Source organism: Cyprinodon tularosa, unplaced genomic scaffold (genome assembly GCF_016077235.1).
Source record: "Cyprinodon tularosa strain WSP-4 unplaced genomic scaffold, ASM1607723v1 ctg238, whole genome shotgun sequence".
NCBI lineage: Eukaryota > Metazoa > Chordata > Actinopteri > Cyprinodontiformes > Cyprinodontidae > Cyprinodon > Cyprinodon tularosa.
This window is the reverse complement of record NW_024038890.1, coordinates 349,791-420,184: the sequence shown is the minus strand read 5'-3', so window position 1 is coordinate 420,184 and position 70,394 is coordinate 349,791. Positions and strand designations below refer to the sequence as shown.

The 70,394-nt window shown below is 38.5% G+C and overlaps 4 protein-coding genes across 6 annotated transcripts; 3 read left to right on the top strand and 1 right to left on the bottom strand.

Moving 5' to 3' along the window:
• The first annotated feature begins 7,476 nt into the window (after positions 1–7,476).
• On the top strand, positions 7,477–10,649 carry star (steroidogenic acute regulatory protein). Its single transcript, XM_038287244.1, has 7 exons — positions 7,477–7,670; positions 7,893–8,000; positions 9,439–9,569; positions 9,682–9,840; positions 9,938–10,122; positions 10,246–10,339; positions 10,424–10,649. The coding sequence occupies exons 1-7, from the start codon at positions 7,607–7,609 to the stop codon at positions 10,541–10,543; spliced, it is 861 nt and encodes a 286-aa protein (XP_038143172.1). The 5' UTR covers positions 7,477–7,606; the 3' UTR covers positions 10,544–10,649.
• Positions 10,650–15,173: 4,524 nt separating this feature from the next.
• elmod3 (ELMO/CED-12 domain containing 3) lies at positions 15,174–28,829 on the top strand. The gene is made up of 13 exons (XM_038287286.1): positions 15,174–15,270; positions 19,174–19,825; positions 20,426–20,494; positions 20,596–20,670; positions 22,553–22,622; positions 22,808–22,876; positions 23,481–23,569; positions 23,877–24,000; positions 24,084–24,206; positions 25,607–25,737; positions 26,068–26,144; positions 27,931–28,058; positions 28,410–28,829. The coding sequence occupies exons 2-13, from the start codon at positions 19,724–19,726 to the stop codon at positions 28,658–28,660; spliced, it is 1,308 nt and encodes a 435-aa protein (XP_038143214.1). The 5' UTR covers positions 15,174–15,270; positions 19,174–19,723; the 3' UTR covers positions 28,661–28,829.
• Positions 28,830–40,031: 11,202 nt separating this feature from the next.
• aebp1b (AE binding protein 1b) lies at positions 40,032–61,783 on the top strand. Of its 2 annotated transcripts, none has more exons than XM_038287248.1 (22): positions 40,032–40,701; positions 42,829–43,002; positions 43,092–43,151; positions 45,119–45,511; positions 45,793–45,867; positions 46,387–46,449; positions 48,254–48,337; positions 51,910–51,981; positions 52,073–52,182; positions 52,422–52,561; positions 52,640–52,724; positions 52,806–52,950; positions 53,016–53,104; positions 53,956–54,079; positions 56,540–56,736; positions 56,885–57,061; positions 57,186–57,349; positions 57,474–57,877; positions 58,883–59,022; positions 59,407–59,506; positions 59,594–59,760; positions 61,205–61,783. In XM_038287248.1, exons 1-22 carry the CDS (start codon positions 40,461–40,463, stop codon positions 61,559–61,561), a joined length of 3,561 nt encoding a protein of 1,186 aa, XP_038143176.1. In that variant the 5' UTR covers positions 40,032–40,460; the 3' UTR covers positions 61,562–61,783. The 2 variants fall into 2 exon arrangements, with proteins under 2 accessions (XP_038143176.1, XP_038143175.1); XM_038287247.1 differs by having other exon boundaries at positions 40,037–40,701; positions 46,384–46,449.
• pold2 (polymerase (DNA directed), delta 2, regulatory subunit) lies at positions 61,722–69,162 on the bottom strand. 2 transcript variants are annotated; one of them, XM_038287249.1, is made up of 11 exons: positions 69,024–69,162; positions 68,670–68,913; positions 68,471–68,592; positions 66,446–66,569; positions 66,215–66,329; positions 65,937–66,135; positions 63,971–64,051; positions 63,412–63,569; positions 63,196–63,323; positions 62,435–62,536; positions 61,722–62,168 (listed from the first exon to the last, which is right to left on the bottom strand). In XM_038287249.1, the coding sequence occupies exons 2-11, from the start codon at positions 68,893–68,895 to the stop codon at positions 62,008–62,010; spliced, it is 1,416 nt and encodes a 471-aa protein (XP_038143177.1). In that variant the 5' UTR covers positions 68,896–68,913; positions 69,024–69,162; the 3' UTR covers positions 61,722–62,007. The 2 variants fall into 2 exon arrangements, with proteins under 2 accessions (XP_038143177.1, XP_038143179.1); XM_038287251.1 differs by having other exon boundaries at positions 68,670–68,902.
• Positions 69,163–70,394: the final 1,232 nt, after the last annotated feature.

Genomic DNA, 70,394 nt, shown 5'->3' with positions numbered 1-70,394 from the left:
TAAAAAGGGGCTGAATACAAATGCGTGCCTTTTTTTTTTTTTTTTTTTTTTTTTTTGTTATTTGTAAAAGAAAAGTTCGAAACCACATTATCATTTTTCTCACACTTTTTAAAATCTGTTATTTTGTGCTCTGTCACACAGAGCCCCAGATTCAAGTTTGGGATTGAAACGTGAAACGAATGAATATTTTTGCAAGGCACTGTAGACAAACACACAAAGAATCGTGTTGTGTTTTCATTGCATGAACCCGTGTAAGTATGGACAGCTGTATCCCTTCGCTTCTGCATACCTCATTCCACTTACTCTGCACTCTTATACACAAATCCGTTTCCCTCGGTTTACAGTGTCACTTTATATTTGGCATTATGTGGAGTTTGAGAACTAATTAATATGCTGTACAGAAACAGATATCTCTTTTTTTCCTTCCTTTTCTTTTTTGGGTAGTTATCTGCACAGTCCCCCATGGAGTGGAGAGGAACACATGCACTCAGCATGACTTACAAGTTGCACAATTTAAAATAATGTCATGCTGTTTTGTTAGCAAATGAAAATGTTTTACCTCTGATCATTAAGGCACATTCTTGTATTGATATTGTCACATGCCGCTTGTTTTTTCTACACCCAAGACTGAAAAGTGTTCTTCTTGTTCTCCCTAGGCCTATTCCATGTAAACAATATTGCTGCATAACCATTGCTGTCTCATGTACAGTTTTTTTATATATATAAATATATATATATATATTTTGCCCGTTTACACTTAACCCTCAGTGTGCTCTTCAAACTGCCTCACAAATCTAAAGGGTCTTCCTCTTGTTTTGTGTCAAACTGTAACCCCAAGACACAGTGTATCGAGAGCTACCTGAAAGGTTTACCCTATCTGAATCTTCTTTAATCAGCCTTGCTCCTTTGCATCAGAGCTGGGGAGAAGGAGAGGAAGACACCGGAGAGTCTCCACATAAAGAAGTGGCCTTCTCGCAGCAGCAGAGCCAACTAAAGGGAGGAAGAGTGCAGGCTCTTTGGCGAGGTTTTTAAGAATGTGGTATATTCCCCCATTTTAAGCTGCTGAAAGCTATTCCATGCAGTAATTTTATTTTTCCTTATTAATCTCACACAACCCTCCTATCTTTTTGTCCCCTAATCTGCGTTTTTGACGTGCAAAAAAAAAAAAAAAAAAGAATCTGAATCAGACTGAAGTGCCTCCTTGTTAGCATGATTTCCAGACAATACCCACACAGACATCAGCACTTTGTTTATGATCTGACTGTCATGCTCTGTTTTGCTTCGCTGGGGAACACAAATACACATAGACTTACACAGTTTGTTGGAAGGGAAGGGAAGGAGGGGGAAAGATGGAGCGTAGGGAGTCAATGAGGGAATTTTCCTTCTTAATGTGATGTACAGCAAAGTGCTGAGTGCATGTGAAAGCCAAACCCACTGTGTCAATCAAGTCCTAATAAACTGTATAATAGTTTGAATACTCAACTGTGTGTCTGGCTCTTTATTTCCGCTGATGGCTCTGTTGAAATTCAAATATGCCCGTGTGTTTTAGGACATTGGCCTCATGTTTTTAACTGTCTGTTAAAAAGTGGTGTTTCTAGGCCAGACTTATCAGGGGGGTGGGCTGGGGCCATAGATTTACATGGGGGCACCAAACAAAAGATCAAAACAAAGATAATTCAACATTTGATATATTAAGTGAGCCAAATGGCAATTTCCAGTACTAGAAACCTAAAGCTGAAAGTACAAAAACGTAATTTGTATCTCATTAATAAAATAAAACTAAAAATAAAAAAAATCAATTGGTTTAAAGGACCTATCGGTTGTAGTTTCTGGTCCAGCACATATTAATAATTTCTTATCAGTTTATCTTGTATTGTGTCTTCAGTACAGGGGTCAGGAACAGTTCAAAAGGGCCACTGTGTCGTGACTCTGCACTTTTTGGTTCTGTTTGAGTTTTCTCTTTGTGTTTTCAGTTTATACTTTTTATTCTTGTCTTTCTGTGTTTTCTAGTTTATTCGTTTAATTTCCATTTTGTGTTATTCTAGTTCTTTTCTGGTTTTATTTTTGAGTGCTTTTGTATTTCTTGAATTACTCTCTGTGGCCATCTTGTGTTTGTTTTCTTTCCCCTTTGCTTCCTTCTAGAGTCTAGACACTTGCATCCACACCTGTTCCTTGTCAGCTCATTAGTCCAGCCTTTGTTCTGTCTCCTATATATACTCTTCCTATGCAGTTCCAAAGTGCTGATTCCTCATCTTTCCCTGGCTCCTCATGTGTGTTTTCCTTGATGTCCCCTAGATCCTGGCTTTCTGTATCTGTTATTTTGGATTTTTGCCTCATTAAACCTGCAAGACTCACCTCCGCCTCCTGGTCTCTGCATTTGGGTCCTCAAAAACCTCCACCCAACTGTGACACACTGGCCCCCACTGGCCCCTGTCTAGAACTGCCCATGCTGTTAAACATGTTCAGCTACACCCAGCAGAATGAAAGAAAAGTTTTGTTCTTTTTCTAACTTTGCCTTATTGTAGTTATTTTCTAAGTCCTGCTAGAAACGGGTGCAGAGGGTATCTGTCTTTCCAAATTAAAACCTAAATATTGGAAAAATTCTACTTTCTGCCTATATTTGATGTTTCTTTTAGTAATACCTGATACAAAATTATCTTAAAAAAGGGTGAAAAACTATTATGAAAGGTTAGCAACACACCTGAAATGATCCTTTGCTACTTTTTTCTTATCATCATATCACTACTTAGAGTAGTAAACAATTCAAAATAACCTTTTGTCAGACTTAGGTGTTTGTAACATATTTAGTCCAGGGGCGGATTTAGGAAATTTTGGGCCCTAGGAAAAAACAGGTATGGGGCCTTCTGAGTTAAGAAGACAATACAAAACAGACCCATTATAGAGATATAGAGATGTTAATAGAATAGACATACATTATTTGTTCTACGTTTTGTCCTTCTCTTCTTGTTCCTTTTCTTGTTGTTTTCCTCTCTTTGTTTTGTACTTAGCTCACTTTTCATGCTGTCTCAAAAGGAATCACTAAGCTCACTTAGCTGATTGCTCCTTCCTGAGTTTCCAAAGAGGCGACGGCTGTTTCTATTTGAACGGTGTGATGGAAATTAAGTTTTTTTTTTATAAAAATAAATGAATGTGATAAGTAAATAAGAACATCCCTGTGGTTTCTCCTCCATGAATCCTTGATAAATGAGTTGTTCTGCACAACCTCTCTGAGTGTGGTTTGTCTTTTCTTGGGTGGCTGACCTTTTGAAAAATAAAATGCTAAATAAAGTACTAGATTGCTTAAAATCTTCAATAATTTACAAAGAGAATTATCCTAGTCCAGCTGAGATAAGATAAAAAATTAAAATGACATACCTCATAACAACTGTCTGTTTTCAATATCTGGCACAGTGAATAGGTGGGAATATGGACTGGATATGAACCTCGCAAGTCCTTATGTTTTAGCACTAAGGTTGTATTAAAAACACGGACTGGATTTTAATCACCATGGTATCTTTATATATAAATAAGTGGAAAGGAATTTAGTTTTAATTTCTGTCATTTTTTAGTATCAGAAATTGGGGATATGGAGTGAGAGCGTGTGAAGACACTGAGATGGGTGAGTCTCACTCCCATTGGGTGAGAGTTGACAGCTCTGTATTTGTATGGCACATTTCAGCTGCAAGTTAAGTCAAACTGCTTTACCTCACAAAACATCAGGACATATTTGCAGTAAAAGCATTAAAAACATCAGAATCATCACAAAAAATAATTGAAACCATCAAAGAAAATCTGATCTTTTGATTAGGAAAATAAAAGCTTAAATAAGCACAAAAACTCCTAACCCTGGACAAAAAAGTTGAATTAGCTTTTATATGTCACAGGTTCAAATTCACTTCATAAATTAAAAGAAAAATCAATTATTGCCAGAAAAAAGACTCCTTTTATCAGGAATATAATCCAGTTTCTCTTTTCATTATTTGTCCTTTAGAAATAACAGATGCATGAATTTTTCCACTGTACCTGAGTGAATGATCGGCCAGTCTTAGGCCTACTATGAGGAAACCCAACCAGAAGGTGGAAGGGTTATTTAAGGTTATTTAAGGTGGCTAAATAATATCTCTGTTACTGTCACCAAGGATTTATTAATCACCTCTTTTTTTTCTCTGCACTTGTTCCGACCCTAATCAGAGGAGCTGTTTCCATTTTCACAAGTTTCCAGGCCTCTAATCGCCTGAGCTGTTGCCTCTGGCGGCTTTCTTGACGTGCAGCCCGTCGAGAAAATATTACTCTAAGATAATTTGTGTTTGTATTGGGTGAAGCAAGCAAGGTTTTTAAAACATGAACACAGTTTGATATAATGTGTTATTCCCAAACTTAGGTGATGTAATAAATCACCCCCTTGGGAGGGTAAAACAAACATATTAATAACATACAAAAAAAGTTCAAATGTAAAAAAAAATATTAAAGCGTGTGGATTTTCAGTTAATCTTAACACTAGTATAATATTTAGTTTTTTGTCTCCTATGATGCAATGTAGAATATTTATATATTTTAGGCCTATGATTCATTTTCTACTCTTTTCCATCATATTGTGTTGTTATTTTTTGTTAGAATGTGAAAATAGGATTACACTGTTGAATTGAATCATCTTTTTGTAATAAAAGTAAAAGTAGACAGTGCTAAGCATAGGGCCCTAAAATCATTTTATATACTCTGGAGAAATAACTTTTTCTTTAAAGGTATAGTGGAGGATGTTCTTTTTCTGTGTGGATCATCAAAATAATTGCCCCTTATAATTGTCAATCATTTTGATGATATGTTCACATAAGGCCGTCCTACCTGCTCGTCCCCATTTTCACTTACCAGTGGAGAGTCTGAAATAGTGGAGAAATTGTATATCTTCTTTTGGAAAGTAAGCTTTTATGGGCGATGCAAACAGTGACTTTTAAACAGAGCGTGCACAAGGAGAAATTGGCTCCTGCATGCTCTCGCACCTGTTTAATCGAAGGATTAAAATTTAAGGTGGCTATATGGGGTGACAGTGGCGTTGGATGTACAGTAGGAGTTTGCCCTGAAATTGAAGGTTGACGGTTCAAGCGCAGGCTCCGGCTTTCCATGTTGTTGTGTCCTTGGGCAAGACACTTCACCTGCATTGCCTACTGATGGTGACCAGAGGGCCCAGTGCCGCCAGTGTACGGCAGCCTCGCTTCTGTCAGTGAGCCCCAGGGCAGCTGTGGCTATAGTGTAGCTTGCCACCATCAGTGTGTGAGTGAATGACTGAATGTAGTGTAAAGTGCTTTGAAGTTTCCTGACTTAAAAAAGCGCTGTATAAGTACAGGCCATTTAATAAGCGTTCCGTCTCAGGAGTGGGTACAGTGTCGAGCATGTACATTTCTTTTTAAAAGTGGAGAGGGCAGTTCAAAAATTTGAAAAAAAACTCCACTATACCTATTATAAATTATAAATCTCTACCAGAGGAATAAAAGAATAACTACTGACTTTAATAAAAGTCTATTTATTCAAAGGTACCAGTTTTTGTGCCACTAATAGCTCCTTCATAAATTAATTTAAGCTGCAGCAGGGGAGGAGCTAGAAGGGGGCCAGGGATGGCCATGGCCGCCTTATGGCCGCCCCTACCAGGTGATCCCATGTGGCCATAATTCACAAGCCTCTAAAACTGAGGGTGGCAGCAGTATACGGTACTATAAAGCGGAATTTGACATGTTAACTGTTTGTATATTAACATTAAACAGACAACAAAAATACAGTAGCTCATCACTCATATCAAAATTTTAAATCAAAGATGATAAATATTGATTCATGCTCTTTTCAGAACTAGTTTTTCTGTTTTTTCATGGAGAAGAAAAAGTTATGCAGTCATCCAAGAGCTTTCAGTGTAATTGGAGATAACATCTAAATCCATTTAATGTGGATATTAGCATATATATAAACATTAATATTATGAACAACAATTATTGATAAAAATAGGTTGGACATTTTTTCCAGAATGGCAGGTAAGGAATAACAAGAGATTCACCCCAGAACTCAAAGCTGAAGGAAGATTGATTCACTATACCTTTAGTTTAGACAGCATGGATGTGTAAATATATGTTTATTTATTAGTAAGGGTTTTGGAAAAATCGAGTTAGTCTTTATTCGGAAAATACGGATGATGTGCTTGTTCCTTTTCCAGTTGGAAAGTGTAGATTAACCCTGAGGTTCTGCCGCCTGTCTGCTTTTTGCCACCCTTATAAAAATGTTCTGGCTAAGACACTGAGCTGCAACAATTTAACGATATGCTATTGTATGTAAGTCTGTCTTAATCTAATCAGATATCCCTGACCTTGTGCATTTCTGGGGTTCCTCTTTATTAGATACTTTCTCCATGAAAACTAGTTGTTTGATATTGTTGCCAGGAAATTTTTTTTCGTTTTCACAACCACTGTTGTTTGAAATTATTCTCAAAGAGTCATAAGAAACTACTCGCCAAATCAGCCAATGAGATTTAGACAATATGCAACTAAGAAAGCTATTTGTTTCCACCAGTATGAGAATAAGAGGTGGAAAGAGTAACACTGCTTCATCATTTTTTACTTAAGCTAAAGAAAAAAAAGTAGCCTTAAAGAAAGTACTAAAGTAAGAGTAAAAAAAGTATTTGGTAAAAAGGCTGCTCAAGTACTGATCTACTTACAAACCATGATCATAACAACTGATTTAATATTTTATAAAATCATGAACAAAATATGAAGTTATATGCAAATTCTGGTGAATTAGATAAAGAGATTCCTTTTGTATAAGTGGTGCTAATGGATTGGAACAGTCTTTTGTGTTTCTTATTTTTGTTTACCAAAATTAGCTTTTTAACTGTGACAAATGTTGAAAATATATGCTTAAAAACATTTCTGTCTGTAAAAAATTTATTGTATGTAAATATCCCAGTCTATGATTTTTTTTTTTATATGAAAAAAAATAATCTAGAAACTTCAGGAACCCGGTCAGAATATTCGAGTTGCTGACGTGTTAATTCTTGTACTGACATTGAAGATTTGCCAGACTTATTCTGAGGTATCAATCATTTGGGGGAGAAATGAGCCAAACTAAGAGAAACACCATTGCCCTTGAGTTCCACAGTGATTATGGGGTCATGGACCACGAGTCTGGATGGATGAGTCATTCAGGGTCTGCTCCACTGACCTCTCTCTTCTGGATGCTCCCATCACACAGGGAAGGCACTCTCTCCTGTTGAGTGTTTGTTTGTGTGCAAAAAAACGGGCACTGGACGTTATCTCACACAGAGTTTGTGAGACTCTGAGAAATGCTTGTCATGTCCACGAAGTGGCCTTGATGACATGGTCGTTGGAACAGTTAGTTGGTTCTCCTGTTTATCTATCTAGTGATATGAAGGTGGCCTTGTGGGGGGGCTCCTATTTATACAAGAGCTCTGAAACATCCCACAGATAAACTTGAATCCTCTGCAGCAGTACCTTCCACTCTACACTGTTACCCCTCAGATATACTTTAACGTTTATCTTAGCAGCTTGTATTTCAGTTTTCCAATTTTTGTTTTTACATTTTTTTGTACCAGTAATTCATACAAAGCAAAATGCTGCCTGCAACTTTTAAACTGTGTGCTGGCATCTCCTATCGACACATGAGGAACATGACAGGTGAGTGAATGGATCTCATCAGAGAGACAATCAGCACTGCTGCCTTGACCTACTTCTATCCCTCCCGTTTAACTTCATTTTTAAATCCAAATTATTTCCATCTGAGGTCTTCAGGGAGACTGGGATCAGAGCGACAGAAAACAAATGAAGAAATATTGAAAAGTTCATGCTTCTTTTTACTTGGAGTTTCATCTGCAAATGTCACAATCTATTGCTATCCAGGTCTAAGGAGAAATGCCCTGGCAGCCATCCATCAAGAGCTGAACAGGCTGGCAGGTCCAGGCCCCAGTAACTGGATCAGCCAAGTCCGCCGACGAAGCTCTCTACTAAGTGAGTTGTTTTATTTTTGTTTTATTCCAAATTGATTTATTCAGACTAATCTCGGAGATATACCAACTGTGAAATTCAAGACAGACCTTTATTGTTATAAATTGTCAGTATATTTACCACTTTGGTGGGACTTCACGTTTCGTCAATTTCTCTCACAAAAATATTTTCTTATAATACAAACCAAAGATAAGATAGTATGATGCCAGTTAAAATACTATACTTAAAAAATACAGCTAAAAGTTAGATAACAACACAATATTATTTTTACTTGTATTTCTAAACAGGCAAAATATGTCCTCGTATATATATTGAAAAAATATTTCTTTTTTAAAAAGTGGTTAAAATAATTGTGTTAATGCTCCACTGAATTTTCACTGGCGAGTCCCTTATGTGCATGAAGTCCCTGATAAGGTCTAAAAAGTTAATTTCTCATCAACTGGCTTTTTATTGGAAAAAGTGCTATAGGCTAAGCTGATACTCACATATTCAAATGTTACATGGTATAAATATAGATCTAAACTGTTTTTACCATGATATCAAGAGGCTTTCAGTGGAAAATTCATGATGGTGTTTTAACTATTGTCATAGAAAGTGCAGCCTTAGTCCTTCATACAGCCTTTACTCCAAACTGTTGTTAATGACGTCGCTAATGTTTTAGTTTAGTTATGGCTCACACATGTCAAAAAAAATGTACCAAAAGCTGCTTCCCCTATTTTTATTTTACTCTTCCTCTCATTATTTTTTTTTTCTGTAACTTTAATATTATAGCTTACTTTATGGAAGTTAGTTTTTCCCTCCTCCTGCTCTTCTAGCAGTCAGATCTCTCCATCCACCAATTGTCTATCGTCTTAAAGAGAATTGGCCTTTTAAAAGAAAACTCCATTGTATAGAAATTCAGTTTGTTCCAGGTGAAATCAACTGATTAATTTATTAGAACACAACACAAAATGAAATTTTACTCACAATGAGGTTCTCTCGTCACAGTGGGCCTTGGATAAATAGTACTACCTTCCAACACTCAGACAACTCCATGTATTGTTGTAAAAAAAAAAAATAACAGCAAGAGATTTTATAAACAAAAACTTTAAAATGATTTTCTTGTTGTCCTTAAGAATACATTATCACAGGTTCTTCAAGTGCCATGCTCAAAGAACAATAAATTTAATAAAAGTCTCAGTCCCACATCATAGAAAGAACTGTAAAAAAGATAACAAGTATGTAAGAAATAATAAGGTGGCTTCAACACACTATTCTTCAGGTTTTGTGCAATAGATATATGAGATTTAAGTGCCTTTTTAAGATATGCATTGTTTCAATATGTGTAGCTTTTTTTGGACATAGCAGACTTATTCATGCCTGAATGGCAATGACAATCCAAACATTTATAGAGTTTTAGTATATTGTGATGTGTAGTCAACTAAAATCCTCTTTTTTTAAGGTTCTCGGATTCAGGAGGAGGAGGGGTACAATGAGGAAGAGATGTCATATGTGAAGCAAGGTGAGGATGCGCTGAAAAAAGCCATCAGCATCCTCAGCGAGCAGGAAGGTTGGACTGTGGAAACCGTAGCTGTAAGTAAAATGGCAAAGCAGAGCAAAAGAACATCCCACTGAAGTTCAGATTTAATTTGGATGTGATAAGCAATATGGGTCAATTGACAAATCTCTTCCCACAATCCTGCAGGCAAACGGAGATAAGGTTCTCAGCAAAGTCTTGCCAGACATTGGGAAGGTGTTCAAACTTGAAGTGGTGCTGGAGCAACGTCCTGACAACCTTTATGAAGAGCTGGTGGAAAAAATGGAGCAAATGGGAGAGTGGAACCCTAACGTCAAACAAGTCAAAGTACGATCGATCATTCCTGGGGTTTAATCCAAAAACATCCAAAGTACAGGCCTTAAACTTAATAGTGTTGGTGACATTTCAAACTGGTATATTCCAGATTCTTCAAAAGATTGGGCAGGACACCATGGTGACCCATGAAGTGTCGGCAGAGACGCCAGGCAACGTAGTAGGTCCGAGGGACTTTGTGAGTGTCCGCTGTGCTAAACGTCGAGGCTCCACCTGCTTCCTGGCTGGAATGTCCACTCAGCATGCAAAGATGCCAGAGCAGAAAGGTGTCATCAGGTAAATAAGTTATTAACTTAATCATTATTAATCAGTTAGATCACATACTAGCTACATTGTGTAAATGCACTGCTTGTAAACATCAAATCTGCACAAACAAGCTTAATTTGTGAAATTTTGCAGAGCCGAGAACGGGCCTACCTGTATAGTGATGAGGCCCTGCGCTGAAGACCCAAATAAGACAAAGTTTACCTGGTTACTGAGTCTGGATCTAAAGGTAAACAATAAATCTTAAGCAAAAAGATGTGTTTAAACACCAAAGGAGTCTGTCTAATACCGGGTTTCCCTTTGTCATCTGCAGGGCTGGATCCCAAAGACAATCATCAACAAAGTGCTCTCTCAAACGCAGGTGGACTTTGCCAACCACCTCAGAAATAGGATGGCAAATAACGTTTCCATGGAGATGGCTCACTCCTGCTGACACAAGATGCTTCTCGAGCCAATAGAGAGAAAAAAAAACCTTTGTTCATCCAAATTCTCATCTAAATCACTGAAAAAGTACACACTCCGGGGAGTTTTAATGAGATCCCTGGAAGAATGAGCATTTCTGAAATCTTGAGAAAATCTCAGCACCTTTGATGAAACTGATAATGAGTAATAATAGATAATCACAACGCCATGGCTGATGAGATTTACAGCTAAAGAATTTTAAAGAATATATTTCACCGTAATATGTGCACCATGTGCATTGCTGCCTTTTGCTGATAGTTGCCAAGTACAAATCTATGAAATATTGTTTTCTTTAAAAAAAAGATTTTCAAATCAAAAACGTGTATGCTTATATGTATTAACATTTTTGCACTTAACATTAAATGTACTTCACGTTTAAGAAAGTAAGCAAAGAAAGTAAGCAATGGCAAAGAGTGCACTACATGTGAAACACTGTCTTAATCAAGTTTGTTATCAGCTGCTACTCTTAAACAGGGCTTCTGGTTATTTTAAATCTTATCTCCTGTTCAGTGTTTAGATAAGACCGAATTTGTGGAGAGAATTTGATGCTCTTAACAGTCACGGCATTTCCCCTCCTTACAAAAAATGTGTAGAGTTATTTGTACGACCCTCTAGCTGATGAGTCTCTTTAAATATCAGCCTAATTAATTTCCTTGCCCCTGTTGTGAAATTGCACTTTTATGTCTGCATGTTATTTATTGATTTTGCCTAGCTGTGTGACATTACAGAGACTGCTGGGTGTCACTAATATTTATGCTTTCAAGAGGAAGTTTGAAAAATTATTGTATTGTCTTTGGATTACAACTGGAATAAAATCTTGTTGAACATATTTCTGGTTTTTAGGCTCAATTTCATAAGATCATGCAGGTATACACACTTATAGCTGTATAGTATAGACATGGATATGCTTACAATATATTAACTGCATACAGAGGACACACATTTATGTGTGGTATTACATTTTAGTTGCATTAAAACTAAAGCTGTATTGATCCATTTTTTTTCCGATCCAATTAGGTACCGAATCCGATACATGAGCTAAGCTCATCGGCCTATACGTTATGATACAACTCATTTAACATTATACATTGCCATGTGAGTAAAGGCATCATATTGACACAAAAGGGTAACAAATTTACAATGTGATAAATATGAAGGATATTTACGTCATTTTCAAAACTGTTAATATACTCAGTCCCTGATGAAGAAAAGCATTACAGCAGCATGAGTCTACCGCTATCATTTATTTGGTTGTAGTTATGATAAGCAGTATAATGCTGCAAAGTTCAGTTTGTTTTTTATCTCCACAGAACACCTTCTATCATCTGCATGGCCTATAAACAGGATTTCCATTGGCTTTCTTTCTAAAATAGCTTCTCTCTTGCCACCTTTTAACATGAGCAGATTTGTAGATTTGTGATTCTGCCTCCCTGCTGTGGATGATGAAATAATCAACCATCTGTGAGCTTTTAAAAGCATGATTTATTGTTACAGCCTAATAACAGCTTTAAACATCTGCCAAATATTGTCCTTACATAGAATGCTGTGTTTTTTTTGTTTTGTTTTTTGGTCGTCGTGATGCTTTTTGTTCTTCTCTGTTGTTAAACAAACATTTGAGGTTTAACGAAGGATTTAATTATACCTGAATATATATATATATATATATATCCATGAAATAAACAAAAATGTTTTCTCTGGATTGTATTTAGAGTAAAAGGAGTTGACATCAAATGGTTGTCAAACTTCCTAAATTAGTAGGTATAAAAAAAATGTAGAAATGGTTATTCTTTTACTTTACATAGAGTACAAATAAATGAATACAAGTCACAGAATTTGTAGTCAAATGACAAAATGTGCATAAAGATGTAAGAGGTATAAAAGCTTTAACATAGCAGAATGTGTAATTTATTACAGTTTTCGTTATTTTGATGCAAAGATGGTAAAAGGAAACCTTGTCAAAAGTTTATTTTCAAAAATATTTTCTTTGTCACTGATGGGTTTTCAGAGCATTGGTTTGCCAGAGTGAGCAGGTGTTTGGCCTTTCTGATGGCTCTCTATTGCAGTTCAATATAAGCCAGCAGAACATTCCTCACAATCAAGTAACTCTGGGTTTTTATTCCAAACAGGAAGTCTGTCCCTCATTACTGCCCATTGTGTAACATGTTGCCAGATTTGTGTGTCCTTGTTCAATTTGAAGAAGTTTTGTACAAATGATTTTCTTGGATGCAGTGCAGACAACAGAAGCCAAAATGAGTCACGGTTTAGGACTCTCACTTCCTGTCTCACAAAGTTCTCCAAGATCCAACTTCATATCTATGTGATTATGTTGTGCCAATACAGCTCAAAAATGTTCTTTGAAACTGGAATTGAAATACCAGGGTCAAAGGCTATTTTTATTTTACTTTTCCACAAACCTTTTGAAATGATTGGGTTCCCAACGAATATCTGGTTTTTAACAAGACATAAATGTTAGGTTTACGTGAGACTCTTTTTGAGATTAGGTACCAGAGGCAAAAAATTGGCATCTGCTTGGGTTCCCTTCAAATAAAATCATAAGCGCTTTTCTGTTGCAGCGAGGGGAGATGTGGGAAAACTCTGACCCTGGAGCAGAAAAGGTAAATCATTTCCAGAAGCTGTGCAATGAAACCAGAAAGACAAAACAAGCAATCTGGCAGCCATGCTACATCCTTGGTACTGATGCCAGCATTGATTAACTTATTGCTCATTTTTTTGCCCAAACTGCATTTTTTTCCGTCACAGGGCGAATGTGAGCACATTCTAAGACACACATATAAAACTATATAGATCTGTCATAGTAGCCTTACATACATTGAATTATAGCTGCAATCTTGTCGTTCTGCATACGAATCTTTTCTATGTGGAGTTTGCATGTTGTTCTTCCCCATTTCTCTGGGTTCTTTTTTCCCCCCTTTCTGGTAAAAGCGAATAGATGTGCTTATAGAACATGATAGAGAAAAAAAAAAAAAATTATATATATATATATATATATATATATATATATATATATATATATATATATATATATATATATATATATATATATATATATATATATATATATATATATATATATATATATATATATATATATATATATATATATATATATATATATATATATATATATATATATATATATATATATATATATATATATATATATATATATATATCTCAGTGGTTTCAAAAGTACACACATCTGTTACTTAAGTAGATGTATAGATACTGCAGTTTAAAAACACTCTGGTAAAAGTCAAAGTATCAACTTTACCTCTTTACTTAAGTAAAAGAGAAAAAGTATGTGCTACAAAAAACTACTTAAAGTATAAAAGTATAAAGTTACTTTTTTTTTTAAATACAAAAACTAGCCAGATGCCAGTATATGAATTGAAAGCTCAATTGTTTAACTATTTCGAAAAATTCTTTCAGATAGGGCCAAGGATGAGGGAGGTCTTGTTGGTCTCCGTCTCCTGATCTGATGCTCTCGCCTGTGTCCGACCTTTCAGACATTTCAACATCTTTTTCTGAATCCGACATTGTAGCATGGCATAGACAATTCACGTTTGCAGTTTGAAGAACACCTGCTTGCTTCTGATGATTTCCTTTTGCTAACCAATGAGTGTTTGCGTTATATGACTCATCCAATTAAACTAGTTTTCACTAGATGTGGATGGAGCCAATGATCTGCATTGGATGGCGCACATGACGTGAAATAAATTATTATAAACATTAAACCGAAGCCAAGAGTAACGAGTAACGTTTGTTTTAAAAATTTAAGGAATAGAAAGTATAGATACGTGTGTGAAAATGTAATGAGTAGACGTTAGAAGTAGGAAGAAAAATAAGTTGTGTGCTTAAGTACAGTAACAAAGTATTTGTACTTTGTTACTTGACACCTCTGATATATATATAAAGATTTTCCTTTCTACACTTTAAGAAATATAATTGATTAATTACAACATAGGAATGTAAGGTGTTTTAAACCAATAAAAAATCCAGTAACAATAGGTTTCTATTCCAGCCTTCACGTGTTTAACTACAAAAAGATGAAAAAAATGTAAAAGCTTACAAAATATACATTGCAATAATGAATTAATATCTATCACTAAATTATTATAAGCAAAGTGCTTTACAAAATCAAATGTTGCTGTTTTTTTTAGATGGCCTGAGCCCCTTGTTTCCAATCTTTTGTTCCTCAGTTGTGTCTATTTTTTTTATAACTGTAAATGACACCTTATGGGTTGACATAAATGTTATAACCTTGTTAAGATTGCAGTTTATTCAGTTTATCTTGATTTCTGTGAAATGAGAGCATAGAGAGTTATCTACTTAGGGTAAGATATCAACTTAGATTCTTAGGCTGAACTTTTCCCTAAAGATGCGAAAATAATCACAATTTCACATTTGACTTCAGGAAAAATAATACAATCTACAGTGGGAGGCGCGCAGATCTAATTTAGGTATTTAATTGTTCAAATAAAGACATAAAAAACGCTGGGAAGGAGTTGCTCTGTGTTTTTGCCATAGACACTCCACCTTAGCTCCCAGAAAGCAATGACGTAATGAATCTATCCTTTGACAGGAAACCACAATTCCCAGGATGCACTTGGAATTGCTGTGGCTGCTGAACGGGGGAAGGGAAGCTGAGATTGGAGGGGGAAACAATCAGAAACTCAGGTACTTTTAAAATGCTTCTTGTCGTATAGTAAGGCTGGACTTGTATTTAATATATTGTGGGATTACTTAGTAGATATAAAAAAAACTGAAGTAGATGTAATGAGCGCGTTGTCTTCAGATGTGGAGATCGACTCCATCTCCGTTACAGTTCAGCAGAGCTCCAGCTAGCTTCGTTAAATAGTTAGCCTGGGAGCTGGCTTTTCTTCTCTACGTTTAGTGGGAACTGGTTGCTTAAGTGCGCAGGTGATTTTTGTCAGAAATGTTTAGAGTGTTTGGAGAGAGTTGGGACGGAGTTGCATGTCGGTGATGTCAGTGGTTGCATTCTCGGGTTGAGATAAAACTGTAGCTGCGTCTTTGTGCAGCGCGAGCGGGGCTGCTAGCTTTCTGGTTGCTACAGCTACGGGTTGCTAGCTGACAGTAGGAGCTGCCGCCCGCCCGCCTCCTCTGGAGGAGCCTGTCACCACTAAACCTCAGCTCTATGAGTCCCTCTGTCTCCATCCTCTCCACAATACTTTGAATTTTCAATAAAGTTCAGCATGAGCTCTCAGCTTTTGTTTGAATAAAAATTACAATAATCCAACAAACATTTTTTTTTATCGAAGTACAGATCCTCTACATAACTATAACTTATATTTTGTTAAAACATATTATGCATAAGGTCTTAAAAAATTTTTTGATCTAAAAAAGTTAAAGACTAAACGCATCTTAACTTTTTTTGCTGTTGTGATGCTTTAAGTGACCCCATTAAGCATTTACCTTTCGAGCTGTATGTCCTAACAATGTTTTTAATAGTTTCAGTTTTTGTTGTGTAGTTTAAATGATGGATATGTAAAATATAGAGGTGGGCGATACTGGGAATTTTCAATCGATACATTAAGTAAATACAGGGTCAGTATCGCCGATACGATACCGATACTTTTTAATATTTAAGCTTGATGTATCATAGAGCTGTTGACCCTTTAGTGTTTCAGTGATTTTATTTATTATTGCAATGGAATAACAATAATAGTGTTAATAATGTAATGTTAATAGTGTTAATAATCTACCACTTTTATTATATCTTTCCATTCTTAGGTGATTTTGTTTGTATTGTGTGCACTTTCCTGTTGCTTTAATTCTATAAAGTTCCACATCATGGGATAAATAAAGGATTAGCTAATGTTAGCACACTTAGATAACACATTTTAATGGGATAAATGTTCGGGGTTCTTTCAAAATCTTCATTACGCTTTCTGAGTGGGCTCCATTAATATATGACACATACACTCACCGGCCACTTTATTAGGTACCCCATGCTAGTAACGGGTTGGACACCCTTTTGCCTTCAGAACTGCCTCAATTCTTCGGGCATAGATTCAACAAGGTGCTGGAAGCATTCCTCAGGGAGTTTGGTCCATATTGACATGATGGCATCACACAGTTGCCGCAGATTTGTTGGCTGCACATCCATGATGCGAATCTCCCGTTCCACCACATCCCAAAGATGCTCTATTGGATTGAGATCTGGTGACTGTGGAGGACATTTGAGTACAGTGAACTCATTGTCATGTTCTAGAATCCAGTCTGAGTTGATTCCAGCTTTATGGCATGGCGCATTATCCTGCTGAAAGTAGCCATCAGAAGTTGGGTACATTGTGGTCATAAAGGGATGGACATGGTCAGCAACAATACTCAGGTAGGCTTTGGCGTTGCAACAATGCTCAATTGGTACCAAGGGGCCCAAAGAGTGCCAAGAAAATATTCCCCACACAATGACACCACCACCACCAGCCTGAACCATTGATACAAGGCAGGATGGATCCATGCTTTCATGTTGTAGACGCCAAATTCTGACCCTACCATCCGAATGTCGGAGCAGAAATCGAGACTCATCAGACCAGGCAACGTTTTTCCAATCTTCTATTGTCCAATTTCAATGAGCTTGTGCAAATTGTAGCCTCAGTTTCCTTTTCTTCGCTGAAAGGAGTGGCACCCGGTGTGGTCTTCTGCTGCTGTAGCCCATCTGTCTCAAAGTTCCACGTACTGTGCGTTCAGAGATGCTCTTCTGCCCACCTTGGTTGTAACGGGTGGTTATTTGAGTAACTGTTGCCCTTCTATCAGCTCGAACCAGTCTGGCCATTCTCCTCTGACCTCTGGCATCAACAAGGCATTTCCGCCCACAGAACTGCCGCTCACTGGATGTTTTTTCTTTTTCGGACCATTCTCTGTAAACCCTAGAGATGGTTGTGCATGAAAATCCCAGTAGATCAGCAGTTTCTGAAATACTCAGACCAGCCCTTCTGGCACCAACAATCATGCCACGTTCAAAGTCACTCAAATCACCTTTCTTCCCGATACTGATGCTCAGTTTGAACTGCAGGAGATTGTCTTGACCATTTCTACATGCCTAAATGCACTGAGTTGCCGCCATGTGATTGGCTGCTTAGAAATTAAGTGTTAACGAGCAGTTGGACAGGTGTGCCTAATAAAGTGGCCGGTGAGTGTAATATCTACATAGAAAGTTAAAGTTATAGTGGAGAATGTTCTTTTTCCGGGTGGATCATCAAAATAAATGGTAATAATACCGGTGGTGAGTCTGACATAATGAAAAAATTGCAAATCTTGTTTTGAAAAGTAAGCTTGTATGAGCGATGCAAAAACCGTTTAAACAGATCGTGCACAAGGAGAAATGGGCTCGTGCACACTCTCGCATACTTTTAATAAGCCTTCCCTTGGATACATGGTTATGCCCGTACAATTTTTATAAAACACTCGCCCTCTCCACTTTAAAAAAAATGCATGTGCAAGCCCATTTCTTTTTGTGCACGCTCTGCTTAAAGTCATAGGGAAGTCTTATCTGAATTTCAAATCATTCTAGCTTAAACATGTATATAAATGTACAGACCATATTGTCCCTGAAGGTTAGACAAATTCTATTTAAAAAAAATCCTGTCTTAAAATCTGTGGGGGTTTTTTCGTTATTTTATGCAGGCCAGTTTTTACACCTAAATTCTGCCAATCGTATATCAATGGTCATCTGTCAATCAAATTTTTTCTGTCCTAGTATCTTGATTCATATGTCGCAGCTAATATAGAATCATTTACTTTACAATTCCATTGAGTTCCGTCCCAGTGTTCACGGGGATGGACGTCTGTGTCTTCGGCAGGAGTAGAGCTAACAGAACTGGCTGCGTTGCGAGGCAAGGGCTCAAACATGTACGGCTGTAAGCCTTCTACACCAAACCAAGCTTCTGCCGCCCTGGCGTCCTCTTCCACGACATCTTTGCCCCCACTTTCCTCCTCTAAATGAAAAATGGATGACGGAGAAGACTCATCCACAACTTCTGACACAAAACTCTCCTCCTCTTGCATTTTTCTATTGTCCATAGCGCTCCTTGACATCGTCGTTTCTAAGTCACCAATTTAGTGCTACTTGGTCCCAATGTAATTTCCACCAATTTAGTGCTACTTGGTCCCAATGTAATTTCCCATTGAGAACCTACTAGCACTAAGTTGCTAACTGGTTAGCTGGATGCTTCCGAGACTCCGGCCACAACCAAACTTGCTTGCGAACCTTCTGCCACAACAATCATGCCCCCTTGATAATCAACCAGTCACATTCACTTTATTCACTCGTATAAAGTCAGGCACCACTCAGGAGAATTTGCAACTGCAACAGTTGGAACAGCCACTTCCCTACGACTTTAAAAGTTGCTGTTCTCAGAGCTCATACAAGCTTGCGGTGTAGCATACTTGTGCATAATTTTTGTATTCCATATAAATGCATAGCAGGTTGAACCATTATTGTAAGCTGTGTATGCTTTCCATGAGTACTGATTCTAATCTTTTACTATTGTTTGGTTTTGGTTAACAGGTTTGTGTCACTATAATGTTGTATTATTATAATTTTTTTTTACTTTTTAGATACTTTGGGCCTCCTGCTTTGGAGTTGGGCCAAACAAGAACTTTTCTCAATGCCCCCCATCGAGGTTTTTTGTTTTGGCTTCTTTGCTGCAGCCGAGCTTAAACAGTAACCCAGCTTTAGACAAATTGAATTTGTTCTGGTCGCCAGAATCATGAAGATTCTTGGACGGGGAGAGCCCAGGCTTGAAAAACAGCAACATCATGCAGCTTCTGTTTGCTTGTGGTGGGGCTGAGCTGTGGAGAAGAGGAAGGGTTTCATGACACTACACTGCGACTCTGATTTTGAGAGGATCTTGTTAACTTTCATACACAAATTCCTACACAATCAAGGCGTGTAAAGATCCCCAACCTTGGTTGCTTAAAAGAAAACAACAAGATGATCCGGACACATGGATCTCAGTGACGTTTCTGTGAAATCCGGTTGTTGACATGAAGATCTCTGCGCATGTGAGAAGAAAATGAGAAAAGCATAGAGACTTTCGCTCCCTACAGGTGTGCACTACAGAAACCATGCTGGCCTTTGCCGTGGCTCCCCAGCTCATCTTCTTTCATGACTTCAAAAGCCTTTAGAGGCCACTGTCAGGATCATCATCAACATTCAACAGGATTACGTGCAATGGAAGAAAACGCTGATGTCTCATCTCACACAGAGGTGTTTAATTTCCCTTTATATTTTCAATCTAAGCTTTAATCCCTTTGTAATTTAACACCTAAATCTTCTTCACCATTTAGTGTCTAGAAAGCTTCTGCTCCTTAAACAGTTCAAAGTTCATTTAAATGTGACTTTTAAGCAGGTCGCCACCCATGATGAAATCCCAGCCCATCGTCTGCTGCCTTAGCTGTAATCTCTGATCTGGCTTGCTTGCTTGGCAGGCTGCTGCAGTGGCAGCTGACATCGCATTTCTCTTATCCCTAACTTGGTTTTGTAGCCATAACATTACCTCTAGCAGCCTGCTCGGCTTCCTTGTGTCGTGCATCATTTCTAGACAGTTGGATAATTGTATCATGAATGCAACACTGCCAGTGAGGGTAACTTTTCTGAAAACCAAGATCACTTACTTTCTTATCGGACGGCTGTCTCTGCAGGGAGTTTCATTATAGAAATGATTAACAGTAAATGTTACATTTTTATTGCATTGTCTGAACTATTTTAGGCCTGAATAGTTCAAGATTCATTCATTCATCATAATGTAAGAACTGCTTTCATTACCTTTGGTTTTTTTGTACTTTTCCTTTTTTTTGTCCTTATTAGGGTCTAAATGTTTTGCCACGTGAGCATAAACCAATGGAGATCACCAATGGACATTCCACCTATAAGCCTGTAAGCTAAAGTCACTTCTCTCTGGTCCTATATAATCAATGCAGCTCAAGAGATTTTTCTCAGTTTCTGAGTCTACTTTTCTAACTGCTGTTTCTATGCAGGTCATTAATGGAGTGGTTATAGGTCACAATGGAAAAGACCACACTAATGGCAGCGCATCATTCAGATCTCTGCCGGTAATAAATCCTTTATTTAAATTATTTTCTTCTCATGGGCACGATTGTCATTGCATTTGGGCTTTAGATTTGACTGTGAAACTCGGATTATGTCCCCTAACTCATATATAGTTTAATCTCCTATAATAACAAACTACTACCAGGTTAAATGGTCTACTACTTAAGCCCATTTAACCTTGTTTTCTAAAGCATACTTTGGTTTTAAGTAGGGCTGGATATTTTCAATTGAATTTGCGATATTATCGCAATTTAACAGAATGCAGTTTTCAAATCAGAGAGGAGTTGCAACAAGTGTGCAGATCCATGTGTACGAGTAGCGGCTACCACTTCTCCACACAGTTAAGTCCTGCGACAATAGATTCTTGATCTACAAGAAAACAGTGAAACCCTTGAGTTAAAACATATCCATGCTGTTGATTATTTGGATTTTGATCAAAGGTTTTAATTAAAATTACGGTAATACTTGTTGGGGAAAAAAAATCACAATTTAGATTTCTTTTGCAAAAGCATTTAGCCCTAGTTTTCTGCAAATTTTTTTTTATTATTTGATATTGTTCAAGCTGTAGTGTGTCACATTTCTTCAACTAGGAGAAAGTAGATTTTAATCTGAACCGATGTTAACCAATGGTTGAATACTATGCCAATAACTTCACCTCCATTATATCCAAGTCACATAAATTTCTTTTTGTCCCACTGCTCTTCTAAATTAGCTAGAAGTTCAGACTAAATGCTGAAATTGCATGTAAAAAATAATGTTTCGCACAGCTGCAATGGAAAAGCATTTTAAGCCTCACATGACACACGTGATCTGTAGCTGGACCTTACTGCCATGTAAAAAGATGAAGAAGACTGGATGCAGTTGGATGATGATGGCGCAGCATATTTGGATTCATGAGGAAATCATTTTTTTACATTAAGTTTGCACAAGGAGCGAGATGAAGCACTTAAGCCATGGCTGAAATATTGATGTACCATATTTTCCGGACTATAGAGCACACCTCAAGCCGCGCCCATTACATTTTTTGAGCCGCTGATATCTACTGAACTGTACCTCCAAACCTGTAGGGTGAGCTCTACATATAGCCCCTGGAGTGGGAACAAAGAAGAATGCTAGCTCCCATTAGCTTGTTGGCTCATAGCAGTAAGAGCTTCTACTAAAAAAGGGGGCTTTGTTGGCTCTTTATTTCAACTCTGCTGAAGTTGAGCCCAGTCTCCTCATTGGTTCGGCAGCTATAATGCATCAAATAAATATCAAAATGTGTGAATTCGGGTCATTTGTTCTCCGTCGTGCCTGCTGCTAGCATGTTGTGCTAAATAAAAATTAGCCCCTTATTCTTTCATTTCCAACATTGACTTCCCCCCCTGTGGTGGTTTGGGAAAAATCCACAGAAAAGCTGCTCCTTCTTATAAGCTGTATGGTTCAAAGTGTGGCGAAAAAAAGTAGCAGCTTTTAGTCCAGAAAATACGGTATACCTCGTGTGTTTACCACCAGCGCTGCCACGTTGTCTTCAAGAGTTATCATGTCAACTAACGTATTCAGGTGCAATTTTATTTCTTTTTATGGGTATTTTATATTGAGTGGAAAAACTGCAATTGCAGAAATTTGCCTTTTTGAAATTTGTAGAATATCAACATAAATCTGTGCACCGTTATAATGGAAATGCAGCCAGTGTCAGTTATAAAACAAAAATGGGTATCACTTAAAATCGTAATCAGTTTTTCAGGCTTTTTAGAGATCAGTGGTTGGCCATAAACCTCTAGATGTTGTAAAATATTCAAAGCCTAAAATGAGTTTGACATTCATGCTCCTTGTGTAAGCATCTAGCAGGCACTAAACATATTAGCAGAATATCCTGTAACGCAGCCTGTGTTCATTGTTCAGATTTCAGCGCTAAAGCAAAATGGCCTTCTGCAGAGCCTGGCAGCTGGTGGAAATAAGGCCAGTCCCACAGGTAACGCACACATACACTTCTTCACACCTGGATTGGTGTATATAATAAATACCAAGCAGCTGATGAAGATGATGCTGCTCCTGGTTGAAGGCTGCAGGGAAAATGTGTTTATGGAGCATAATGTGAAAACAGTGGGGTAATCATTTTTCACCATTTTAATGAATGATTTTTCTTTTGTTTTCTAGAGGATGCGGAGGATGCAGAGTTGGAAAAGGCCAAGCAGGAGTGGGAGACTCTAGATAACATCCAACCAGGTCAGGTTTATAAATATGTTTTTATTTATATGTATAGGAAACCTGCAAGGTAAACTTGCAAACCTACTGGATTGTTTAGTCAAGGGCTTGATTGCAATTATTAAGAACGGCCTGGGGATTAGAGATATCAAATTTACTCAAGAGTGTTATTGTGATGCTCCAATCCAGTTTTTGCTGATTCAGACTTTGAAGCCTAATAAACTGAAATTCTTCAGCATTCATGACAGATTAGAAAGTGATATAATAGTTGGTGAGGGTGAGTATAACTAACTTTTATATACAGTTTAATACATGGACAAAATTATTGAGGGTTTAAAGTTTTAACGCTGTAGTTAGTATTGATAACATCAGATTCCAAATTACAGCTTTGAGTCAGATCCTGAAACTATATGCCTACATGGTAGCAAAGGAGCCTAAATGGACAGAAGACTCTTCTCAAAGGTCCTGCTGACTTTCTTTTCTTTTCTTTTTCTCTCACTTAAATTTAAAAAATCTCCATTCTTTACCACGAATAATTTGTGATTTAGATGAACAGCTGATGAAGCCAGTGTAGCTGTAAGGGTCTGTGTTCTAAAAGACAAAATGTCCTGAAATGCCCCAACAGCTCTAAGCGAGGACTCAAACCCCACCCCACTCATCTCCTTCAATGAAGCTCTGCAGTACTTCCAGACCACAGACCTCGGAGACCTGCTGGTAAGAAAAGCCCTTTTTATTGCCTGTGTCACAAACTCCAGCTTCATATGTAATATAACAATAGTTTGAGGTCTTTTTCTTGTGTTTTTGTTTTTCCAAAAAAAAAAAAAAAACCGATAGCTGAAATTTGATATTTCTTTTCAGTCATCAGCATCAGCGTAAACTTTAACGATTCGCTTCGGTCCTGTTTGTACAACACTGGCAAATGGAAGAGAAAAATCCAAGCTTTGAATCTTGGATCTAATAATTAAGTGTAAACCGTTTATTAGCTATTTAATGTTTTTTTTTTTTTTTTCCTCCACTGTAGAAAAACATCCAGCCAACTATTCGCAGGACCGGTCTGGCTGCGATTGCACATTTCCTGTTTGGTCCACCGCGGCTGCACAGGGAGCTCCTGGAGGAGAGGGATCTCGTCTTTGCCATTGCCCAGTGTGAGTGTCCGGTTGGCCAGTTTCAGGCGTAAGATTTATAATTGTATTAATTGATAACCAAGTTAATCTTTGCTTGTGTCTAGGTCCCGTTGATAACAGCCAAACGGTCCACATGCGTGTCCTGCAAACCATCAATAAAAGGCTGATTGGAACCAGGCTGGACTGTCCTCGCTACGGTTCGCACTGGGAAAACATCGGCTTTCAGGGTTAGACCCTCATAAACTATTTAATTGTAATTTTATGGCATCATTTGGGGAATTTTTGCAGTGAATTAATTTGATAGCATGACTTGCTTGTGATAGTTTTTTTTTTTATTTATCTTTAATTTGATTTATGAGTTTTTCTCCTCATTTTTATTTTTTTTTCTCCCCTAATTATTAAGAAAAGCCGAGGGTCACTGTATCTGGCTATGCGCAAAGCAACCCTGCTCATATGCCGTGCTTTAAGCAAAAGATTCTGCTACAATTGGCTGTTTCTTATTTCAGGTTTGTTGGTTAGTGCAGGTTTGTTCATCCCGCAGAGACGGGCATTTTCACTACCACGCCGCGCAATTGGCAGCCGTGCAGCTAGTTTGTAAGCTATCTGGACCAGTAGCCATTTCTGGACATTTTAAAATATGCCGTTCAATACACAACCTCAAAACACAATCCCATCTATCCATCCATCATCTGACACGGTTGTCCCCATTGGGGTCATCTCCAGCAGTCAGTGGGCGAGAGGGGGGGTACACCCTGGACAGGTTGCCAGTCCATCGCAGGGCAACACAAGACACACACAGGACAAACAACCATTCATGCACACACTCACACCTAAGTACAATTTAGAGAAGCCAATTAATCTAACAGTGTTTTTGGACTGTGGGAGGAAGCTGGAGTACCCAGAGAGAACCCATCCATGCTCAGGGAGAACATGCAAACCATGCAGAAAGGCTGGGAATCGAACCCAGAAACTTCTTGCTGCAAGACAGCAGTGCTACCCACTGCTCCACCGAACACAATCCCATTTCTTCTAATACAACCGCGTCTAGGTAATCTCGCGCCCCCCCCCCCCCCCCCCCCCGTGTTACTGAACCCCCACTCCCATCCACCATTCTCCTACTAAACTTGGTTTTGGCTAGTGATGCCTTCTGATAATCTCCAAAAGACACATCATCATAGCATTTAGACTTAATCGCTGGTGTTGCTATAAAGCTCACGTTGACAAGTTGATTTTCCCCTCCTGCACACTGGAAATCCGCCACTACGCCGGAGGACCCTGCAGTTCCAAACAACAAAAGATTTTTTTTTTTTTGTTTAAACAAACTTCTCACTCACTTGTAGTTATATCGTTTGCTGTTTTGTGTGACGCTTTCGCTTGCTAAACTACAACCTAAGAGTAATACTGCAGCCACAGAAACTCTGGGAAGCCAAAAACGCACCAATTATTTATTTTGTTATTTTTTTAATCGCCAGCACCAAATAATTCGAATTAATTCATTGAATCGACTTTTTGCCCAGGTCTATTTTAAAGCCAGCTAAGTTATTAGGGTCATGCTCTTCTGTGGCCGCTCCATATATGGCTCCTAACCTTAAAATGTCAAACTGTGGTTTGGTGGGGTGTTTTGCAGGTACAGACCCAGCCACTGATCTACGTGGAACCGGATTTCTTGGACTGATGCACACTCTCTACTTTGTGATGGACCCAGAAACTCTCCCTTTGGCGAGAGATATCTACAAGCTGTCGCAGCATCCTACACAGGTGCCGTCAGATCAAAGGACACAGTCCTAAAGAACTTTAATCAAATGACTAACTTAATTTTCAAAGTTATATCATAAATAAAATTGTAAAAATATAATTCTGAATTGTAAAAAATAATCAGAGTAAATGTCCCTGACTGTTTGTTTATACTTTACCCTGCTGGATAACGAAATTATCTGTAGTGTGTCTGGATTATTACTTATCAGCAACTGTTCTGTTTGGTCTTTACTTATTGGATAAAAGTCTAATGAATAATTAGATTGTGGCTTTAAGCAGTATGTAAGTATAATTTATATCAATACATCATTATGGTGTTTTTTTGTGTCTTAGAACTTCCCATTCTGTGTGATGTCAATCAACATGACCCACATTGCTTTGCAAGCTCTGAGAGAGGAGGCCCTGTCCAAGTGAGTCATGCCTACTAAACAGCTGTTTTTTTTTATATTGTCCAAGAAAAATTGAAAGAAACCCTCTGGAAACATCAGATCTAATTAGGGTTAAAATCATAAAATGGACTCAGTAGTGTTTAGGAACAAAATGTTTTTTAAGAACTCCCATGTAGTTGTCATCGAACCGGGAACTGAACTCTATAGATGCGCTTAATCTGTTTGGATGGACCTGTTACCCAAATGCTGCTGCACCCCATAAAAATATTAGGCTAATAATAATGGATTCTCCTACAGCCGTCTGTCTTCTCAATCACTATAACTGTATGTTTATATCTGTGTTTATCTATGTAGCTTATAAATATGATCCAATGTTAATAATTATTTTATAATTTATGCTTCTTTGTAATATAAATGCGATATTCAATGTATGTTCATATACAATTATTTATATCTATGTAAAGAAATGTATATATACATATACATTTCTTTACATAGATATAAATAATAAAAAAGATGAATTAATATATTATAGGATGTGCGCTTTGGCAAATTCATATTCATCACATATGAGTATTTTCAGTTTAATACGATTAAGAATATTTGAATGCGCTGAAACATGTTTCCTCACACGTGTGGCTATGATTGCTGTATTTATAGGCTTTGCTGTACAGAAAGAGTTAAAAGCTTCGTATTCAAAGAGTTACAACTGATTAAATCCACCAATAATTCATTGATCCTGCCTAAAAGTATTAGACTGAGTGGAACGGCTGACCTTCCCAAGATGGCGGTCCCATGGCTCCACAAAGTTTAACCCTTTTTTTCTACCTATGCCTAAATGTTCATTAGCACTAAAGTTAGTTTACAAAATATGTCAGATAGTAATATACATGTTTTAAATATCTAACCTCAGAGGGCTGATTTTGTTGAATATGTTGTAGGATGTTTAATTTCAAATGCCATTTATGTTAGATTCACTAGATGAATTTATTTAAGTGGTTCAAAGAACAGAGGGAGACAAACTAATGAAGGAAAGAGAGTTATGAGGAAAATTACTTAATCTTCAGTGTTGATTCTTCCCACTAGCTTAGCAATTAGCCACTATGCTACCCAAAAACTTATGGATGCTAACTTACTATGGCTCCATCCAGGCTGTATGATTTGGTCGGTCTGTCCTCAAACACCGAACCGGCAGCTGTACATCTTTGCATGCAGACTTGGCAGGTCGTATCCATCCAAGCCTTCTAAACATTACTGATGGCTGGGACTGAAGCTGCATCAGTCCCGCCTATATCACGGCTAATGGCTCTGCAGCGAGCGTCCTCTCCAGTTTGTTGGTGTTGGACACATGTTGAGCGAACGGATGGGAGATTTAAATAACTGCCAGCTCAGGTTGGTGCGCAAAATGGAATAAGTAAACACTATTAGGGGAGTGGAGGCCTAGTGCGCGTCAATGCCAGAGGTTCTGAGTTCAAGCCCCACTCCCACAGACTGCCACTCTGGGTCTCTGAGCAAGACCCTTAACCCCCACACTGCTTCCCGAGCACCGCACAATGGCAGCCCACTGCTCCCCAAGGGGATGGGTTAAATAAAGTTGAATTCTATTCTCTATTCTTCTATTCTATCAAGACAAACATGTTTGGTATATTGCTTCACTTTTACGTCAACATATGATTTTTGGTGGGTTTTTTGTAAAATAGCAGATGACTAGGCCCCATTATTGCATTGTTTTAGAGTGTATAAATTTTTGTTTCCTTTTGTTTCATAAATGTTTCGTATTTTTGCTCTCTTTCTCTGTTTGTTCCAGGGAGTGCAATCGTCGTCAACAAGTGGTCGGGGTGCTGAATGAGTTTTATGTCGCGGCATTTCTCCACGTGTACCAGCTGTGGAAGACCCAACAGAAGACAATAGCTGACTCTGGCTTTGTGCTGAAAGGTAATAAGACAAAAGAGATGTTTTCAATAAAACACCTGAAAATAAATTTCTAGCTTAAAAACAGTTTTAAAAGAAATCCTCTAATATTTGCTTCCATTATTAAGTTAAGTTACTGTCATATTTGAATCACTGACTATAATCTGGCTGTATCATTTGTTAAGTGGCTTGAGATGACGTGCTGTATAAATAAACTCAATTAAATATTTCTAAGGGAATTAGTGAATTGCGTTAGTTTTATAACCAACAGTATTTTTAAAATAAAGCCTCGTTTTTCCTTTTTAAAGCTTGTTTGGTTGTCCGTCTGCAGAGCTCAACATGAGTCTATTATTTCCCTGTCTTTGTAACCAACAGAAGTGGAGCTGTTTGCCAAAAAGAACCCCAAGCAGATGCTGCGCCGACTAGAGGTCTTCCTGAAAGAGAGGCAGGCAGGTGGAGTCCCACGTGGGACATCGCCAGACCCTCAGGGCCAACAGCCCTCTCCCAGCTTGGGGGAGAGAGGGGCTAAAGCTGGGGCGGGGCAGGGAAGCAGGGCAGAGGAGTTGCACTTCACAGGAGTGTGTGATCTCCCGCCGGACATGGAGGGAGAGGCCAGACTTATCTAAATTAGAGTCTGTGTGTGAGAGTGAGTGAGCTGTCCACCCCATGAAGAGATACATCTAATAATCTATGTGTGAATGACTTAGTCAAAGCTAAAACCGCTCAGCAGGCGCTGATCTGAGGTCTGCTATCTGGATCTTCTTCCTACAATGCTGAGGTGCTGCACTTTGATCAGATTAAGATTAGTGTTTTTTCAGTTATGTATGATTTATGATTATTTAATATATCCTTTAAACTTGGGACAAAAGATCTAAATAAAATGATGAGAGTTAAAGTATATGTAGGTATTTTAATGTAAGATGTCATTAAAGCAAAGGAAGTGAATAATTGCACTTTTCTCTAGTTGTCGTAGCCAAAATAACAGCTGCCAAATTCCTATTGTTAAACTCGTCTAGACGTCCAAAATGTACACGCTCATGTCTCAAGGGTTTCTCAGTGAATCAAGGAGCTTCTGTTTTTGCATTAGAAACGATGCAACGAGTTTAAGGCCATCCGCTTCGGTTTGTTCCTGTGCTGAGTGAGAGGATAGGAAAAACCCAGAGAGGGTTTAGAGTTCTTTCATCAGGGATCAGAAATGGCTTATTGACCTTGATTTTTCTTATTTTTCTAAGAAACTTTATACAGTAGGATTTGAATGCGGCTTGATTTGAAGGTGGGTATATTTTTGGGTTTAATATAAAACGGTGACTGGAACGTGAAGGGACGTTTAGTCCTGGTGATAAGAGATTAACTAGGAAACCTTAAATCTTATTTTTTAAAGATGACCATTTTAACCTTTACGAGTAGGACGCTCGTCCATTTGCTTCTGACTTCTCTGCTGTGTATGAAGGCACTTCAGACAGATGGTTAGGTAAACATGATCTCTTATCAAAACATGAGTTTTCTCCTTTCATGACTTGTTGCAGCTCCTGGAAAGATGCCTGATTTATGTGCGTTAGGCATGGGCCGGCATGAGATCGTCATACGATTAGCTTCAGAAAAACACCACAAATATATCATTTGTGAACCAAAAACTTCAAACAAAAATAAATGTTAGGCTCCATATATTTTTTTTTTTTTTTTTTGACAAATAAAAATCAGTTTATCTAACTTAAAACAGGACTACCTTAGTAATACTGTCTAGCAGAGGTGGGTTGTTTCTACTTGTATGTACTCAGTAATTTACTGCAGTAAATATACCCACATTTTAAGGTTTAACGGAAGTAATTTTATCCTTTTTTTGTCCTATTTTTTAGTTTTTTGGCTACTTTACCTATCACTACTTCACTTCACTAAGAGAAGAAGAAGCTGGTTCCACACAAAAAAAGCACCTAGCACAAAGAGTTAGCCTAATATTAATTAGCATTCTTGTTTCTACTCATTGTTTTAATTACCTTCCGTAAATGTTTATTTCCTGAGGTTGTTTTTTTAAGTTTTGTTATTATTTATTTATTTTTTTTTTTTCACAAAACATAAAAAAAGAATAATGTTTCACTAAAAAAGAAAATGTGATGGACAACTGCCGAAAAACCCTCAAGGGGCTTAATGAGTGGCAGTCTCCATTAAAACAAATATATTTCACCATTTCAGACATCTATATGATATTGTGTAAAAAACAAAAACATGATGTGGAATTTTTTTTTTTTATCCTAGATATATAATTTTGAAACTGTTATTTATTCATATTTTATTTTTAGTCTTTTAATGTACCAGAAGCTGTTCAGAACTTTATATATTTTCATGTTGAATCTAAATATAAATTCTATGGTTACTCCATAATTAAGTATCCTTTTTACCAAATACCTTTTTACTCTTACTAGAGTCATTTCTTAGATGGAAGTAGTGCTTCTCTTACTCGAGTACAACTTCTGGGTTCTCTACCCACCTCTGCTATCAAGTGGCGCTCTCTTTCTCTTTTTTTCTGCACCATCGTTCTGTTTTTGAATATATTTGTTTATCCTTGAAAAGAAAATATGTGCAAGCAGTCCTCCTTTTTTTTTAAATGAGTGAAGGGAGAGTGCAGTAGCCTTTTAGCCAGCTGATTGGCAGTGCACAGGACCGTGTGTGGAGCCCCATAGCCAGAGAAAACTCCACTCACACTGCACCTCCTCTGGCATTTTTATTAAAAGGACTTTAAACCATAGAGAGGATTTTTGCAGTTCTGAAAGCAGAACTTGAAGGAACCTTGGTGTTCCTTGATGCTGTGGCCAGCCCATGCTTAGCGTGTGTGTGCTCAGACCCAGACGGAGCCAAGAGTCTGATCTGAACGTTCTCAACATTCCGTTATAAAGCGTGTGATTGTAATCGTATTTATTCTTAGCTTATTTCTTTTATCTTGAACAAATGTTCCTTGTGTGGATGGTTGTGTGTGAATGTGGTGAACTAATTGATCTGATGCTGATGAAGGGTGCCTCTCCTAGGAGATGTATGGTACAGTATGCAATCCTTGCTCTGTCTCTATGATAATCAAAAACACTAGTGCTGTATGATGATAGAAATCGTTCTTAATTTCAGGGTTTGTGCACTCGTGCAAGCGAATGTGTATGCGTGCGAGTCGCAGTGACAGGAACTGACTACAGATGGGGGTTGATTTCTTCTGCACACAATAACACCAGCTTTGCAGACTCCCTCGATGCACCAAGCTGCAGATGCGGTACTTGCGTTACGCTTTAATGGTACATTAGGTTGGCTTGGACAGTATTTATCAGGCAAATATATAATTTTCTGTGTTGCCTACAGCGGTCCTGTGGACTGGAGAGGGTCGAGTTTCTCTGTGAAGTTGGTTTGTGTGGCTATAGAAACCACCCCCCATCGCCGTAACCTCAATCTGTAGCATGTTCAGGTAGCTCTAGTACTGTAGCATCCTTTAGCCTCCTCCTCTTCGTACAGCTTGTTGATGTCATGTCTCGGTTCCCGTCTAGTGTCGATGAGTGTGAAAACTGTTACTACTATAGCACATGCATTTCATAGCTTTCTTCAGCCTCCTCAGTCAGCATGTCAAGTTTTCCGATGAGATGCAGGATCATGTTATTGAGGTCAAGCGTGGCAGTGATGGAAGGCCCGGGCCCTCACAGCGGGGCAACAAAGTGTTGAACGCATGCAGGTCCTGGTAACAACCAAAGTGAGCCACGCATACAGGGACATTAAAACCCAGTAGCACATACTTTTTATTATTTGTCTTAAATTGGAGTGAAACAAGGAGTAAATATGAAGGATTGTTAAAAAGCTTTCTTTCAGGGAGGACAACTTTAATGAGAAACTAATTCTTTTTAACCTCAAAACTTAGAAGTTTTGGATGCATTTTTTTATGCACTTTGATTTCAGTTCATAGATGCTAATGGGTTTCAAGTCAGTTGATTTGTGTGTGCCACTCTATCAGCTTTATATTGTATAATGGTATTCATCTCTATACTTATTCAGTAGAACCCATGTCCTGTATTTATAGAACCATTATTTATCCTGCACTTGCTGCTATTGCACTTCTGGTTAGAACTTACCTGCATTTCATTGCCTTGTACCTGTACCTGTGCAATGACAATAAAGTTAAATCTAATCTAATTGTATCTAAAAGTAGTTGATGTTTCTGATTGCCACAAAATTTACCCAATTTCAATTAAATTTTCAACAGAAATGTTCCCCTTAGAAACGTCTTCTGAATAATTTGTGCTTTGAATTGCAGCAACAATAAAAAGGACTATAGAATAAAAAACAACCCACCCACCAGTAAAAAAAACCCCACATGATAATGGCCAATACTTGTTAATCAAAATTCTTTCATTTTTTTTTTCATTCTCATTTAATCAGACTAGATTCTCCCTTTATCTCATTTACATTTATTTGTTTTAAATCTTTGTAGTAAATATTTAATGTTAGATTCAAACTTCTGTTTCTCCAGCAGTGCAGTCCTCTTTAGATAGCCTTCCTAGAGGTCTTCGGATCGAGTACGTCAATAGGTTCTAGCTCCTTTGTTGCAGGACAGTATTGCAACAATTAGCTGAAAAAGTCTTGAGATACCTGTTGTGAAATGAATAAACCTTTTTATACGCCATTAATGGGCACTAAACTAGCTTATATCAATTTACACTCATAGGGAGCTGGATTGATTTTTAAACGCCTATAAATTTTATGGAATTTCTTCATATATTCAATGCATATTCCCATCTGGAATAATGGGCTAAAATTACTTGGGTTGTTACCAGAGATTCCCCCCTGCTGTATGTCCACTGGCTTGTCCCCTTTTCACCAGTTAGTCAGACCTGCTGCATTTGGGAAAGCTCAAATATATAACACATGCAAGTTTTTACTACACTGGCAACCGCACTTATTCCAACATCTAAATTGATCCTCACCGTTCCCGTTCTCCATTAGTATGACTTGAAGTATGAGCCGATGTTGTTTGCTGAATGTTGGAGTAGGTTTTCTTTCTGGTAGGGGTGTAGGGGGGTCTGGAAAATTTGCACTGTTGTAGATATTTGAGACGTATGCGTGACGTATGCAAGAGGAAGCAGGCCATCTTGAATAGCCATATTGTGATTTTCATTTTCCCGCCCAGCTCATGAGACAGGCTTTGTGAAGTCGGGTTCGGAGATGAGCTGCACCATCGCGATGATCTCATACTAAGTTTAAGGAGGTTTTAAGCTGAAGAGCAGCGCTGCGTATGTAAATCAGGACGTTTGTACATAGAGAATTAATGATTGTAACTGTATGATTGTCTGTAGGGCATTATACTGAAACACATTGCTTACCTCAAGACTTGAGACTAATCTTCCTTTCTCTCTTTCTCTCCTGTCGTTTGGCCTCCCTCTCAGGCTCGTTTTGCTTCCCTCTATTCTGGCCTTCTTTTTTTACATACCTAATTGGAAATGTTATATAATTTATAGTCGGCGCCTAAATATGTTAGCCATTTAACACAAAAAGCTGGTCGATGTTCTATGTATTCTATTTAAGAAAATTCTATAGGCCCGCAGGCTCTGATGCACACCTAACGGATGAAACCTTCCTTCTCAGCAGGAGCTTTAATTGGCCAGCAGTGTTGAAATAAGCTGGTTTTCTTGTGGCTTCAGTGATAGTTCAGTATACTTTGGCTGTGATTAGGTGTTCGATGTGAATAAACCACAGAGAAAACAGATCCCTTAAAGCGCCAGTCACAAACTCATATTTGATTGTAAAGATATAAGCTTAACTTGGCAGTCATATTGCTGTGTATGCTTAGACATCGGTATATATTCAGTGTCCAAACAAGGCCAGATTTATCCAGGTTACCGAAAGTTTTCAATTCAGCCATTGTAACACATTCAATTCTTTATGCCTTTACTGTTGTTTTTCGTTCCCTTTTTTGAGAAACAAAATTAACAAACTCAAAGACAGGTTTCATGCAGGATGTGGGATGCTCTGAGAGCCGGAGTCTGAATGGCGGCTCAGCAAATACAATCACTTCTCTCTATATCCTGTTCCTTAATATGGAGGTGTTTAACTGTTGCCGTAGTCTTCATGTCCCTCAGAGCATTTTATGACTATTCTTTGATTGTAGAAGCCCTATTTTATACTGAGAGTTATTTCAGAATACAGTATGTGCTGTTAAACATTAAATGTATTGTATGGAGAAAGCTAAATAAATGCTGTTTAAAAACGACTCTCTTGTATATCCTTTTTGATTTAGTCCAAATCTTACATCATGTAGGTGCAAAAAATCCGGAGATCGTTGAAAGGTTTATTTCTGGGATTTTCTGTAGGAGAAACCTCTGCAAAATATTTTTAACCCTTTACAGGTGCTGGTCATAAAATTAGAATATCATGAAAAAGTAGATTGATTTCAGTAATTCCATTTAAAAAGTGAAACTTGTATATTATATTCATACATTACATACAAACTCATATATTTCAGATGTTTATTTTGTTTAATTTTGATGATTACAAATGACAACAAATGAAAATCTCAAATTCATCATATCAGAAAATTAGAATATTACTGAAGACCAATAAAAACACCTGTATAGGGCACTCAGTGAGATACTTTGAACATCATGGGTGCTATTAGAGGACACAAGACCTTGTTAATTTTGTAACATTGAAAAATGATGTGTTTTGATGGCAAAAAATTTGGTCAATGTAAACAAAAACGGACGCCCTGATACATTATGAAAAATAAAAAAAAGTGCTTCCATAATAAATTCATGTAAAACAGAGTGAAACAAAACACTTTTTTTGTTACAGCATAATCTTAGACCAGGGGTCTTCAACGTTTTCGAGGCCAAGGACCCCCAAACTGATTGCGAGATGGAGCGGGAACCCCCTAATTATATATATTGTATGAAATTGTGTTATATCAAACTGGTCCTATAGTCACTCTATTACAGATGGAGTCATGCAACGAAAGTAATTTCTCCCTGGGATTATTAAAGTATTTCTGATTTTGATTCCTGGTTGATGGGACAGGTGTTGTGAATCAAATGGTGCCCAGGTTTGAAAGAGCAGCTGTGTGTCGCTGAATGTGTGCATTGATGACTAAAGGACATCTTCTGCTTCCATTTATATGTTTCCTACTGTGCGTTGAATTCATGTTAATGTGTATTTAAAGACATTTTAATTAGTGCAAAAAATTGCAGGAGGGAATATAAAAAAAAAGTAATCAACCAAGACTTTCGTGACCCCCATGCAGTACCTCCGTGGACCCCCTAGGGGTTGCGGACCCCCTGTTGAAGACCTCTGCCTTAGAGCATTAATGCTGATACAGGCACTTACATTTACTTTTTTAAATTAGCTTTTTAACTTTTTCACTTAGCTTTTTACCTTCTAACTTTTTTTCAACTTAATAGTTAGTAATTTATTTATTTTTGTCAAAGGCAAAAAAATAACATAAACTGCCTTTTAACAGTAACTTTGCTCAATATAATTCTTGTGCTTCTAGACTTTACTGATGGATGGTGGGGGAGGATGCAAGTGATCAAAAAGCGGCAACTTGCCCTATAAAGGTTAAGGAGTATGGATTTATTGCTAAAAAAAAATAAAAAAATCTTATTTTATTTCTCAATAGGTTAAATGTATTTAAAAAGAAATGTTGGGACAACCTGCTAAACAGTTAAGAACTTCTACAAGGAGAACAAGCAACAAAAGCTCATTGCTTAAGGGTGCCGTATCCAATTATAGTGATAGAAAATTCCCCTAGGTCTCCTGTTTACAATGACTTTCAACAACACATTGACAAAACCTTTGGAGAACATTTATTTGGAGTTTTAAGTGAACTTTATGACCACGAGTCAACAAAGCCTATGATTTACAATTAAAGGGCACGGTTCTAATAGTAAAATATGGATGTATAGGGAACAGAAATGGTAAGCTGGCCAACACTGATGGCAAGATGTATTAACAATCAGCCTGGCAGCTGCACAAGTGATGCACCTGGACGTAAAAATGCTCCAAACTGCCAGCTTCGGCAGATAAAAGTTGAGGTTCTGGGGGCCATCTTGCTCTCCTGGCCTTATGATGATTCAGCCACTTTGCTTCATCTCAAACCTGAATGGTTTAGAAAGAGCAAACAAAGTTGTTTCATAATAAATTGATTCACCCATGAAAGACAGCTGAGTGTTTATCTTCTTATTCTCTTAAAAAATGGCCAGGTATGCAAACTTATGAACCTAACTGAGTATCAGTAAAAAAAAAAAAAGCTCAAAATTATTTGCAAGTTAAAAATGAATATAGATTTTGTATAGGTTTTCTGTTGTGCAGCCACTAGAGAGCACACTTTCTCTTTGAGGGTGTGACACATTATACTGGATGTTTTATTGTAGGATAGTGCTGAGAGCAAAAAACAAATCAAGTGAAGATGAAAATTCAGATTTCAGAGCACATCTCTAAGCCTTGCTCAGTGATTCAGATTTCAAAACCAAACTGACCTTTTCACATCATTGTTTAGAGCTTCAAAGCTCTCATAGTGGCAGACTTTCTTCTACTTTATTAGGAAAAAAAACTCATCTGCTTTCACTTTACGAGCAAATGGTAGTCAGGAAATATATGAAATCCATCAAACGGAGGAGAATTTCATCTCTGGTTGATAAAGCTAGGCATGTTGACGCCTCATGCCGGCACATCTGCTCTGGATCAGACTTTTGGCTCTTAGCCCCACAGAACCAGATGAGCTAGATCTGCTGAATCACGTCAAGCAAAGAATGTAAGCATCTCTGAACCAGAATCCCTGATTTTACACTCAATAAACAATAAAGTAAACTGACTCTGTTGTATAAGATTTCTTATGCTTGTTAACACTTCCTCACTCTTTCTCATTGAGGGATAAAAGGTTGTAACAGTCAGAGGCCTTTCTCAGGGTTAATATTTTAGAGCCCAGCCATCCTGCCCAGATCCCATATCCAGCTGGTGTGTGGATTTCCAGTCAGAATGAATTAAACAGAACAGGATGGAGTTTTATAAATCGCTTTCCATCCATTTGTACCTAGTGAGCCTGCTGGATTGCAGCATATTTCTCTCACTTTCACTCCCGACTTCCCTCCCCCAACTCTCTTCCCGGCTCTCTGATGTCATTGTTTCCTGCCCAACACATCCTGATGCTCAGCTCAAGGCTGTGTGCGCAGACTTTAAACATGCATTCCCACATCTCAGCTTTTTCTAACACATATGTACATTTATAGTGGCACATAAACAGCAGGCTTATTAAGTTAATGCAGTGCTGCGAATGTGTACATGTCAGTTTCTGTCATGTTTCACCTGATGTGAAATTCCCAACAGATATTAGCAGCAAATCAAGCAACAATATAAGAAGACTTAGACAAATGTTATTGTCCTCTTGTATACAAAACAATATTTCGGTGCATACAGCTTTCAATAGTGAATAAGCAGCTTACAACAGTGAAATTAACACTACCATTTATAATGTGCAGCGGTGATCAAGAATGTAAAATGTGCAGGAGAAAAAGAAATCCGGTTTAAAGACATGGTGCAAAATGCATTGCTATGGAAGGTTCAGTGAAGTGCAAAATAAATAAATATGGTGCAAATTGCAGTAGAACATTGAATTGTGTTCTATTTAAAGGGATTGAAAAATTCAGCCATGCTGGTAGTGCAAATATGTTTTCAAGTGTGATGTAGAGTCTTAATTAGAGTTTTATCAGTTCAGCATTATGATGGCGGTGGGGAAAAAGCTGTTACAGAATCTGCTGGACCTGCATCCAATGCTGCGAAGCCTCTTCCCAAAGGGCAGCAGGGAGAACAGTCCATGGTGGGGGTGTAAGGCGCTGCTGATGATGTTACTTGCTCGGGAAATGCAACGCCGTGATGAAATGTCTTTAATGGAGGGAAGAGGAGCCCCGATGATCCTCTCTGCTGTTCCATGACTCATCTCACTTTCTTCCAGTCTGAGGCGCTGCAGCCTCCACAGCTGGTCAAAATGCTCTATATGGTGCTTCTGTAGAAAGCCGTGAGGATGGGTGGGGGCAGGTGGGCAAGAAGAATATGAAGCTAATTAGTCTACCAATGTTAACAAAAAGGAGTAAAGAAAATTGCTGAAATATACTTGGGAAAAGCGTGTCCTTCAATATTGAAGGTCAATATGATGATTTTTATTCTCTCAGATCTTCTTTTAGCTCATTTTCTAAATTGAATAAAAGGCAAATGACTGACTCAGGTTTTTAAAGCTCACCCCTCCTTCAGTTACATGAAGTCTGCCTCTATAAGAGTCCAAACTTTGATGCACCTGGAAACATCTTGTTGTAATTTAAACACAAAGCTTTAGCAGATTTTTGTCATTTTTGACTAGCAATGGCATTATTATGGGCACATGTATCAGCATCAAGTAAAATGATACGACTGCCATTAAATCAAATACAAACAGCATAAAAATAAAACAACAAGCCGGTCCCATCTAGGCGTAATCGGAGAAAATGACAGACGAAGTGTGCTCCTGATGTCCAGTCTGCTCCGTAGCTTTGTTTTGGTCGCTGTATTTTATATTTTTCAAAATAAAACATCACTCAGACTCTGATCGTTGATAAATTATATATATATATATATATATATATATATATATATATATATATATATATATATATATATATATATATATATAATTATTTATTTATTTATTTTCTTTCTTTTTTTCTGTGCGGCCCAGTACCGTTCCGCGGCCCGGTGGTTGGGGACCGCTGCCCTAGAGAGTTAGCAGTGCACTGGTGCTCTGACAAGGTTGCAAGCAACAGGTTAAAATCCCGTAACTCCTGATTGCTCCTCAGGTGCCACACAATGGCAGCCCACTGCCCCCCAAGGGTATGGGTTAAATGCAGAGGTAAATTTCTCCAATGTTAAATTTAAGTTGTTATTATTATTAACCACTGGAACACCTTATATTAGGAAGCCAAGCTGTGGTTGATTGAAATATATCAAAAATGAATGAAAATAGCTGAAATTTCCCTCTTTTTCCATATATTTAGTGATGCATTACAGTAAAGTAGAGTACAACAACATTCATAGTTATTTGTGTATCTGTCTGTAATTAGTTTTTTTAGTTAGCTTTAGCATCTCTATCCCCTTTGGTTAAAATGGCCTCTGCTTGACCTCGCTCTATGTACGACTATCAGCTGCATTCTTCCTAACTGTAGTCACACCCACCAGAGATATGGCTGCACACTTTGGTTATTTTCTCTAGAATGTAATCCTCCGTAGCCCAATTCTTGTCAAACATTTCTGGTTTTCCTGCCCCCAAATTTTGAGATCATATGAGCCGAACTGTATCGGCAGATTTATGTGTGTGATTGCCTTAGTTTTCAGTCCAGTCCTGCACTTTAAGTGAAAGGTTTTATAATGTTAATATATTCCGTTTTAAAGAAGCCTTTGTTGCACAAGAGCTTCTGGATCCGATTCCTGTTGAAGAATAATTGGCTGTGTTTTATTGGAAAGTGTCAGATTTTTTATCTTAAATTATTCCACAGGAAAACTTAAAAATCCAATCAGAGCTTCAGCCTCTTGTCAGACTTTCCGAACACCAGACTCAGCTGGAGATAGACATGGGGGACAGTAAACAAAGCAGCCCACCTTATAAGATTATGACTGTCATAAGCTCAGAGAGCTGATGCTACTTTATTCTCCTAAAAAGGAGATAATGGTTAACAACAAACTCACTGAAGAGACCCGTGACCTGAAAAAGAACACTTTATTGTTTTTATCTGTTTCAGATCAGTTATTCTCAAAATCCCCTTGTGCTCCTTCTCTTTCCTCTTTTATCCTCCCCCTCCAGCTCTGCTTGTGTAACCTGGTGTCCGAGGACTCACTCCTCTCTCCCGCTGCTCAGCTTTGTGGTGATCCTGCAGAGCTTTAGCTGAGGAATTCAAAAAGGAGCTGCAGACATAAAGCAGACAGTTTCCTTTTTTAAACCAGAAGCATCAAACCCAGCGCACCCTTCCCCACCTGTCCTGCCCTGCAATCTGAGGTCTCAGCTCTACACCTGTTGTGACTCGTCCTGCAGGTGAAGAGGATCCTCTAGCCTTGTTATTGTTTTTTCAGCTGACCAATTAGGAGCCCTGTCTATTCATTTGACTGCTTTGCTTTAGGTGTTTCTCCCCTTCCGTGTCTGCAAACTACCCCCTCCCTTCCTTCCCCTCCGCTCTCCCCCTCCGTCGCTGTCTAGCCCAGTCTCAGCTCAACTGACCTGACACACTGTGGATGTGGTACGTGTGGAGCTGAAGGAGGAGACCTCCCTGCTGGAGTAAAAGTTTGGAGAGCATTAAAAAGAGGCTGTGAGCTTTAGCTTCTGGAAGATAAATTGGAGTGAGCTGACAGAGAAAGACGTAGAAACTCCAAAACCAAAGGAAATTTACAGCAGATATGAAAAGCCACACTGTGACTGCATCTGTGGCTCTGCTGGCCCTTTGCTGCCTGCTGATTCCCAGAGGAGGGAGGAGTGCCGGGGGAATAGTTTCTCTCCTGCAGGAGAAGCAGTCAGAGGATCAGCTTGGAGACAAGTCCCTGGATGACCCAGAAAGCGAGCAAGAACTTGCAGCGGACCCACACCCACTGAGAAGCAGCATCAAGGCCAAGAGAGAAACAGAAGGGACCCCACAGGCTGGTAAGCTATGTGAAGTAAGACTGTATAGATCAACACTAAGTGCTGATTACTTGTAGCAAATAAAAATATTGGATTGTGTTACGTCCGGCGGATTTAATACTCTAGATCCACCCTGAGCTGCAGTTACATTTTGGAGTCTTTTTTAAAAGACCATCTCTCGCAATTTCTGACATTTAGAGACTAAATTGTTGCCCATTTAAGTAGTTCAAGCATCATTCATGGATGGAGAGCATCTATGAACGACAATGAAGCTCTGTGACTGCGTGTTTGTGGGCTCAAAGGTCACCCTCTGCCTCCACCCAAGTCTCCTGATTCCTTGCATTTCATTCCAGAACCATTGAGCAGCAGAGTTCTGCAAGAGGAAATCCAAGACAGTTAGGGTGCCAGGGCGTCCAGTAGTTCAAAATACAGGCAGATCTGATACAGACCTGATATGTTTGGTTATTAAGTGTCACATACGCTCAACCATTATTAAAAAGCTTACTTATTTTACTCCATTTCATATTTCTACAGTTAGTCATGTGAAATGTGTTTGTTTATATATATAGAATCTGTTTAATTATATTAACTTAACTTATATGAGATATTAATGTTTTGCTTACATGATCAAAGATGAGTAGAGCAACCTAAATATCATTTTCTACTGACATCTATGGCAATGCTAGCATGAGCAGCTATCTTCCCTTCATTGGAGCTCCGTGTGTTGCTGTTGATCTTTGAAATGTTGACCATTGTAGCCAGTTTAGTTGTCAGAACTCTCCTGTTCAACGGTTCAGTCCCGACCAGCTTCTCCGAAGCAAAAGCACAGAAAAGCACAATGCTGCCACCACCATGCTTCGTTGGTGGGTGCTTTCATTCGAATTGCGTCAAATTGCTAAATAAATGCCTTCACAACAGATACTATGAACCTCTTTGATTCCTTTCTAATTATTCCTCTCCATATTCAAGCCTCTCGGTTTCCTTGGGGCGGTTTGCATTTGTTCCATAAACTTTGCCTTTTATGATGATAGATTGAGCAGGACTCTCTTTTCTAACTCTTTAAACATCGCCAACCTCCTCTCTGTTTGCGTTCCTTCTTCTTTCTCATCCCACTCGTTCTCAGGCCTTCACAGAACATAGCCATGTTTATACTGCGACTGACTGGCTAAGGCAGAGTTTATTTAAAGTGATCTATTAAGACAGTTGGCTTCATTTCTCATTTTGGGGTATCCAAATAAAGAAGGCTGAATAGAAATGCTAGCTGAGTTTAAACCCCCCAGTATTTAGTATCAAGGTTGTAAACTAATGTGGAAACGTTTAGGTAACATTAATATTTTTGCAAGGCGCTGCAGTCTGAGCGTGAAAGAGTAAAAACAGATGCAAACCCGCTGTCAGTCAGCATTTAACATGGAAAGAGACGTTCCAGATGTCCACCTATCCACCAGTTCATTTGTTTAGCCCCACCAGATGGACACAGTGCCGGTAGCTCCTGGGATTTGGTTAGTTTCAAGTTTGCAGATATTTCCCCCCCCTCCCTCATGTAGCCTTGGAAGATTAGTGCAGACCTTTGGATATTTTCCATGCATTCCATCAAAGAGCCTGTAATCTGAACATATTTTAACTTACAATAAACAAACAATGAGATCAATTAGGCTCTTTGCTGAGCTTCACATAAAGGTACTGCGCTAAGAATGGTGCGTTTGTTGACAGAGTTAGTGTCATTAAAACTGAGCTGATGGTACAAAGCTAATGGAAAAAGAGAGACGTGTTTTCCATGAAAGCTCGGCAGAGCTTCAGACAACCTCATAAGGAAATACTGATGGATCTCCAGAAACCACTGAAATGAATCCAGCTGTCTGGTTTCTTCCTGCAGCGGTGTTTACTTAAAAACTTAAAAAAAAGAAGTTGCTGCAAAATTATGAAATTATAAACCTTTAAAGGTATTTAATGAACAGTATTTGTTGTTGACTCATCATGTTTGGATGCCATCAGAAGTTCTGCAAAGTAGTTTTTCAGCCTTGGGGGCTACGTTTTTTTTTTTTTTTTTATCTGGATCAGGAATTAAACAGACTAACGTTGGTTTAGAAGGGTTCAGAAGGTAGGGCATTAAAGTTAGCATTAGTCCTGACTGCTTCTATGTCCCTACAGGCATTTTAAGCAGACTAAGAAGAGCACCGGAGGAAGGCAAGAAGAAAAAGAAGGACAAAAAGAAGAACAAAGAACCAAAGGACCCAAATGCTACCAAAAAGCCCAAAACTGACAGGAAGGGAAAGAAGAAAGACAGGCAGACAACAACCACAACCCTCCCACCCACCCCAACAAGTAAGAACCACACACAGCGGCCATGTTCGCACTGAACTTATTTTGACTTAGAGGAGTTTTACTTGACCTGGTTTCTGTCTTTCTTCCAGCAATCCCAACAGAACCACCCACTGAGCCCCCAGCTGAGCCTGACTACTACCCCGACTCTGGTAACACATCTTGAACTTTTTACTTATTGCTCTGAATTTATATATGAGTCAAAATACCGACAAATAGCTTTTCTCTTCCTGTTTTTTTTTTATATCTGTGAAGGTCAACAAACAGCAACCTTACAAAACTTAATACTTATTCTCCTTTATTTCCCTTTTTGAATAACAAAATGGAAAAGAAAAGAGTTCATATTAATCATATTAACTTTCTCAAACACAAGTAATCATTGCATACTAGTAAAATGTTTCTTAGCATAAAGATCCAACCAAACTTTTCCATATTTTATTCGTTATATTTTCGGTATTTAAAGGGGATTGAAGGAGGTCCTACCAGGGGTCATATAGATGATTTTAATGAAAGCTGTTATATCATTTTCTAAGATGAATTTTTCCACTGAATAAATGCATTCGAAATAAAGTTGGGATTTTCCTAATTCTTGCAGAGTGGGATTTATACTACCATAAAAGTAGCTTTTTTTATTTAGTCAAATGGTCATGAATAATTTCAGGATTGCTGACCTGATCTGCAAGATGGACACAAGTAAAACTAAAGCATGATTTAAGGAAAAGTTTTCTGCATGGAATCATTAGATCCTTGCAGAAAGTTCCTGTTCAGCACTAAACCCGTCCCAGAAAAGGCCGGGAAGTGGATGTTACCAAAGGCTTTTAGACACATTCTGTCAGAGCAAATGAGCTGATTGTCTAAATAATAAAAGGCGGAAATTCAGCAAGCATCTAAACTCTAAACCAACGAGAGGAACTGAACGAATTAAAATGACCATTATATGTGTTGCAGTGGATTTTCATTTGTAAGTATAATAATAATAAAAAAAAAAATCTTCGATCAGTTTAATAAAGGAGGAAACTGTACCAATATTTAAATAAATTAGAAGCACAGAATAACATCTCTGCATATTTGACCATTTTCCCCCAGACTGATGACCTTTATATGAAAATTATAGATAATAACCATGTAGAATCTGAGATGTTGATCATCTGTCTAGTTTTATTTAAAACAGAGAAAGAATGTTTATTCCTAGAGTAACTAAAATGATAGTATTTACGTATTTAGATTTTCTAAAAGTTTTCAGAGATTGGAAATGCCTCAGAGCAGAGCAGAGCATTTGGCCTGACTGTAAAGGTTGCAAGTTTGAAACTGTGTTACTATCCTTGAAACAAAAAGGGTTTGCTAAAAAAAAAAAAAAATCTAATGACCAATTTCCCCACTAAATAAAAATATAATTTTGAAATATGAATTTGAGATTTGTACTGTATTTATTACATTTGCTGAGTCACAAATACTTTTACATATGTTTGAAGAATTCGGGATTACAAAAAAAAAAAAAAATAGAATTAAAAGTTTGGAAAAAATTTAAAGCAAAACTTAAATAGTTAAGTTAAAGTCTAAAACCCGACAATTTTTTTAATTTTGTTTCCTTGAAAACTTTGAATTCTGCCACCTTTACTTTTTTTTATCTCCATGCTGCTTGTTATGCAGAATATTTCACTGTTCTGCTGTTTATTGATTAATTCAGATGTTTTAAAATTTTCAGGTTTATTAGTCAGGCTACCTGCTTTAGTAGCCATTGAGTTCCCAAACCTGCCACTTTTAGCAGCAATTTCAATGCGATGCTACCTTTCTAAGAATGATGAATGCTCCTCTATAGTTTCCACGCTTCCTCTGTGTTTTATTTTTTCCGTCTGGGAATATATTACCAAATTGTTTTTTCTCGCAAACGAGAAAAACATTTATAGAAGCTCTCTTTCAGTCAACCAACATGCAATATACAGCAACAGGTGGGGGAGGGGACTTGTTGCATTTCACCTTAAATTCACAAATAAAGAATAGCTTTTTAGAAAATTGAAACACAGAACCGCTGCCTATATATGTAGCTCCACATGTTTAAGATGTTTTTGTCTGATGTAGTTTTGTTTGCACATCTGAGCTTCTCCCTCTCTCTGTTTAGACGACTACTGGAAATCAGATGACGACTACTGGGGGGTTAACACCACTCCATCTCCAAGCACTGAGCCTCCATATGAGTTCTGGAACCCGGATGAGGAGAACCCATCTGAGCCAGTGACTGAAGTCTACGATGACTACTGGAAAGCTTTCGAGGAGGAGCAATCAACCTCACCGCCCAACGTCTACGATGATTACTGGAAAGCTTTCGAGGAGAAGCCGTCGACCTCACCGCCCGACGTCTACGACGACCTCTGGAAGGAAGATGAGAAGGAACCGTACCCTTCAGTAACTGATAACTATGATACCTACTGGAATGAGGCGGACCCGACTCCTGGGAGCCCTGATGTGGATGGGAAGACTGGGACAGACGACAGCGATTACTGGGATGCAACAGGTATGTTTGGGACTCCTGGCTTTGTTTCTGCAGACACAAAAATAAAACTTTGCTGCTCTTTGCCTCCAGTTGAGGACAAACATATTAAAGTGAAACATTTAGTCCACAGAATGTGGAAAAGTTTCTGTTTCTGACACTGTAAGATGTTGTCATGACTCAGTGTTTCCAGTATTTGCCATAAACTTTAGTTCTTTCCAGTTTGTTTTTTTTACTCATGGACTCTGTGCCGCATTTTCCTTCTAGTGAAATAACTCCCAGTTTTGTCTTTTTCCCACCTGCAGTTGAACTTCCTGATAATCTCCCATTTCCCGACGGTGAAGAGGTCAGCCCTGAGATCATAGTTGAAGCCCTCCCAGGTACCTGCTGTCACAAAAGCTTCCTATTAGATTCATATCCAACCCCCACAAAATATGGCAAATTTTCACTAGTGAGACATCCCCAGAAGTACAGCACATATGGAATATCTGTTCCCCTTGTGGCTTCCATAAACACATGGGAATGACATTACAGTGAGTCTGTGCAACAACCTAACCTACTTTTGCAGACGGGAGTGGGTGGGTTTGCTAGGTTCCACTAAGTCAACAGGACTGTCTATGGTTTTGTTGTGGGATTCAAAGGAGCCCTGTCATCAGATCCCAACTAATTTATGATTCCTGTAAATGTAAATTAAAGCTTTAACAACCTAATTATAGGCAGGCAGTGCAGTAGCAGATCTCATGTTTTGGTCCAGCAAATGGGGGCGGGGCTCATGTGTAAAACTGCTGATTAAACTATGTAATCCTATAAAGTTTTACTGATATAGATGGAGTTTTTTGAAACTATGAACATGGTTTCTAACTTACTTTTGATGTTCATTTTGTTTTATAACACAGAAGAACCCACAACCTCTGTTCCATTTGAGAAAAACTGGTATGATGATTATGATGAATACGGAATAAGTAAGTGAACACTCACATGTCAGCTATGCTCAAAACCACATATTTTCTTTACTATGCAGAGAAACTACAGAGAATTAAACTCTCAGGTCAAAAAGTTTCCAGATGAATAACCATTTCCAGCTGAACTTTTTGTTGTTGTTCCCAGTGCCTTAGAAAATGTTTATATCCCTCCATACATTTTGTCACATCACAACCACAAAATGTTATATGCCTAATTTGATAGAACAAGACAGGCAAAGCAACATGCAGTATGTTTTTGAACAATACGGCATGCATTAGTACCAAAATCAACTACCTCTTTATTCTGGTTTCCATAAAGAAGCCTCCTGAAACCAAAAAAGCAATTCTGTAAAGATCTCTAAAGGTTGGTGCTAAATAACATTAAAGAAAAAACAGCAACATGGATGCAAAGAAAAACAGCAGATAGGTTAGAGAGGAAGTTGTGGAGAGGTTTACACAACTGCAAACCAACCAAGGGTCAAACGTGGAGGTCCACCTATTCTGAGAGGATGAACATTAACTAATGTTCATCTTGATGAGCCGCAGGCATCCAGAGCTCAGCAGGGAAAATCAGTTGAAATAATAACTACTAATCGCTAGATTAAACTTCCAGAAAACTGTAAAAGTGTGAAAAGCCTGAGTTCCTTTAAATCAAGACTAAAAACACATTTGTTCAGGATTGCCATCGACTGTTCTAATTAAACAGTTCAACTGAAACATCATTAGTTCATTTTCTTTAGTCCAACTGTTTTTAATTCTTTTTTGTTTCTGCATTTTTTATTTTATTTGATTAAATTTTTTTTTTCATACTTGCTTTGATTCTGTTTTATTTTCCTGTATTTTATTCATGTAAAGCACTTTGCATTGTCTTGGTACTGAATTGTGCTATACAAATACATTTGCCTTTGTTAGACAGAAGCCATGAAAGTGAAAATGCAAACATGGAGAAAGATAGTGAGATGAAACCAAAGTCAAACTTTTTAGGTGTCTAAGCTAAACACTTTGAACACACCAGCAGAACATTGTGGCAAGAGCATCATTGTGGAGATATTATAGAAGTATATTTGCATACTATGCTTATAAATAAATATATATATATATATATATATATATATATATATATATATATATATATATACGGTATATTAAAATGTCCTTATGTATAGCTGAACTGAACAGAAGTCAAACTCATTTTTATTATGAGTAAAATAAATCTGATTCTGGAGGAAAACCTGTTAGGTTAGGAAACTATGGAATTGTTTAGATGAATTTAATTTCTAATGTTACAAACAACTGGATACAAATTACTTTTCACAGATGCTCTCCATCAAATCTGAGTAACTTGAGCTATTGAGCAAAGAAAAGTTGTAAAGAACTTCAGTGTGTAGATGGGTAAAACATGCAGAGACACACCATAAAATGGTTAAGAGTTTAAAAAGGTGGTTGGATGAAGTCTTCTTTTGGCTAGAATCTGATTACTAATCAGATTATTTCTAAGGGCACTGGTTGCACTACATTTTATTCTGACAAATCAGAGAAAAAGGTCCTGAATACAAGCCAATGTCACACTTAAACATCTTTAGTCTTAATTCTGTTTCCCAATCAATGCTTCTTTGTATAAGTCTGTCACAACATTTATAAAAACATTGAAAGATTGCCTAAAGATGTTACTGTAATGAGCTAGCTGAGAAACAAAGTGCAAGAGTGTGCATAGTTTTGCACGCCGCTATATGTCTGAAACCTGCAATACAGGAGCAACTCAAACACACGAAAAACGGTCAGTTCTTCTCTTTTTCTGCCACAGGGAGGAAGGACTACGACACGGATGAGAAGTGGATCGAAAAAGAAAGAGAACGGGCCAAGGAGGAGAGGGAGAGGGAGGAGAGAGGTAAGAGGACCCAGATGTGGACTTAACTAAACCTTTTGGAAAACATCTCTGTAAAATCAAATCAAAAACAATCTAGCTGCCAATGCACAAAATGCAGCCTGTGATCTAACAGCAGAAGTATTAGGAGCCAACATAGCAACAATCCAACATGTTCATTGTTTTCAGTCTCTCATAAGGGACTGCAGATGTATAAAGAGTCTAGCTTTAACTTGCACGAAAGAAACCAACCTTTCTTTAACCAAAACAGAAGGGAGATCAGGTGTACTGAAGGTTTAGAAATCAGTTGTGAGCTGAAGAGAAAAAATTGCATCAACTGAAAAAAACAAAATGCTTGGCTCAGATTGGAGTTATGTAAAAAAGAGACACCATGCCAGGGATTGTGTAAAATTCAAAGGATTCTCAATGCAATCAGTCACTGCTGCCACGTGTCTGCTGTGTTCATTCAGGCTTGCTGGTGTTCGGGGAGTAAAGCTCAGAGCAAATGAAAAATAACTTAGACTGGAAAGAGGTCAAAAGGCCACATTCGGCAGGCAGAGTCTGCTCCATCTTAGGTGAAAAGGATTTTTAGCTAAACTCATAGCAGATGTCTCCATAACTTAATGTTGTTGCTGGCGACACTGACCCACATCGCTGAAATCAGACCGTTAGAGCAAATATCAAAACAAAACAAAAGAAGCTTATTTTAAAAAGGCATAATTTACTCTCTAACGAAGTGTAAATTTGGTTAACCATCAGAGCTCTATTGATATTCACTTTATGGCAAACATGTTCATATTAATTGAACAACAACAAATATTATACATTTTTTCTTTTTAATTTATAAATGGAGATTAATGTCAGCCATACAAACCTTCTCTAATGGTTACAGAAACATAGAAAGAAAACAAATATCCAGTGGTTTTGGCCATGAAAATAACCCAACTGGTAACTGGATTACGAAGGCTCAATAATCATATGTTAAAACACTGGTTTGCATAGAACCATCTGAATCAAAAACTTAAAGCATGTTGGTTAGAGCAGCAGGTGACCCCTGGATTTGCCTTTCCTCTTAGCTGAGAACAGGAAAATACAATTCAAAATCAATATCACAGCACTGGCTCCTTCATTCGGACTGCTGCTGGTGGGTCCTGGTAGCCTGGGTGCCATTCCGAACTTAGTCCCGCCCACAAAGTTTGAGGTCGGGGAATTGAGTCGGACTACGTCAGGCTAGGGTCCTGGACCTTTTAGAACCAACCTCCTTGTCTCATTACTAACCCAGTACCTTCAAGACGTCAGTTTTATCCATGGCTGCTTTTACTAGGACATTGTAAATCTCAAATAATCAAGTTGTTTCTGAAACTTGACAATATTATATCATCATATGGCATCCATAGGCTGAGTCACGGGGGGGGGGTTATCACAGATGAGACGCCAATTAGAAAAAGAAAAAAAATGTTTAGTGATGCTATCTATTCAATGTGGATCAAAATATATATAGAAATGGTTGTAAATCCTTGTTAAATTTTTGTAAATCCCTTTATCTCTTTATTGTCACACAATTGGGAAATCCGTTCTCTGCATTTTTATCATCCCCTTGGGGAGCAGTGGGCTGCCATCGTGCGGCGCCCAGGGAGCAGTGTGAGGTTAAGGATCTTGCTCAGGAACCCAGAGTGCAGGCTGTGGGGATCAAACCGAGTACTTGCAACCTTCTCAGAGCATTAGCGCACTCTAACCACTAGGCCGACGCTCCTCTTTTAAAATGAAAAACAAAGGAAGTGTTGAAGGTCTGACCGGGTTATAACAAAGATGGCTTGATAAACTAATTTTCAATGATTTCTTCTTTATTTAGGAATATAAGTAAGGAAGTTAAACTCATTGGTCTTACAATGGGGTATTGGTGGGTAGTAACTAGATAGATTTACTCAGTTACATTTACCTAAGTTAAAAAAAAGGCACTTTTAGGAGTAGTTGAACTTTACCATACTTTTTACTTTTACCCAAATAATATTCTTGTGTGTACTGCCATTCTTGAGTAACATTTCTGGTTACTTTACCCACAATGAGTAACTAGATCTATTTCAGATCTTTATCCTTTCCTGACATGTATGCATTACCAACAGTGAAGGTTGGTTTTATACGTTTATAAGATTTTGATATAGAAAACCTTTTTTTCTGCTTGAATTTCTCATTTTGTAATCATGTTATTTAGTTTTTCTTACACAATTTTGACACATTAAATCACATGTCATGTCACAGATTACCGGTACTAAGTATCTGCAAAACTTTTCCCCAAGTACTCTTTTACTCTTAGTTGAATAATTTCTTGGATGACTACCTCTACTTTTACTTGAGAAAAAAGATGTTAAGGTAGTGCTACTCTTACTTAAGTAAGGTTTTTGGGAAATCAACCCAACTCTACAATAGGGAAATACAACAGAATGCACAGCAACAAACATAAACACAGTAGAGTTATTAATGCGACAGCGACCGCTGTCTAAAAAAGGCACAACACATCACAAAGGACACTTCTCATCCCGGACATTCTCTGTTTACACTGTTGCCTTCAGGCAGATGATACAGAGCAATCAAACCAAGAACCAACCGCCTTAGAGACAGTTTTTACCCGAAAGCAATAACAAAACTAAATGCAACCAAAAATAACCAATAATCATCATGGATGATGTGTGTGAGAATGTACTATTCTTATTAGTTGTTTTGTATCAGTTATTGTTATTTATTTCTTATATTATGTGTAAATGGTGGTGACAGTGACTTTTGCTTGTTTTGTTTTTTTAAGCATATGCACTGATCGATGGCACTTTTTTAAATTTTGTTGTTCTTGTGACAATGACAATAAAGATAAATTGAAATTGAATTGATAATGCCTATCAGAAACTAACTAAAACTTTCTTGAAATAAAAGTTAGTAGCTGCTTTTTAAAGTTGTCCACAGAGTCTAAAGTTTGTTAGAAAGCAAGCGATGCAATCCACAGTGCGATGGATCGGACACCTCGGGTTCTGAAGCACAGAAGAACTGCTAAAAAGTTCTGAATGTATGACCTCAAACTGCGAATTTATTTCTATCTTTGGATCAAATCAGGGATAAACGAAGAAGCCTGACTGTGTTAAGCTTTGAAAGTTAACATAAAGCATTTTAAATGAAACCTCAATCTAACAGGCCGCCAATGCAGCGATTTTAGAACTCTGAGGCTGTTTAGGTGTATGTATCACATTGTAAGGTCTGATGTAAGGAAACTTGTGTTCCTCATAATGTCAGTTACCTACTCTCAATCTACAGCCTATGGAACTGATGAAATATAATTTTCAATCATGGGGACAATGAGTTTGTATACGCTTTGGACCATATTATACTGAATTATACCGAAGGCCAAATCATGAGATCTGGTTTTGCTTTTAAATGTCTTTCTTCCACCAAACTCCAGCTCTTCATATCCCCAGGAGGGTATTTAGCAAATGCAAAAAAAAAATGTTCCCAGACTGTTTCAGGGTAGATAAATACAAAATACATATATCTATATATGCAGGAAAAACTGTCATTTATTTTTCATTCATGTGTTCCTCCGACCCCGATAGAACGAGCACAGAAACTGAAGGAGGCGGAGGAGCGAGCCAGGAACAGGCCGCGCGTTTATAAAGAACCAAAGAGTAAGTCGGTTTCCCTTTAAATCCTGAAAAGATGTTAAAAATCTGCCTTTATATAATTCCATCTCCTTCTTTATGTGTTTGCATGTGGCAGAATGTCCTCCACTAGGGATGGAGTCCCATAAGATTGAGCCAGACCAGCTCACAGCCTCCTCCGTGTCTCAGTATTGGTTCTCTCCTCAGAGGGCACGCTTAAACATGCAGGTACGACACAAGAGAACCTTTCAGCTCTGAAAAAAGCTGTAATAGCTGAGCCACCTACTTCTATTAATCACAGATTCCTATAAACAGCAAATATATTAAATCAGAAACACATTTTGTTGGCTGATTCAAAGTTAGAAAAGCATATTTTTTAAATGAATGATGCTGCATGTTTTTAGTGAACAAACTGTGAGTACAGCAGAGGATCCAGATGCAAACTATCTGGTCTCTGCGGTTCACAGGGTTCAGAGGATGAGGACAACATGAGAGGTGGAGCGTGGTGCGCAAACTCAGAGGACAGGATCCACTGGTTTGAGATCGATGCACGCAGGGAGACTGAGTTTACTGGAGTTATAACTCAAGGGCGAGACTCTCTGAATGAGTAAGGATGCAAACTGGCATAGGCCCTTTCATCTCCATAATGAACTCCACATGATAATCATTTGATGTGTCATTGCAGGAGCGACTATGTGACGTCCTACTTCCTGGCTTTCAGCAACGACAGCAGAGAATGGACCACCATTCATGATGGATACGCAGACTGGGTGAGTTTCACCAAAAACTATGGTGTCCTCTCTTCCTCTTCCTATGACTCTGTCACCTCACATCTCCCCTCTCTCCTCCAGCTGTTCTTTGGAAACAGTGACAAAGACACCCCTGTCATGAACCGGCTTGCAGAGCCTGTACTGGCACGCTACATCCGAATCATCCCTCAGAGCTGGAACGGCTCTCTGTGCATGAGGCTGGAGGTCCTCGGCTGCCCTCTGCCTGGTGAGCCCCCCCTACACAGTAACCCTACTAAAGAGGAATGTTTTCTAATCAGTTCTTACTCTCAGATCCAGGACATGTTCTGCACAGACAGAATGAGGTGACTCCTGTGGATTACCTGGAGTTCAAACACCACAGTTACTCAGAGGTGGTTGAAGTGAGTATCTCTGAAAGTGCATCCAAACATGCACAATACAATGAGTAACAAAACAACATTGCAAGCAATAGGATCAAACATTTTTCTCTTATTATACTCTATAAAATACTGTCTTAAATTTGTGCCTCACATACTAATTTACTGAGCTTGTTGAATGGAGTTTTACTGCAGCCCAATTCTCCATTGGACCCTGTATGCATAATCTAGTGTTTCTAAAAGTAATAAAATACACTAGCATGCAGTTTATTTACAGTAAAGGTGTCAAGTAGTTTATACTTTTTGTTTTCAATAGAAATATGCAAAACTTACCTGTAGAGCAAGACCAATAACAATATAAAAATAGGTTGATAATGAGCATACATTAAATGTTCCACAAAAAAAAAAAACAACATAATTGAACAAAAAAATAATAAAAATATTGAGCTTATCTTTGTTCTTATTTCGAAAAAACAAAGATATACAAGTAATGCCTTCTGCTTGGTTAAAGATATTTTAATGGGGGGAAAAAAACATTTTTTTTACTAAATTTATATAGAAATCCTTTGCATTCAAATTAAAAACAAACAGTTGTTCTTGGAGGCCACCTAAGCAGACGCCTAGTCCGCTTATGCCGCAGGCCGGCCCTGAAAATAGGTGAAACATCATTATTATTGGATGAGGATGTAAGAAGTGTGGGAAAAATTGGCAGTATTCAGAAAACCACAAATTGATTGCTTCTTAGTATAATTCAGCCCTAATTTCAAATTAATATCATCATATAGGAAGAAAGTGCTATTCTTTGATGATCTGATGACAAGGTTTGTTTTCTAACTGGATAACTTCCCATGTGTTCTGTCTTCTGTTTCCTCCAGCTCATGAAGTCTGTGCACGAGGAGTGCCCCAACATCACCAACGTCTACAGCCTCGGCCGCAGTTCTCAAGGACGGGAAATCATGGCAATGATCATCTCTGTAAACCCCAATGAGCATGAAATAGGTGAGAGAATCAGCACTACGGCACCTCAAAGCATCTTTGCTGAGGTATTACAGGTGCTGGTCATAAAATTAGAATATCATGAAAAAATAGATTGATTTCAGTAATTCCATTTAAAAAGTGAAACTTGTATATTATATTCATACATTACATACAAACTCATATATTTCAGATGTTTATTTTGTTTAATTTTGATGATTACAAATGACAACAAATGAAAATCTCAAATTCATCATATCAGAAAATTAGAATATTACTGAAGACCAATAAAAACAAAGGATTTATAGAAATGTTGGCCAACTGAAAAGTATGAACATGAAAAGTATGAGCATGTACAGCACTCAGTATTTAGTTGGGCCTCCTTTGGCCTGTATTACTGCAGCAATGCGGCGTGGCATGGAGTCGATCAGTCTGTGGCACTGCTCAGGTGTTATGATAGCCCAGGTTGCTCTAATAGTGGCTTTTAGCTCTTCTGAATTGTTGGGTCTGGTGTATTGCATCTTCTTCTTCACAATACCCCATAGATTTTCTATGGGGTTAAGGTCAGGAGAGTTTGCTGGCCAATTAAGAACAGGGATACCATGGTCCTTCAACCAGGTACTGGTAGCTTTGGCACTGTGTGCAGGTGCCAAGTCCTGTTGGAAAATGAAATCTGCATCTCCAAAAAGTTGGTCAGCTGCAGGAAGCATGAAGTGCTCTAAAACTTCCTGGTATGTGGCTGCGTTGACCCTGGACCTCAGAAAACACAATGGAACAACACCAGCAGATGACATGGCACCCCAAACCATCACTGACTGTGGAAACTTTACACTGGACTTCAAGCAACGTGGATGAAGTGCCTCTCTTCTTTTCCTCCAGACTCTGGGACCTTGATTTCCAAAGGAAATGCAAAATTTACTTTCATCAGAGAACATGACTTTGGACCACTCACCAGCAGTCCAGTCCTGTTTCTCTTTAGCCCAGGCAAGACGCTTCTGACGCTGTCTGTGGTTCAAGAGTGGCTTGACACAAGGAATGCGACAGCAGAAACCCATGTCTTTCATACGTCTGTGTGTGGTGGTTCTTGAAGCACTCACTCCAGCTGCAGTCCACTCTTTGTGAATCTCCCCCACATTTTTGAATGGGTTTTGTTTCACAATCCTCTCCAGGGTGCGGTTATCTCTCTTGCTTGTACACTTTTTTCGACCACATCTTTTCCTTCCCTTCGCCTCTCTATTAATGTGCTTGGACACTGAGCTCTGTGAACAGCCAGCCTCTTTAGCGATGACCTTTTGTGTCTTGCCCTCCTTGTGCAAGGTGTCGATGGTCGTCTTTTGGACAACTGTCAAGTCAGCAGTCTTCCCCATGATTGTGTAGCCTATAGAACTAGACTGAAAGACCATTTAAAGGCTTTTGCAGGTGGTTTGAGTTAATTAGCTGATTAGAGTGTGGCACCAGGGGCCATCAATTTTGAACCTTTTCACAATATTCTAATTTTCTGATATGATGAATTTGAGATTTTCATTTGTTGTCATTTGTAATCATCAAAATTAAACAAAATAAACATCTGAAATATATGAGTTTGTATGTAGTGTATGAATATAATATACAAGTTTCACTTTTTAAATGGAATTACTGAAATCAATCTACTTTTTCATGATATTCTAATTTTATGACCAGCACCTGTAGGACCCCTAAAGTACTTTAATAATTTGCTACATTATAACCGCAAACATTACTTTATGTCATTGGTATCTAATATGACAGAGCAACAGAAGATAGTGAATCATTGGGGAAGTGGAAATAGGTTTTCACTTATCTGAATAGTGTGGCAGGCATTTACATCGATGTACAATCCTGGTGGAATAAGAAAGACGCCTCTCCAAGGCAGGGCAAGTCTATTAATTCAACACATTTCAGCACACAGATGATTCAAAGTGCTGTACATGAACGTGAATTAAATAACTAAATAAGCTGGGATTAAATTAAAATAAGATGATTATCAAAAAAGCATCGACAGGTAAGTGAAAGGAAAATTGGGCTGCAAACGTAACTAATAATGATCTAAACTGTTCCATTAAGGTATGGAGCATTGGATCATTCAGAGTTGCTCCCCTGAATATACATTTATCCTCTGGATTAACCTTTTTGTTAACAGTATATTAGGAGTCAGAGATTATCCTGCTGGACTTTGGTGCAACCATTTTCTCATCCAATGGGTGAGGAAGAAGGGTACCAGCGTCCCTGTAAGCGTCCCATAACCCTTCATTCCTACATCGGATCAGGAATTTGAAAAGCTGAGAATATAAATCCATAAGAGTTTTGTAGAAGAAGTTATAGCAAAGAAAAACTAGAATTAACTAAAATCTGTTTTAATATCTCAGCAGTCTGACTGGGTAAAACTGCCTTTCCCAGAAAATATAACTGATGGGTCCTTTAGAAACTAAAGGTGTGTATAACAGGTTTACTTCATTGTATTTTCAGGTGAGCCGGAGTTTCGCTTCACAGCCGGCCTCCATGGAAATGAGGCGGTGGGGAGAGAGCTGATCCTGCTGCTCATGCAGTATCTGTGCAAAGAATACAAAGACAGGAACCCCAAAGTCCAGCGACTGGTAGAGGGAATACGCATCCACCTGGTGCCCTCCCTCAACCCAGATGGGCACCAGAAAGCTTTTGAGGTGGTGAGTGGAAGAACAAACAGTCATATGTCCCAAATTATTCTCCAAAAACAAGAAGAAAAGAAAAACAGGAAACGTTGATGAATCAGAGTAAGCAGTTTTTCTTCAATGTGCTCATTATGTTTTTTTTTTCTCCTTTTCCCTGCTGCAGGGCTCAGAGCTCAGCAGCTGGACCACGGGGCACTTTACTGAGGACGGCTTTGATATCTTCCAAAACTTCCCGGATCTGAACAGCATCTTGTGGGAGGCTGAGGATAAGGGCATGGTGCCTAAACTCACCCCCAATCATCATGTTGCCATACCAGATAACTTTGAGTCAAATACATCGGTGAGAATTAGCAAATACATCTTCAGATGCTTGCTGTTGTGGTTTTAATTTTTAGATGTCTAACCAACTTTATTTTTTGAAAATAAAGGTTTGTCTAATCTTTTACTTTCTGGTTTTGCTGCAGATTGCTATGGAAACCAGAGCCATAATCTCCTGGATGAAAAACTATCCATTTGTGCTGGGTGCAAACTTCCAAGGCGGAGAGTCAATTGTGGCCTATCCTTATGACAGCTTAGGTATCAACAAGCCGCTCAACAGCCAGCAAGCCCGCAGCCGCAAGAAGAGACAGTATGACATTTCCTCTATGACTCTATTGTCCTCTTTGCATAAATGTTTCTCAGGTGGCTTTGCTTTGCAATTCCCCCTTCCATGTCTGCTATAAAAATAAATTACTCTGTTAATGTCTTCCCAGGTATGAGGAAGAAGGTTACGATGTGACAGAGTGGGGAAGGGGATACCAGGAGGAGCCAGAGGAGGACTGGAGAACTCGAGGATATGCACAGCCGGAGGATGAGTGGAGGGGTCATGGGTATGACAACGGATATGAGCCCGGATACGACCACGCCTACAGCCATGGTTATGGCCACAGGGAGGATGAGGAGGACGATAGAGGGCAGGGGGGTGGATACCAGTACGCTGAACCTGAAGACGAGCCCAGGGTGACTCCAGACGAGTCCCTTTTCAGGTGGCTGGCCGTGTCGTATTCCTCCACACACCACACCATGTCGCACAACTACCATGGATCTTGCCAAGGAGGTACCCCCTCAGGGGGGCTCGGCTTAGTCAACAGGGCAAAGTGGAAGCCAGTCACTGGGAGTAAGTAGAAAGCTTGTAGCGCACCCTGGTGGACATGATATTCAATGCATGTTGTCAGACGGGTCCTCTGCCCCAAATGTGAGCAGCTGCCTGCAGCACCTGAGAAACATTCCCAAACCGAGGGCCTCACTTAGGACCCGACAACGGGTAGCACCCTTATTTCATCAACTTTAAGAACTTCCTATTTTTAATATTTAGACTTTAATTTGGAGTTCAGCTTTCTTATTCTTATTTTCATTACACCATCACAAATACAGAGCAATGAAATTAACTCTTTCCATTTAACCCATCCCCTTGGGGAGCAGTAGGCTGCCATTGTGCGGCACCAGGGGAGCAGTGTGGGTTTAAGGATCTTTGCTCAGGGACCCAGAGTGGCAGCCTTCGCAATGCCCCAACCACTAGGCCGCCACTCACCCAACCAAGTCTTTTTTTTTTTTTTTATGTTTTTGAAAAAAACAAAAAAAAAAGTGGCTCAGGCTCTGCAGCTACAGCAGCCTCAACTCTTTTAGAATTCAAGAGATTGTTGCTCTTCTGCCATGTTGACACGATGAACGCTGCCCTCAAAGTTCAGCAGCATATCTATAGGAACTGTTTTCCATTCTTTGCAAAGCTTTCTTAAGATTAGGCACTGATGTGGGATGAGATTTTAGTCTCAGTTTGTCCTAAAGTTCCTCTCAGGTTTAGGTCAGGACTCTCTTATCCACATCTGCATGTCTGGGTCGCTTTGTGAACTGGTGCACAGCCATCTTAGACCAGGAAGGGGACTTCGACCAGTTGCTTCCATTAAAATGTCTACAATGTCTTTAAATACTTTAACCATTATTGGCCAAGTTCCTGGCAGCAATCTGTTAAAAAAATACTCTATATGGGCTGGTGCTTGATTTTCATCATGGGACTATGAAAGTAACTGGAAAACCAATTCAGTGATTAAACTAAGATGATCTTAAGTTTCACTTGCTGAGGACAAAACAGCTTCAACTCACGTATCTGTGATCTTCTGTCCAGGTATGAATGACTTCAGCTATCTTCACACCAACTGCTTCGAACTCTCCATATTCCTGAGCTGCGATAAATTCCCCCATCAGAGTGAGTTGGCACAGGAGTGGGAGAAAAACCGAGAAGCAATGCTCACCTTCATGGAGCAGGTGGGTCACAAGAATGCAACCTAATCTAGGTGCGAGGCTGTTACAGACCAAGATTTCAGGACTGATCGTGTTTTAAGTCTTCCAAACCCTGGAAAGACAATGTCTTACCTTAAAATTACCTCCTGCCCACTAGAAAAAATGCTGTTTTAGGTCTAAAATAGACTCAGCTTGGATTCTGGTCGTTCTTTTACTATTATACGAAATCTGAAAACAGTTTAACAAACGATGTCCTGAGATGGAAAAAAATATGTCCTTCTGAAGTGGGCTTTTTGAAAAAGCAGAATTCCAGCTTGCCACTGAAGTATTCAGACAAATTATTAATCAGTAAGGCAGGAGTTCATCTTACTAATTCTTCCCTTTTGTGCCGACATCCCTGTTCTCCAGGTGCATCGTGGCATCAGAGGCGTTATTAAAGATCAGCAGGGGAATCCTATCGCAAACGCCACAATATCCGTGGAGGGGATTAACCATGATGTCACCTCAGGTGACGACACGTCTTTCACATTTAAAACACAATCCCAGTCCGTTTTTTAAGTTTAAACACTAATATCTCGCCTGTTCTGCATTGCAGCCCCAACAGGGGACTACTGGCGACTGCTGAACCCGGGAGACTACCAAGTGACAGCAAAGGCGGAGGGCTTTTCCTCTGAGACTAAACTCTGTGTGGTGGGCTATGAACCTGGTGCCACTACCTGCAGCTTCAACCTTGCAAAGTCCAACTGGGATCGTATTAAACAGGTAAAGCTCTGACCTGACCTCTAAACTTATCAAATTTAAGAGGTTAACCAATGCCACAAATTGATGTTCAATGTTTTTTTTCTTCTGTTTAAATAAGAAATGATGTGCATGTTAAAGGTGATGGAGACAGAAAACACCTGCACCTACCTCTAGCTGTTCTTTTACTTTTTTTAGACTGATTCAGGGGAGAATACGCTGCAACAAGAAAATGTAACTCCAATATCTGTCTAAAGGTGAAGCGTGGTGGTGGCAGCATCATGCTGGGTGGATGCTTGTCTTCATGAGTGACGGGTATTGATACTGATATGGGACATCCAGCTCCAGGGTCCTGCAATACACAGCTGATTAAAAAGGCTGCCTACCTCCTCAATATGGCATTGACCTCTGCTGTAGCCTTCCAACAATTTTTAGAAGTGCTAAAACAGGCAGGACAGCAGCCTTATATAGACCCAATCTGTGCCAACACCTTTAACATCTGCAGTATGCCAGGGTTCCTACAGCATAAGGCAAGTTAAATTCAAGACTTTTTAATGCCACTTGAAAAAAAAATTTAAGACCAAATTCACAAGAAAAACCTGCTTGCGACAACTTAACCCAAAGGTTTATTTTAACATAAACCACTGCACTATGTTTCACATTTTGAAAAGCTTCCCATACAGGAAGAAAGCTAAAAACACACAAATGACAGATATATTTTAACAATTATTTCACTGAATTCACAAACTTTGTTTTGCAGAGACAAGGGTGGAACAAAACCGAGAAATACCGGCTGTTTCTCTGCAACTCGATTTTGACGCTTTGTGTTTGGCGCTTTGCATATGCGACTCCACTGCCTTCATTCCCATCGTTCTGAGCTTGAATGACTTCTTGCACAAAATCCACTGAGCCTCATGTATGTTCCCTGGTTTTAGCCATGGAGAAAACTCTTGGCTGGAGACAATTTTCGTTACATTTACACTTGCTCACATTTTCCAGACAAAAAGTTAATGGCCCATCTCCCAAATGTCCCGGCCACAACAACGCTTTTATTGGTTCCGCTATCGGGACAGAACCAATAATGGCGATCAATTTTTTTTTTTTTTATGAAAAAGAACAAATGAAAAATTATCAATTTTAATGTTTTATTTAGATTACAAAAATAAATCGTAATAAAAATAATCCTATTTATGATGCTTTAAAAATTAAGACCTACAAAAGACTGATTTAAAACATTTTAATACCAATTAAGGCCTTTTATTTTGAAGAATTCAATGCCTTTTAAGACTTTTTAAGGACCCGCGGGAACCCCGGTATGCTCTCCATCCAGTCTCAGTGCCTTTGAACCATGTATAATTTGTTCTTCAGTGTTACAGTCACCTGCATATATTTCTTTTACTGTAATTAGAAAGTTTAAGGCCCTCTCAGCTCCAACATTGCGGTTTACATAGATTTCGTCTCTCCGCAGATCATGGCCCTTCATGGGAACAAGCCCATTCGACTCAGTTACAGCAGCTCCAGAGTGCTCTACCCTTCAGGCAGCAGGAGCAACAGACTTGTGACAGACGTCAGCGGCAGGAATCCTTCAAACTTAAGTCCTGAGCGAAGGAGGAGGCTCATGCTCAGACGCATCCGCCGTCTGCGGCAGCAGAAGTTGCTGAGGTTGATTTCAACGACGATGCCCACGACGACGACGACTACAACAACAACAGCTGCGACAACAGCTCCCACTACATCGTGGTACGACTCGTTTTCCTTCGGGGAGGGAGAATCCTTCACACCTGGCCTGAATTACAACTATGAGTACAAGATCGACGACTACTAAAGCCACAGGTTTCTGATCCTAGCTCTTTGTGGGTCAATCCAATTTTCCATAACAGAAAACAGTGAATTTTCACATAACTACAGTAATAATAAAACATGTTACCAGAAAGATCCGTTCAGTCCAGAGTCTGCGCTGTTATTTTTGCTCCTTTTGTAAAATGTATGCTTCATGGAAAGATGTTTATTGTGAACTTACATTAAAAACAAACAGCTGAATTATTTACACCGCCGTCAATCGTGTTTTTTTTTTTAAACAAAACAAGTTGTCATTTTGGCACAGGTGAGCCAAAATAAAACTGATAGTAAACAGTGAGTCTTGTATAGCACCTAGTCTTTGTTACTGGATGATCAGTTATAACACCTTTGACCCGAACAGGAAGAAAAAAAATAATAATCTGGAGATCTTTAGTCCAACTGATCCAGAGAGGAGGGGTGAATATTGTTCTGTTAATGACTGACATTCATCTCGCTTTCTTCATCTTCGTCAGCGGAGAAGGCAGAGAAGAAAACCGGCTCGCACTGCAGGGTCCGTAGATTGACCAGGCAGGCGGTCTGGGTGCTGCTGAAGTCTGGGACGGTGACCAAAAGGACTTCCTGACCATCAGAACCTGGCAGGAGACAAACATTGAAGAACTTACTGATCGTTTGTGTGGTGTGTTTGTAAAATGCACAGTAAAGCGGATACTTCCTACTCAAACTGTTAAAGATCTCTGTGCTTTTTGGATCAGCATAATCAACAGGCAAACTGTTGGTTATATGTACAGACACAGGTGGAGGTAAGGGATCAAAAAATAAAACAACCTATCCAAAGCTGGAAAACGGTAAAATAAAATCAAACATATAACCAGGCAGCGAAGGAACTCTGCACACCAACCTTTGACGAGTTTGGACCCAAAGACTGGAGCGTTGCCACTGAAATAGACGTGTGGACAGTCCTCCAAGATGAACGGGTCTCTCTGATAAAACGGGTAGCAACCTAAAACAAAAAATACTGTGATTAAATGTGTAGACTGACAAAGCTATACCACTTTGCTCTCTTTGCAGTAGAAAACAAGCCCCATGTCTCCAGTATCTTCGTTTGATGTTAAGCATGACAGTCGAGCAATCAGTGAAAATCAGGAACTGTGCAAAGAACAATGCACAGCATTGTGATCCAAAATTAATTACTTAAAATCTTAAAGGTCCGCCTCGTATATTGTCCAGATCCCTCTGCTATCTCCCTGTTCTAAGGATCATCTTTGTAAACATACTCTATATCTGAACCTCATTAGTGATATCAAATGGTTAGCCATAGAAACCCCCCAGCTACAGGAGACCTGGTTGTGTGTGAAAATCCCAGTAGATCAGCAGTTTCTGAAATACTCAGACCAGCCCTTCTGGCACCAACAATCATGCCACGTTCAAAGTCACTCAAATCACCTTTCTTCCCCATGCTGATGCTAGGTTTGAACTGCAGGAGATTGTCTTGACCATGTCTACATGCCTAAATGCACTGAGTTGCCGCCATGTGATTGGCTGCTTAGAAATTAAGTGTTAACGAGCAGTTGGACAGGTGTGCCTAATAAAGTGGCCGGTGAGTGTATATGCTAATATATCTACATCAGAGTGCATAAGTTTAAATCTAACTTAACCAACCTAGGGTATCCGGAGCGGTGGGGGCCAGGTGTCGGAGCCAAAGCGTTTCCTCCAATATCTCCAGATGGCTCTCCATGCTGCTGTACCTCCTGATGTCACAGACGTTCTGACCCGACGTACCCAAGAACCTTGGCAGAAAGAAATCAAAACAGATTGTAATCTGAACAATGGCTTCCTGATGGGACAGAAAGCGTTGGTTCAGGAAGCCTGACCTACCTGACTCCGTCGATGTTTGCACCGTACGGATTGGAGACCAGCTGCAGTGTGGGGTATGCAGAGGACAGAGGAAACATGCATTTGTGAAGGGGCTGCTGTGGGAGGGTGTAGTTGGTGGGGTCACACTCCCCTGGCATCACATCCACTGAAATGGATGCCTTACAATGAGCAAGAGGAGGAAACAAGGATCAGATGTACGATCAAAGAGTTATTGACATTTAAGCTGAAGATGATTGGAAATAAATATAAAATAATATTAAAGTTAAACTTTTGAAAAGCTTCAGAAATGGAAATGTTCAAAACAGGCTGTTTGTAAAGTTTGTTCCAATATTTGGTTATTTCACAAACAAAGTTGGACCTCAACCAGAGGAGCTGATAACACCTGATACCTGCTGTCAATAAACTCCTAAACATCAACTGAAACTTATCTGTTCTTTTAACACCATATCACTATCTAACCATTTTATAACAGTTATTATACAACCCTTGCTCATTGTGCCCCTCTTCACTTTCTCCAGCAACAGCACAGTTAGAGCGTCCCAGGAAGATGCAGACTCACCACCAGCTGCAGCAGCAGTTCATCAAGCAAACGCATGGCTTCCACGCTGCCTGCCTGGGTCTTCTTAGTCAGATACTTAGGCTGAAAAATAGCATAACAAATGTAGAGTGTTTAACGTTTAACGCCATCAAACCACCATTTCATAGCTTGTGCTATGTTAAGCCATCTAACTTGAAATATGTCAAAAAAATTTACTTTCCCTTAAATAAAAAAAAAAAGCATTTTATTATTATTCTATATCATGGGTATAATTCATAGTTGACCTTTCCAACTCACTGTGTGTGTTGTTCGTGTTGTGAACGACAACTGTGTAAAATTTCAAATCTCTAGTCCTGAGCATAGTGAAATTATCACCTTTTTTGTATGCGAAAGGTCCACTCGGCCCAATTGATCCAAATAACAAAAAAATAAATAAAAAAAATGTTAATATACCTTTACATAAATGCTCATTGCAGCATTTTCTTTTTTAATATTTCACATTTTCAGCTTTCAGAATTGTGACTTTTTCTATGTGTATCTGATTGGTTCTCCTCTTTTCTTACTCCTTATGTAGGTTTTACTTCATTGCAACTAGGGCTGAAACATTTAATCTGATTAATCGAAATTAATTAAGTATTGAAATATACCTCAACTAAATTAGTAATCAATCTGGAGTGTAGAGACTCTAAAAAATGCCTTTAGCTGACAGAGCGACCACTTAGAGCAGTATTCCTACCAAAATTGCAAAAAAAATAAAATAAAAAAAAATAAAAAAAGGTAAGGTTAAAAAAAAATTTGTGTTAGTCAATTTGCTCTATACAGAACTACTCAAGTGGAACATTTGTTATTTCACCTGGTTTAATTCTGTAAAAAGTCTTCTTTAAGGAAGCTTTGGCTATTTGATTATTAATTGATTAATCAAAAACATAATCGACAGAATAATCCATTTGCAAAAAAATCGTTAGCTGCAGCCCTAATTGCAACAATAATCTTATTGGCTAACAAAAGATGTCAATCAAAGCTTTATGGGTGACTAAGCTGTGGGGTTATGGAGGTATTTTACAAACCAAAGTTACAACTGATTTAGGGAGCAAACAGATTGGTGAATATGCCCTGTAGATAATTTGCCGGACATCCATAATTACACACATAAAATATGTTTTATCTTTTTATTTTCACTTTTACATAGGAAAAAATTTACTTTAGCGGATTATTACAACACGGGATTTTATTTTATGAGAAAGGAAACTGGACATCACTTTTTTGTGGTATTTCTTGGAATGCCAGAAGGCACCAGCAGGTAAAATGTTAAATTTATTAATTATAATTTGACGACAGATTGTTAGTTATTGGTGTTTGTGGAGTGTAGTTGGCCTACACTTTAGTTAATGGTTGTTTTCTTAAGGATTGTCCTATTCTGAATAGGGCTGAACGGTTTTGCCGAAAAGGAAAATTGGGATTATTTTAAACAAATGTTGCAGTTGTGATTTTATTTCAATTTTCCTGTGCATAAACCAAAATCATGTAAATGTTTCAATTTTTCCATGACCCGAAAATATTACTTGTCCAGTCCTTTGTTGCAGGACTTTAGTGTAACCTTTTGTTAAGTAGTGATAAATTCCAATTGTATGAATAGATTTGCATGCTAGGTGCACCTCTCTTCCTGTCTGTGTGGTTGCGAACCCACTTTAAGCATATTTCCACCAGCTAAAGAGCTGAAGGGATAAATTTAGCAACTTAATCTTTTTAGATTTAAGATGACCAAAATTGATTGTCTTTGAAAATTTTAAAATTATGATTGTTAAATTGCAATTATATTGTAAATGCAATTAATTACCCAGTACTAATTCTTAAATGTAAAACATGTTGGATTTTATTTAGAAAGAAGCCTGACGTCCCAGTGGGTGGAAGTAAAGGGGTTTTAAACCAGATTACAGCAAAAATATGTAAAAAAAAAAAAAAAAAAAAAAAAACTGCAATTCTTCACCTTTGTCGATGCATCTTTGTCCTGGGTGCTTTGGCTCAAGAGGTTTCCAGCAAGTAGCACCCTGGAAATTGTCGCCGCCCTACTCTGCTCTCCCGTGTCCCCGAGCTGACCAGTTACCATGTCCACCAGCAGCTGCAGACCCAGCATGCTGTCCGCCTTGCTGCTGCCAAGGCCGAGCCCTGAGGCCAGTAGCACAAACCTGGGCAGACGGATCAGTTACAGGCCGGTGCCATCACACAGAGGCTGGAGATCCTCAAAGGGTGTGTGAGGGAGCTTACTTATCAGAGCTTAGTGCAGGTCTGGGTGTCTGCAAAGGGAGATCAGCCATGCAGAAGTCTTCAACTGTGAACTTGCCATCGTTCTTCTCAGCTCCGTAGATCACAATAACACTACCTGAGAGGATGAGAAAGGCAGAAAGTTATACTGAAGAGTCGAGATAAAAGCTGTGGTATTATCTCAGAAATAACTGACCTGTGTTACAGGTTAGTTGTTTCTGGTAATTAACTGACCTGTGACACATTTGTCTCTGTCAATTTTGCCCTCCAGTTTGATTCTCTGCAGCTCATCCTCCAAGATCAGTTCGTCTGCCTCTGTGATGTATTTGGTTCTTGCAGGCTGGGGCAGGAGGTTGTGCTAAAGAATTAAAAAAATATATATAAGATCATAAAAGCAACAATACAGCAGCCTGCAAAAACACCCCGACCTTTCAAATAGGGGCGGAAAATATGGATCAATAATTTGTCAAAATACTGTGTGTCATCTATTCTAAGAACAATACAGATTATAAGAAATATTATTTGTCTACTGTAGTCTTTTTTTTTTTTTTACTCTAAGCTGCATGTCAGCATACCAGATATACAGCATTCTCACATTTGTGTTAATATTTCATGTTATCATCACAGGAAACCTAGGTTATATGGAGCAGCGGGGGCCAGGTGTCGGTCTTTCTAAAAGAATGCTGTTAAAATATTTATTTTTATTCAAAAAAGGCTTCTTCTTATTATTATTACAAACAACTGGGAAGTAAAGGTATTCATGGGTGTTCAGTGATATTTTGGAGCAAGCCCTGGAAAAGTAAACTTTATGCTACTCTACCCACTAAACAGACCCTGCTTTTGCAATTTATTGATTAAACAATTCTCAAAACAAGATGGCTTTTTTATAAGTGATAGTCCAGAAAAAGTGGTTCCTGTCATGTTTTGTGGAAGTGTTTCATTAAATAATATTCCTAATATATTAACATCTGAAGTTTTGATTAGGCTACATTCGCCCTTCAATGTCTAACCTAGTGACAAAATAGTGGAAAAAACCCCAGAGCAAATGTCTAAATAATGTCTATTGTTTTAATCATTAGTTTGCTGTATCTTCAAGTTTTGTTTTTTTGTTTTTCATGAAAAGATCAAATAGAATATCTACACATTACCAACACAAAATAGTGCACAAATGGGATGTCAAGTTAAAAAGTTAGGTGGTTTTCAAGGTTCCAACCTTACTTTCCTGGGTTAATATTATGCAGAACAACCTTTCAGAGTAATCACAGCTGCAAACCTTTCTGGTTTTAGCAGCATGCTCATCATCTAGACCAGAGGTCACAAATTAGCGAACCACAGTCCAGATCCGGACCCACCTGCTGGCTAATCCGGACCCAACCTGATTTAAACCATTTATAAATTACCGCATGTTGTCTGACGACAGTGTCTAATTTCACTTGCGCCGCTTCTCCTGTTAATATGGTAAAGACATCGGGACCAAGCTGCACATTATACAAATTATCCAATGAGCTGTGTCAGTCAGGGTCACTGCTGCAAACCACTTTTAGACACAGCAGAAATAGCTAGTGGCAAGCAGGGCGATGGGAAAGAAGGAGAAGACGATGAAAAAAAGAGAGCAGAGAAAGGGTGGACTGCTGGAAGAACTGCATTGAACTAGTGAAAGAAAAGTGAAATTGTGCGCTCATAGATGACCCTGCATATTTAAGTATGTTTGGCTCAACCTGTTACTGTGAAGCAGGATTCTCTACCATGAACATGATCAAAAATAAATATGGATCCAGGCTCAAAATGAGCACCTTAATATGTGCTTGAGAATGGCTTTGTCTCCATTCAAACCCAGGTTTAAAGCCTTGTAGGGCAGCATAAAGCCCACTGCTCTCATTAAGCCAAAAAAAAAAAAAGAAATAACAAAAGGTCAGTTCAGGTGTTTTCTAAAATATGTGAATCATGAAATTATCTATATAGCAAATTGAATGATTGTAGTTCTCTACTTCAAAAAACAGTTTAGATTTTAAAATGGATAAATTTTCTTTTTTTATATATCTTTATTTAAAAATTCAATGTATAAGATGGATGCATAAACCAACACCTCGTTTCATTTCAGTGTTAAATGCTGTTTAAAGTAACAGTTTATAATTAAAAATGTCTCCAGACCCAGGACACCTGATGATTTTTTTTATTTGGACCCAACTGATTTTTAATTGGTTACCCCTGGAATAGACTTTTCCATAGTAGATCTGGCTATAGGTTTAGGGTGCTAACCTCCTCACTGATCTCCTTCAGTATAGATGGCTGCAGGTCCATGCGCTTGAACAGGGTCCCTACAATGCAACACTGCTCCCCTGTCTCCAGATCACAAAGCTTCTTGATGAGGACATCCGAACCTGGCAGAGATATGATAAGGTTGTTAGAGGTACACTGGATAAGGTGTTTGGTGCTCAGGACGTCCCTTTATTCTTACCCCATTTGTGTTTGGCCCTCTCTGAAAGCAGGGGTCTCATCTCCATGAGCCGAGCTGCATAGATGTGAGCATACTGGCGACTGAAGCTCCGCTCCCCGAGTCTGTAGCGCTCTGTGCAGGGGCTGTAGTCTATTGTGGTCCTCTCAAACACCGGGCCCTGGTCCTCCGAGGCTGGGCGGCAGAGCAGAGAGGATCCCTCCCTCTGAGCACTCAGGTCAGAGAACATCACGCTCCTGAAAATAAGCTAATGTCAGAAAACTGGTTTTACATTCTGTCCATCATGCCGTTACATTGTGGGGATAAAAGTAGCAAGGAATGAACAGCTCGGTGCTTTAGTTTAAGAGACAACTTTACCTTATAAAATGGTTCTGACTTTAGCTTTGCCCGTCTAGAAAGTGATAATATTAGCACGTATTTCCCGACTTTTCTCCAGAAAACAAAATAGACGACCGTTCCCGCGAAATTACTGTTGCACGTCACTTTCTCGCGAGATGAGTGTTGTTCTTTTTCTTCTTCTTCTTATTGATTTTTATTGTGGGTTGGCAAAAAACGTTAGGTGAGCATTACCGCCACCAACTGGTATGGAGTGTGGATCAGGATGCAACTTAAAAAACAAAACAAAACAAAAAATAACAAAACTAAATACTTTCTATCAGTTTAGTTTTCTTAAGAAAGCTTATTAAATAACGCAAATATTCAGAAGAGGAGCAATATCCCAACATATCTGATATTTTTAACTGTAACTTATTCTTTAGAAGTCGATATTCTAATTTCTTTCTCTCCTCAGAGTACTTTGGACATAGCAACAAAACATGTTCTACTGTCTCTTCTTGAAAACAAAATTCACAGTTTCCTGATGGATGTCTTCCCATTATAAATAATGTACTGTTTAAGCCTGTATGACCAAAACGTAACCTGGATATGATATTTTCTTCTTTTCTACTTCTTCCTGTTCCCCTCATTACCCCAACTTTCCTTTGAATGCTATAAAGCCATCTACCAGTTCTTTCCTCCTCCCACTGCTTCTGCCATCTTTCCTTAACCTTTTGTTTTATAATAGATTGTATCTCCTCTTTACTAAATGGAATCAGTATCTCAATGTAACTGTTTTTTGAAGCTTGTTTTGCATATCTGTCTGCCAATTCATTTCCTATTACTCCTATATGAGATGGAACCCATGTAAAAATGACAATTAATCCCATGGCCTGAATTCTAAAAAGTATTAACTGAATCTCCAATAGAAGGTCTGGTCTACTATTGGACTGATTATTTTTAATTGAATATAACAATGAGCTTGAATCAGAACAAATTAAACTTCTTAAAGGACGAACCTCTTCAATCCAACTTAAAGCCAAAATAATTCCCATCATTTCCCCTGTAAACACTGATACGTCATCAGAAATCCTCTTACATTTTTTAATATTAAATTCTGGGACGATAAATGACACCCCATTGTTGCTACTTAGGCTTTTAGATGCATCTGTATACACTTGAACATAACCAAAATATTTATTTTCTATATATGATTGGACTGAGCAAGATTCTGAAAAATTTCCTTTTTCCCTCTTCTTCAACAATGATAAGTCTACAATGATTTCATTAAATAGAAATGGATGAACCAGTGACAGAGGAACTGTATCACTCATTTTTATGGATGATAACTGAAATTTTTTTAATATCACTTTCTATCTCCCAACCAACGGATTTTAAAGTTTTTTTCCCTTT

Coding starts and splice junctions, on each gene's coding strand:
- pold2 (XM_038287249.1), bottom strand. CDS start 68,895: ATGTTCTCTGACCTGAGTGCTCAGAGGGAGGGATCCTCTCTGCTCTGC. Junction 66,570..68,470: donor TGAAGGAGATCAGTGAGGAG/GTTAGCACCCTA, acceptor TTAATTCTTTAG/CACAACCTCCTGCCCCAGCC. Junction 62,169..62,434: donor TGGGTCCAAACTCGTCAAAG/GTTGGTGTGCAG, acceptor GTCTCCTGCCAG/GTTCTGATGGTCAGGAAGTC.
- aebp1b (XM_038287247.1), top strand. CDS start 40,461: ATGAAAAGCCACACTGTGACTGCATCTGTGGCTCTGCTGGCCCTTTGC. Junction 43,152..45,118: donor TGACTACTACCCCGACTCTG/GTAACACATCTT, acceptor CTCTCTGTTTAG/ACGACTACTGGAAATCAGAT. Junction 57,062..57,185: donor ACTTTGAGTCAAATACATCG/GTGAGAATTAGC, acceptor GTTTTGCTGCAG/ATTGCTATGGAAACCAGAGC.
- star (XM_038287244.1), top strand. CDS start 7,607: ATGCTGCCTGCAACTTTTAAACTGTGTGCTGGCATCTCCTATCGACAC. Junction 7,671..7,892: donor ACACATGAGGAACATGACAG/GTGAGTGAATGG, acceptor ATTGCTATCCAG/GTCTAAGGAGAAATGCCCTG. Junction 10,123..10,245: donor GAGCAGAAAGGTGTCATCAG/GTAAATAAGTTA, acceptor GAAATTTTGCAG/AGCCGAGAACGGGCCTACCT.
- elmod3 (XM_038287286.1), top strand. CDS start 19,724: ATGACTTCAAAAGCCTTTAGAGGCCACTGTCAGGATCATCATCAACAT. Junction 19,826..20,425: donor ATGTCTCATCTCACACAGAG/GTGTTTAATTTC, acceptor TGTCCTTATTAG/GGTCTAAATGTTTTGCCACG. Junction 22,623..22,807: donor AAATAAGGCCAGTCCCACAG/GTAACGCACACA, acceptor TTTGTTTTCTAG/AGGATGCGGAGGATGCAGAG.